Source organism: Passer domesticus, unplaced genomic scaffold (assembly GCF_036417665.1).
Source record: "Passer domesticus isolate bPasDom1 unplaced genomic scaffold, bPasDom1.hap1 HAP1_SCAFFOLD_79, whole genome shotgun sequence".
Lineage (NCBI taxonomy): Eukaryota > Metazoa > Chordata > Aves > Passeriformes > Passeridae > Passer > Passer domesticus.
In genome coordinates this window covers 180,554-251,153 of record NW_026990177.1, presented here as the reverse complement: position 1 = coordinate 251,153, position 70,600 = coordinate 180,554, and the positions used below count along the sequence as shown (strand labels likewise).

General features: G+C 50.9%; 2 protein-coding genes and 7 long non-coding RNA genes across 9 annotated transcripts; 8 read left to right on the top strand and 1 right to left on the bottom strand.

The window, feature by feature from the left end:
• The first annotated feature begins 25,121 nt into the window (after window positions 1-25,121).
• LOC135293145 (ribosomal RNA processing protein 1 homolog) lies at window positions 25,122-26,159 on the top strand. The gene is made up of 3 exons (XM_064407121.1): window positions 25,122-25,269; window positions 25,385-25,592; window positions 25,910-26,159. The coding sequence occupies exons 1-2, from the start codon at window positions 25,246-25,248 to the stop codon at window positions 25,586-25,588; spliced, it is 228 nt and encodes a 75-aa protein (XP_064263191.1). The 5' UTR covers window positions 25,122-25,245; the 3' UTR covers window positions 25,589-25,592; window positions 25,910-26,159.
• Window positions 26,160-26,599: 440 nt separating this feature from the next.
• LOC135293141 (uncharacterized) lies at window positions 26,600-33,655 on the bottom strand. Its single transcript, XM_064407116.1, has 2 exons — window positions 32,966-33,655; window positions 26,600-30,960 (listed from the first exon to the last, which is right to left on the bottom strand). Exon 2 carries the CDS (start codon window positions 28,838-28,840, stop codon window positions 27,683-27,685), a length of 1,158 nt encoding a protein of 385 aa, XP_064263186.1. The 5' UTR covers window positions 28,841-30,960; window positions 32,966-33,655; the 3' UTR covers window positions 26,600-27,682.
• A 600-nt stretch (window positions 33,656-34,255) lies between these two features.
• Window positions 34,256-35,127, top strand: LOC135293130 (uncharacterized). The gene is made up of 3 exons (XR_010355263.1): window positions 34,256-34,350; window positions 34,461-34,650; window positions 34,913-35,127. It is a non-coding gene; the product is annotated as an uncharacterized LOC135293130 (long non-coding RNA).
• A 4,970-nt stretch (window positions 35,128-40,097) lies between these two features.
• LOC135293133 (uncharacterized) lies at window positions 40,098-40,901 on the top strand. The gene is made up of 3 exons (XR_010355267.1): window positions 40,098-40,224; window positions 40,335-40,524; window positions 40,787-40,901. It is a non-coding gene; the product is annotated as an uncharacterized LOC135293133 (long non-coding RNA).
• A 5,072-nt stretch (window positions 40,902-45,973) lies between these two features.
• Window positions 45,974-46,777, top strand: LOC135293134 (uncharacterized). Its single transcript, XR_010355268.1, has 3 exons — window positions 45,974-46,100; window positions 46,211-46,400; window positions 46,663-46,777. It is a non-coding gene; the product is annotated as an uncharacterized LOC135293134 (long non-coding RNA).
• A 5,072-nt stretch (window positions 46,778-51,849) lies between these two features.
• On the top strand, window positions 51,850-52,701 carry LOC135293125 (uncharacterized). Its single transcript, XR_010355257.1, has 3 exons — window positions 51,850-51,976; window positions 52,087-52,276; window positions 52,539-52,701. It is a non-coding gene; the product is annotated as an uncharacterized LOC135293125 (long non-coding RNA).
• Window positions 52,702-57,755: 5,054 nt separating this feature from the next.
• Window positions 57,756-58,582, top strand: LOC135293140 (uncharacterized). The gene is made up of 3 exons (XR_010355274.1): window positions 57,756-57,850; window positions 57,961-58,150; window positions 58,413-58,582. It is a non-coding gene; the product is annotated as an uncharacterized LOC135293140 (long non-coding RNA).
• A 5,056-nt stretch (window positions 58,583-63,638) lies between these two features.
• On the top strand, window positions 63,639-64,465 carry LOC135293139 (uncharacterized). Its single transcript, XR_010355273.1, has 3 exons — window positions 63,639-63,733; window positions 63,844-64,033; window positions 64,296-64,465. It is a non-coding gene; the product is annotated as an uncharacterized LOC135293139 (long non-coding RNA).
• Window positions 64,466-69,500: 5,035 nt separating this feature from the next.
• Window positions 69,501-70,339, top strand: LOC135293137 (uncharacterized). The gene is made up of 3 exons (XR_010355271.1): window positions 69,501-69,607; window positions 69,718-69,907; window positions 70,170-70,339. It is a non-coding gene; the product is annotated as an uncharacterized LOC135293137 (long non-coding RNA).
• Window positions 70,340-70,600: the final 261 nt, after the last annotated feature.

Genomic DNA, 70,600 nt, shown 5'->3' with positions numbered 1-70,600 from the left:
GATGATTGCCATGGAAACTGACCATAGCAACAGGGGGGTGGGGATGATTGCTATGGAAACTGACCATAGCAACAGGTGTCTGGTGATGATTGCCGTGAAAACTGACCATAGCAACATGGGGCTGGGGATGGCTGACATGGAAACCGAGCATAGCAACAAGGGGCTGGTGATCTTTTCCTTGGAAACTGACCATAGCAATAGGGGGCTGGGGATGGTTGCCATGGAAACTGACCATAGGAACAAGGGGCTGGGAATGGTTGCCATGGAAAGTGACTATGGCAACTGGGGGCTGGGGATGGTTGCCATGGAAACTGACCATAGCAACGGGGGGCTGGTAATGGTTACCATGGAACCTGGCATAGTAACAAGGGGCTGGGGATGGTTGCCATGGAAACTGGCCATAGCAAGAGGGGGCTGATAAAAATTGCCGTGGAAGCTGACCACAGCAAGAGTGGGCTGGGGGTAGTTGCCATGTAAATTGATCATAGCAACTGGGGGGTGTTGATGGTTGGCATGGAAACGGACCATATCAACAGGGGGCTGGTGGTGGTTGCCGTGGAAACTAATCATAGCAATAGGCGGCTGGGGATGGTTGCCATGGAAACTGACCATAGCAAGAGGGGCCTAGTGATGTTTTCCTTGGGAACTGACCATAGAAACACGGGGCTGGGGATGGTTGCCATGGAAACTGACCATAGCAACAGTGGGCTGGTGATATTTCCCATCAAAACTGACATTAGCAATGGGGTGCTGGGGATGGTTGCCCTGGAAACTGACCATAGCAACAGGGGGCTGGTGATGGTTGCTATGACAACTGACCATAGCAACGGGGTGCTGGGGATGGTTGCCACGGATACTGACCATAGCAACAGTATGGCGGTGATGTCTGCCATGAAAGCTGACCATAGCAACGGCGGGCTGGGGATGGTTGTCATGGAAACCGACCATAGCAACAAGAGGCTGGGGATGGTTGCCATGAAAACAGACCATAGCAACAGGGGGCTGGAGACCTTTTCCTTGGAAACTGACGATAGGAACAGGGGGCTGGTGATGGTAAGCACCGAAACCGACAAGAACAACAGGGGGCTGGGGATGATTGCCATGGAAACTGGCCATAGCAAAGGGGGGCTGTGGATCTCTGCCAAGGAAACTGACCATAGGAACAAGGGGCTTTTGATGGCGGCCATGGAAACTGACCATAGCAACAGTGGGCTGAGGATGGTTGCCATGGAGATTTACCATAGCAACGGGGTACTAATGGTGGTCGACGTGGAAACTGACCATAGCAACGGGGAGCTGGGGATGGTTGCCATGGAAACTGACCAGAGCATCAGTGGTCTGGTGATGGCTGCCGTGGAAACTGACCATAGCAACGGGGGGCTGGGGATGGCTGCCATGGAAACTGAACATAGCAACAGTGGGCTGGGGATGATTGCCATGGAGATTTACCGTAGCAACGGGGTACTAATTGTGGTCGTTGTAAAAACTGACCATAGGAACGGGGGGCTGGGGATGGTTGCCATGGAAACCGACCACAGAAACAAGGGGCTGGGGATGGCTGCGATGGAAACTGACCATAGCAACGGGGGGCTGGGGATGGTTGCCATGGAAACTGACCATAGCAACAGGGGGCTGGTGATGGTTGCTATGAAAACTGACCATAGGAACGGGGGGCTGGGGATGGTTGCCATGCAAACTGACAATAGCAACAGGGGGCTGGTGGTGGTTGCTATAAAAACTGTCCATTGCAACAGGGGATTCGAAATGTTTTCCTTGGAAACTGACCATAGCAAGACGGGGCTGGTGATGTTTTCCTTGGAAACCGACCATAGCAACGGGGGGCTGGGGATGGTTGCCATGGAAACTGACCATAGTAACTAGAGGCTGGGGATGGCTGCCATGGAAACTAAGCATAGCAACGGAGGGCTGGGGATGGTTGCCATGGAAACTCACCATACCAACATTGGGCTGCGGATGGTTACCATGGAAACTGACCATAGACACGGGGGGCTGGTGATGGTTGCCATGGAAACCGACCATTGCAAGAGGGCAATGGGGATGGCTGCCGTGGAAACTGACCATAGCAACAGGGGGCTAGCAATGGTTGCCATGGAACCTGACATAGCAACAAGAGGCTGGGGATGGTTGCCATGAAATCTGACCATAGCAACAGGGGTCTGGTGACGTTTTCCTTGGAAACCGAGCATAGCAACAGGGGGCTGGTGATGGCTGCCACGGAAACTGACCATAGCAACTGGGGGCTGGTGATGGCTGCCCTGGAATCCGACCATTGCAACAGGGGGCTGGGGATGGTTTCCATGGAAATTTACCATAGCAACGGGGGGCCGGGGATGGCTGCCATGGAAACCGACCATAGCAACAGGGGTATCCTGTTTGTTGCCATGGAAACTGACCACAACAAGAGGGGGCTGGTGGTGGTTGCCATGGAAATTGATCATAGCAACTTGGGGGCGTTGATTGTTGCCATGGAAACAGACCATAGCAACTTGGGGCTGGGGGTCGCTGCCATGGATACTGACCATAGCAACAGGGGGCTGGGGATGGTTGCCATGGAAACTGACCATAGTAATAGGGGCTGGTATGGTTGCTATGGAAACTGACCATAGCAACAAAGGGCTGGGGATGGTTGCCATGGAAACTGACCATGGCAACCGGCAAGCTGGTGATGGTTGCGATGTAAACTGACCATAGCAACGGGCAGGGGGATGGTTGCCATGGAAACTGACCATAGCAACGGGCGGGGGGATGTTTACTATGGAAACTGACCATAGCAACAGGTGTCTGGTGATGATTGCCATGGAAACTGACCATAGCAACGGGGGGCTGGGGATGGTGTCCATGGAAACTGACCATAGCAACGGGGGGCTGGGGATGATTGCCATGGAATCTGACCCCAACCAGAGGGGGCTGGGGGTGGTTGCCATGGAAACAGACCATAGTAACTGGGGGCTGGGGATGGTTGCTATGGAAACTGACCATAGCAAAAAAGGTCTGGGGCTGGTTGCCATGGAAACCGACCCTAGCAAGGGGGGCGTGGAGATGGTGGTCATGGAAACTGACCATAGCAACAGGCGGGCTGGTGATGGTTGCGATGGAAACTGACCATAGCAAAAGGCGGGCTGGTGATGGTTGGGATGGAAACTGACCATAGCAACAGGCGGGCTTGTGATGGTTGCGATGGAAACTGACCATAGCAACAGCTGTCTGGTGATGATTGCTGTGGAAACTGACCATAGCACCAGGGCGTGGGGGTGTTTGTCATGGAAACCGACCATAGCAACGGGGAGCTGGGGATGGTTGCCATGGAAACTGACCATAGCAACAGTGGTCTGGTGATGACTGCCGTGAAAACTGACCATAGCAATGGGGAGCTTGGGGATGGTTGCCATGGAAACCGAGCATAGCAACATGGGGCTGGTGATGGCTGCCATGGAAACCGACCATAGCAACAGTGGGCTGGGGATGGTTGCCATGGAAACTGACCATAGCAACAGGGGGCTGCGGGTGGTGTCCATGGAAAGTGACCACGGCAACCGGGGGCTGGTGATGGTTGCCATGGAAACTGACCATAGCAACAGTGTGCTGCGGATGGTTGCCATGGAAACCGACCATTGCAACAGGGCGCTGGTGATGGCTGCCGTGGAAACTGACCATAGCAACAGGGGTCTGGTGACGTTTTCCTTGGAAACCGACCATAGTAACGAGACCTGGTGATGCTTGCCATGGAAACTGACCATAGCAACAGGGGGCTGGGTATGGTTGCTATGAAAACTGACCATTGCAACAGGGGGTTTGTGATGGTAGCCATAGAAATTGACCATAGCAACAGGGGGCTGGGGATGGTTGCCACGGAAACTGACCATAGCAACGGGAGCTGGGGATGGTTGCCATGGAAACTGATCATAGCAACAGGGGGCTGGTGATGGTTGCCATGGAAATTGACCATAGCAACATTGGTCTGGGGATGGCTGCCATGGAAACTGACCATAGCAACAAGGGACGGGGGATGCTTGCCATGGAAAATGACCATAGCAACAGTGGGCTGCGGATGGTTACCATGGAAACTGACTATAGCAACGGAGAATGGTGATGGTTGCCATGGATCCTGACATAGTAACAAGGGGCTGGGGATGGTTGCCATGGAAAGTGGCCATAGCAACTGGGGGCTAGTGATAATTGCCGTGGAAACTGACCATAGCAACGGGGGGCTGGGGGTGGTTGCCATGGAAACAGACAATAGCAAGAGGGGGCTGGTGATGTTTGATATGAAAACTGTCCATTGCAACAGGGGGCTGGAGATGTTTTCCTTGGAAACTGACCATAGCAAGAGGGGGCGGGTGATGGTTGCCATGGAAATTGACCATAGCAACAGTGGGCTGGGGATGGCTGCCATGGAGATTTACCATAGCAACGGGGTACTAATGGTGGTCGCCGTGGAAACTGACCATAGGAACGGGGGGCTGGGAATGGTTGCGATGGAAACCGACCGTAGCAACAGGAGGCTGGTGATGGCTGCCATGGAAACCGACCATAGCAATGGGGAGCTGGGGATGGTTGCCATGGAAACTGACCAGAGCAACAGGGGGCTGGGGATGGTTTCCATGGAAACCGACCATAGAAACGGGGGGTGGCGATGGTTGCCATGGAAAGTGACCATAGCAACAGGGGGCTGGGGATGGCTGCCATGGAAACTGATCATAGCAACAAGGGGCGGGGGATGGTTGCCATGGAAAGTGACCATAGCAACAGTGGGCTGCGGATGGTTTCCATGGAAACTGACCATAGCAACAGGGAATGGTGATGGTTGCCATGGAAACTGACCATAGCATCTGGGGGGTGGGGATGATTGCTATGGAAACTGACCATAGCAACAGGTGTCTGGTGATGATTGTCGTGGAAACTGACCATAGCAACATGGGGCTGGTGATGGCTGACATGGAAATCGAGCATAGCAGCAGGGAGCTGGTGATGTTTTCCTTGGAAACGGACCATAGCAACAGGCAGGTGGGGATGGTTGCCATGGAAACTGGCCATAGCATCAGGGGGCTGGTGATGGTTGCTATGAAAACTGACCATTGCAACAGGGGGCTTGAGATGTTTTCCTTTGAAACTGACCATAGCAAGAGTGGGCTGGGGATTGTTGCCATGTAAATTGATCATAGCAACTGGGGGGTGTTGCTGCTTGCCATGGAAACGGACCGTATCAACAGGGGGCTGGTGATGGTTGCCGTGGAAATTAATCATAGCAACAGGCGGCTGGGGATGGTTGCCATGGAAACTGACCATAGCAAGAGGGGGCTAGTGATGTTTTCATTGGGATCTGACCATAGCAACAGGTGGCTGCTGATTGTTGCCGTGGAAATTGACCAGAGCAACTGGGGGCTGGTGACGTTTTCCTTGGAAACTGACCATAGCAAGAGGGGGCTGGGGATGGCTGCCATGGAAACTGACCATAGCAACAGTGGGCTGGTGATGTTTGCCATGGAAACTGACCATAGCAATGGAGTGCTGGGGATGGTTGCTATGAAAACTGGCCATAGCAACAGGGGGCTGGTGATGTTTTCCTGGAAAACTGACCATAGGAACAGGGAGCTAGGGATGGTTGCCATGGATACTTGCCATAGCAACAGTATGCCGGTGATGTCTGCCATGAAAGCTGACCATAGCAAAGGCGGGCTGGGGATGGTTGTCATGGAAACCGACCATAGCAACAAGAGGCTGGGGATGGTTGCCATGAAAACTGACCATAGCAACAGGGGGCTGGAGACGTTTTCCTTGGAAACTGACCATAGCAACAGGGGGCTGGTGATGGTTACCATGGAAATCGATCATAGCAACAGGGGGCTGGTGATGGTAGCCACGGAAACCAACCACAACAACAGGGGGCTGGGGATGATTGCCATGGAAACTGACCATAGCAACAGGGGGCTGTGGATCGCTGCCAAGGAAACTGACCATAGGAACAAGGGGCTTTTGATGGCTGCCATGCAAACTGACCATAGCAACAGTGGGCTGGGGATGGTTACCATGGAGATTTACCATAGCAACGGGGTACTAATGGTGGTCGACGTGGAAACTGACCATAGAAACGGGGAGGTGGGGATGGTTGCCATGGAAGCTGACCAGAGCATCAGTGGTCTGGTGATGGCTGCCGTGGAAACTGACCATAGCAACGGGGGGCTGGGGATGGTAGCCATGGAAACAGACAATAGCAAGAGGGGGCTGGTGATGGTTGATATGAAAACTGTCCATTGCAACAGGGGGCTGGAGATGTTTTCCTTGGAAACTGACCATAGCAAGAGGGGGCTGGGGATGATTGCCATGGAATCTGACCACCACAAGACGGGGCTGGGGGTTGTGGCCATGTAAATTGATCATAGCAACTGGGGGGTGTTGATGATTGCCATGGAAACGGACCATAGCAAGAGGGGGCTGGTGATGGTTGCCGTGGAAACTGACCACAGCAACGGGGGGCTGGGGATGTTTGCCATGGAAATTGACCATAGCAAGAGGGGGCTAGTGATGTTTTCCTTGGGATCTGACCATAGCAACAGGGTGCTGGGGATGGTTGCCATGGAAACTGACCATAGCAAGAAGGGGCTGGTGATGTTTTCCTTGGAAACTGACCATAGCAAGAGGGGGCTAGGGATGGCTGCCATGGAAACTGATCATAGCAACGGGGAGCTTGGGATGCTTGCCATGGAAACCGACCATAGCAACGCGGGGCTGGTGATGGTTGCTATGGAAACTGATCATAGCAACTGTGGGCTAGTGATGTGTGCCATGAAAACTGACCATAGCAACGGGCTGCTGGGGATGGTTGCCGTGGAAACCGACCATATCAACAGGGGGCAGGTGATGGTTGCTCTGAAAACTGACCATAGGAACAGGGAGCTGGTGATGTTTTCCTGGAAAACTGACCATAGCAACAGGGAGCTAGGGATGGTTGCCACGGATACTGACCATAGCAACGGCGGGCTGGGGATGGTTGTCATGGAAACCGACCATAGCAACAAGAGGCTGGGGATGGTTGCCATGGAAACTGACCATAGCAACAGGGGGCTGGAGACGTTTTCCTTCGAAACTGACCATAGCAACAGGGGGCTGGTGATGGTTACCATGGTAACCGATCATAGCAACAGGGGGCTGGTGATGGTAGCCACGGAAACAGACCATAACAACAGGGGGCTGGGGATGATTGCCATGGAAACTGACCATAGCAACAGGGGGCTGTGGATCGCTGCCAAGGAAACGGACCATAGGAACAAGGGGCTTTTGATGTCTGCTATAGAAACTGACCATAGCATCAGTGGGCTGGGGATGGTTGCCATGGAGATTTACCATGGCAACGGGGTACTAATGGTGGTCGACGTGGAAACGGACCATAGGAATGGGGAGCTGGGGATGGTTGCCATGGAAACCGACCACAGAATCAATGGGCTGGGTATGGCTGCGATGGAAACTGACCATAGCAACGGGGAGCTGGGGATGGTTGCCATGGAAACTGACCATAGCAACAGGGGGCTGGTGATGTTTTCCTTGTATACCGACCATAGCAACGGGGGGCTGGGGATGGTTGCCATGGAAAGCAACCATAGCAACAGGGGACTGGGGATGGTTGCCTTGGAAACCGACCATAGAAACTAGGGGCTGGGGATGGCTGCAATGGAAACTAACCATAGCAACGGGGGGCTGGGGATGGTTGCCATGGAACCTGACATAGCAACAAGAGGCTGGGGATGGTTGCCATGAAATCTGACCATAGCAACAGGGGTCTGGTGACGTTTTCCTTGGAAACCGACCATAGCAACAGGTGGCTGGTGATGGCTGCCATGGAAAACGACCATAGTAATTGGAGCTGCTGATGGTTGCCAGGGAAACCGACCATAGCAACAGGGGGCTGGAGATGGTAGCTTTAGAAACCGACCATAGCAATAGGGGGCTGGGTATGGTTGCTATGAAAAATGACCATTGCAACAGGGGGTTGGGGATGGTTGCCACGGAAACTGACCATAGCAACTGGGGGCTGGTGATGGCTGCCCTGGAAACCGACCATTGCAACAGGGGGCTAGGGATGGTTTCCATGGAAATTTACCATAGCAACGGGGTGCTGGTGATGGCTGCCATGGAAACCGACCATAGCAACAGGGGTATGGGGTTGGTTGCCATGGAAACTGACCACAAAAAGAGGGGGCTGGGGGTGGTTGCCGTGGAAATTAATCATACCAACTGGGGGGCCTTGATGGTTGCCATGGAAACAGACCATAGCAACTGGGGGCTGGTGATAGTTGCCATGGAAATAGACCATAGCAACCGGGGGCTGGGGGTCGCTGCCATGGACACTGACCATAGCAACAGGAGGCTGGGGATGGTTGCCATGGAAACTGACCATAGCAATAGGCGGGCTGGTGATGGTTGCCATAGAAACTGACCAGAGCAACGGGCGGAGGGATGGTGTCCATGGAAACTGACCATAGCACCGGGCGGGCTGGTGAATGGTTGCGATGGAAACTGACCAGAGCAACGGGCGGGGGGATGGTTGCTATGGAAACTGACCATAGCAACAGGGGGCTGGGGATGATTGCCATGGAATCTGACCACAACAAGAGGGGGCTGGGGGTGGTTGCCATGGCAATTGATCATAACAATTGGGGGGGTGTTGATGGTTGCCATGGAAACAGACCATAGTAACTGCGGCCGGGGATGTTTGCTATGGAAACTGATCATAGCAACAAAGGGCTGGTGATGGTTGCCATGGAAACTGTCCGTAGCAACGGGGGGCTGGGGATGGTTGCCATGGAAACTGACCATAGCAATAGGCGGGCTGGTGATGTTTGCGATGGAAACTGACCGTAGCAACAGGTGTCTGGTGATGATTGCTGCCAAGGAAACTGACCATAGCAACAGGGGGTGGGGGTGGTTGTCATGGAAACTGGCCATAGCAACAGGGGGCTGGGGGTCGCTGCCATGGACACTGATCACAGCAATGGGGGTCTGGTGATGGTTGCCATGGAAACCGACCATTGCAACAAAGCGCTGGGGATGGCTACCGTGGAAACTGACGATAGCAACAGGGGGCTGGTGATGGCTGCCATGGAAACTGACCATAGCAACAAGGGGCTGGGGATGGCTGCCATGGAAATAGACCATAGCAACTGCGGGGTGTAGATGGTTGCCATGGATACTGACCATAGCAACAATGGGCTGAGGATGGTTTTCATGGAAACCGACCATAGCAACGAGAGGCTGGGGATGGTTGCTATGGAAACTATCCATAGCAAGAAGGGGCTGGTGATGGTAGCCATGGAAACCGACCTTAGCAACGGGGGGTGGCGATGGTTGCCATGGAAACGGACCATAGCAACAGGGGGCTGGTGATGGTTGCCATGGAAACCGACCATAGAATCGGGAGCTGGGGATGGTTGCCATGGAAACTGACCATAGCAACAGTGGACTGGGGATGGCTGCCATGGAAACTGACCATAGCAACAAGGGGCGGGGATGGTTGCCATGGAAAGTGACCATAGCAGCAGTGGGCCGCGGGTGGTTACCATGGAAACTGACCATAGCAACGGGGTGCTGGGGATGGTTGCCATGGAAACTGACCATAGCAACGGGGTGCTGGGGATGGTTGCCACGGATACTGACCATAGCAACAGTATGGCGGTGATATCTGCCATGAAAGCTGACCATAGCAACGGCGGGCTGGGGATGGTTGGTATGAAAACTGACCATAGCAACGGGGGGCTGGTGATGGTTGCCATAGAAACTGATCATAGCAAGAGGGGGCTGGGGGTGGTTGCCATGGAAACTGACCATAGCAACAGGGGGCTGGTGATGTTTTCCTTGCAAACCGACCATAGCAACAGGGGGCTGGGGTGGTTGCCATGGAAACTGACCGTAGCAACAGCGGGCTGGTGATGTTTTCCTTGGAAACTGACCATAGCAACAGGGGGCTGGGGATGGCTGCCCTGGAAACCTGACATAGCAACGGGGGGCTGGGGATGGCTGCCATGGAAACTGACCATAGGAATGGCGGGCTGATGATGGTTGCCATGGCAACTGACCATACCAACGGGCGGCTGGTGATGTCTACCATTGATATTTACCATACCAACAGGGGGCCGGGGATGGTTGCCGTGGAAACTGACCATAGCCACATTGGTGTGGGGTTGATTGCCATGGAAACTGACCACAACAAGAGGGGGCTGGGGGTGGTTGCCATGGAAATTGATCATAGCAACTGGGGGGGTGTTGATGGTTGCAATGGAAACAGACCATAGCAACGGGGTGCTGGGTATGTTTGCCATGGAAACCGAGCGTAGAAACAGGCGTGCTGGTGATGGTTGCGATGGAAACTGACCATAGCAACGGGGGGTGGGGATGGTTGCTATGGAAACTGACCATAGCAACAGGTGTCTGGTGATGATTGCTGTGGAAACTGACCATAGCAACTGGAGGTGGGGATGGTTGTCATGGAAACTGACCATAGAAACATGGGGTGGGGATGGCTGCCATGGAAACCGACCATAGCAAGAGGGGCTGGGGATGGTGTCTATGGAAACTGATCATAGCAACAAGGGGCTGGTGATGGTTGCCAGGGAAAGTGACCATGGCAACCGGGGGCTGGGGATGGTTGCCACGGAAACTGACCATAGCAACAGTGTGCTGCGGATTGTTGCCATGGATACTGACCATTGCAAAGGGGGCTGTGATAGTTGCCATGGAACCTGACATAGCAATAATGGGTTGGGGATGGTTGCCATGGAAACTGACATAGCAACTAGGGGCTGGTAATGTTTGCCATGGACACTGACCATAGCAACTAGGGGCTGGGGATGGTTGCCATGGAAACTGACCATAGCAACGGGGGGCTGCTGATGGTTGCCATGGAACCTGGCATAGTAACAAGGGGCTGGGGATGGTTGTCATGGAAACTGGCCATAGCAAGAGGGGGCTGGTAATAATTGCCGTGGAAGCTGACCACAGCAAGAGTGGGCTGGGGGTTGTTGCCATGATCATAGCAACTGGGGGGTGTTGATGGTTGCCATGGAAACGGACCATATCAACAGGGGGCTGGTGATGGTTGCCGTGGAAACTAATCATAGCAACAGGGGTCTGGTGATGGTAGCCATGGAAAGCGACCATAGCAATAGGGGGGTGGGGATGATTGCTATGGAAGCTGACCATAGCAACAGGTGTCTGGTGATGATTGCCATGGAAACTGACCATAGCAACATGGGGCTGATGATGGCTGCCATGGAAACCGTGCATAGCAACAGGGGGCTGGTGATGTTTTCCTTGGAAACTGACCATAGCAACAGGGGGCTGGTAATGTTTGCCATGGAAACTGACCATAGCAACAGGGGGCTGGGGTTGGTTGCCATGGATACCGACCATAGCAGCAAGGGGCTGGTGATAGTTGCCATGGAAATTGACCATAGAAACAGCGGACTGGGGGTCGCTGCCATGGATATTGACCACAGGAACTGGGGTCTGGTGATGGTTTCCATGGAAATAGACCATAGCAATAGGGGAGTTGTGATGGTTGCCATAGAAACTGACCATAGCAAGAGGGGGCTGGGGGTGTTTGCCATGGAAACTGGCCATAGCATCAGGGGGCTGGTGATGGTTGCTATGAAAACTGACCATTGCAACAGGGGGCTTGAGATGTTTTCCTTTGAAACTGACCATAGCAAGAGTGGGCTGGGGATTGTTGCCATGTAAATTGATCATAGCAACTGGGGGGTGTTGCTGCTTGCCATGGAAACGGACCGTATCAACAGGGGGCTGGTGATGGTTGCCGTGGAAATTAATCATAGCAACAGGCGGCTGGGGATGGTTGCCATGGAAACTGACCATAGCAAGAGGGGGCTAGTGATGTTTTCATTGGGAAGTGACCATAGCAACAGGTGGCTGCTGATTGTTGCCGTGGAAATTGACCAGAGCAACTGGGGGCTGGTGACGTTTTCCTTGGAAACTGACCATAGCAAGAGGGGGCTGGGGATGGCTGCCATGGAAACTGACCATAGCAACAGTGGGCTGGTGATGTTTGCCATGGAAACTGACCATAGCAATGGAGTGCTGGGGATGGTTGCTATGAAAACTGGCCATAGCAACAGGGGGCTGGTGATGTTTTCCTGGAAAACTGACCATAGGAACAGGGAGCTAGGGATGGTTGCCATGGATACTTGCCATAGCAACAGTATGCCGGTGATGTCTGCCATGAAAGCTGACCATAGCAAAGGCGGGCTGGGGATGGTTGTCATGGAAACCGACCATAGCAACAAGAGGCTGGGGATGGTTGCCATGAAAACTGACCATAGCAACAGGGGGCTGGAGACGTTTTCCTTGGAAACTGACCATAGCAACAGGGGGCTGGTGATGGTTACCATGGAAATCGATCATAGCAACAGGGGGCTGGTGATGGTAGCCACGGAAACCAACCATAACAACAGGGGGCTGGGGATGATTGCCATGGAAACTGACCATAGCAACAGGGGGCTGTGGATCGCTGCCAAGGAAACTGACCATAGGAACAAGGGGCTTTTGATGGCTGCCATGCAAACTGACCATAGCAACAGTGGGCTGGGGATGGTTACCATGGAAACTGTCCATAGCAAGGAGGGGCTGGTGATGGTAGACATGGAAACCGAGAATAGCAACGGTGGGTGGGGATGGTTGCCATGGAAACGGACCATAGCAACAGGGGGCTGGGGATGGTTGCCATGGAAACCGACCATAGAATCGGGAGCTGGGGATGGCTGCCATGGAAACTGATCATAGCAACAATGGGCGGGGGATGGTTGCCATGGAAAGTGATCATAGCAACAGTGGGCTGCGGATGGTTACCATGGAAACTGACCATAGCAACGGGGTGCTGGGGATGGTTGCCATGGAAACTGACCATAGCAACTGGCGGGCTGATGATAATTGCCATTGAAACTGATCATAGCAACTGGGGGCTGGGGATGGTTGCCATAGAAACTGACCATAGCAACGGGGGGCTGTGGATCGCTGCCAAGGAAACTGACCATAGGAACAAGGGGCTTTTGATGGCTGCCATGGAAACTGACCATAGCAACAGTGGGCTGGGGATGGTTGCCATGGAGATTTACCATAGCAACGGGGTACTAATGGTGGTCGACGTGGAAACTGACCATAGCAACGGGGAGCTGGGGATGGTTGCCATGGAAACTGACCAGAGGATCAGTGGTCTGGTGATGGCTGCCTTGGAAACTGACCATAGCAACGGGGGGCTGGGGATGGTTGCCATGGAAACAGACAATAGCAAGAGGGGGCTGGTGATGTTTGATATGAAAACTGTCCATTGCAACAGGGGGCTGGAGATGTTTTCCTTGGAAACTGACCATAGCAAGAGGGGGCGGGTGATGGTTGCCATGGAAATTGACCATAGCAACAGTGGGCTGGGGATGGCTGCCATGGAGATTTACCATAGCAACGGGGTACTAATGGTGGTCGCCGTGGAAACTGACCATAGGAACGGGGGGCTGGGAATGGTTGCGATGGAAACCGACCGTAGCAACAGGAGGCTGGTGATGGCTGCCATGGAAACCGACCATAGCAATGGGGAGCTGGGGATGGTTGCCATGGAAACTGACCAGAGCAACAGGGGGCTGGGGATGGTTTCCATGGAAACCGACCATAGAAACGGGGGGTGGCGATGGTTGCCATGGAAAGTGACCATAGCAACAGGGGGCTGGGGATGGCTGCCATGGAAACTGATCATAGCAACAAGGGGCGGGGGATGGTTGCCATGGAAAGTGACCATAGCAACAGTGGGCTGCGGATGGTTTCCATGGAAACTGACCATAGCAACAGGGAATGGTGATGGTTGCCATGGAAACTGACCATAGCATCTGGGGGGTGGGGATGATTGCTATGGAAACTGACCATAGCAACAGGTGTCTGGTGATGATTGTCGTGGAAACTGACCATAGCAACATGGGGCTGGTGATGGCTGACATGGAAATCGAGCATAGCAGCAGGGAGCTGGTGATGTTTTCCTTGGAAACGGACCATAGCAACAGGCAGGTGGGGATGGTTGCCATGGAAACTGGCCATAGCATCAGGGGGCTGGTGATGGTTGCTATGAAAACTGACCATTGCAACAGGGGGCTTGAGATGTTTTCCTTTGAAACTGACCATAGCAAGAGTGGGCTGGGGATTGTTGCCATGTAAATTGATCATAGCAACTGGGGGGTGTTGCTGCTTGCCATGGAAACGGACCGTATCAACAGGGGGCTGGTGATGGTTGCCGTGGAAATTAATCATAGCAACAGGCGGCTGGGGATGGTTGCCATGGAAACTGACCATAGCAAGAGGGGGCTAGTGATGTTTTCATTGGGATCTGACCATAGCAACAGGTGGCTGCTGATTGTTGCCGTGGAAATTGACCAGAGCAACTGGGGGCTGGTGACGTTTTCCTTGGAAACTGACCATAGCAAGAGGGGGCTGGGGATGGCTGCCATGGAAACTGACCATAGCAACAGTGGGCTGGTGATGTTTGCCATGGAAACTGACCATAGCAATGGAGTGCTGGGGATGGTTGCTATGAAAACTGGCCATAGCAACAGGGGGCTGGTGATGTTTTCCTGGAAAACTGACCATAGGAACAGGGAGCTAGGGATGGTTGCCATGGATACTTGCCATAGCAACAGTATGCCGGTGATGTCTGCCATGAAAGCTGACCATAGCAAAGGCGGGCTGGGGATGGTTGTCATGGAAACCGACCATAGCAACAAGAGGCTGGGGATGGTTGCCATGAAAACTGACCATAGCAACAGGGGGCTGGAGACGTTTTCCTTGGAAACTGACCATAGCAACAGGGGGCTGGTGATGGTTACCATGGAAATCGATCATAGCAACAGGGGGCTGGTGATGGTAGCCACGGAAACCAACCATATTGACCACAGGAACTGGGGTCTGGTGATGGTTTCCATGGAAATAGACCATAGCAATAGGGGAGTTGTGATGGTTGCCATAGAAACTGACCATAGCAAGAGGGGGCTGGGGGTGTTTGCCATGGAAACTGACCATAGCAACAGGGGGCTGGTGATGTTTTCCTTGCAAACCGACCATAGCAACAGGGGGCTGGGGTGGTTGCGATGGAAACTGACCAGAGCAACAGGGGGCTGGTGATGGCTGCCCTGGAAACTTGACATAGCAACGGGGGGCTGGGGATGGCTGCCATGGAAACTGACCATAGCAATGGCGGGCTGATGATGGTTGCCATGGAAACTGACCATAGCAACGGGCGGCTGGTGATGTCTACCATTGATATTTACCATACCAACAGGGGGCCGGGGATGGTTGCCCTGGAAACTGACCATAGCTACATGGGTGTGTGGTTGATTGCCATGGAAACTGACCACAACAAGAGGGGGCTGGGGGTGGTTGCCATGGAAATTGATCATAGCAACTGGGGGGGTGTTGATGGTTGCAATGGAAACAGACCATAGCAACTGGGGTCTGGTGATGGTTGCCATGGAAAGTGACCATAGCAACAGTGGGCTGCGGATGGTTACCATGGATACTGACCATAGCAACGGGGGACTGGGGATGGTTGCCATGGATCCTGACATAGTAAGAAGGGGCTGGGGATTGTTGCCATGGAAACTGGCCATAGCAAGTGGGGGCTGGTGATAATTGCCGTGGAAACTGACAATAGCAAGAGTGGGCTGGGGTTGTTGCCATGGAAATTGATCACAGCAACTGGGGGGTGTTGATGGTTGCCGTGGAAACCGACCATATCAACAGGGGGCTGGTGATGGTTGCCATGGAAACTGACCATCGCAACTGGGGGCTGTTGATGGTTGCCATGGAAACTGACCATAGCAACAGGGGGCTCACGATTGTTGCCATGGAAACCGACCATAACAACGGAGGGCTGGAGAGGTTTTCCTTGGAAACTGACCATAGCAACAGGGAGCTAGGGATGGTTGCCATGGATACTGACCATAGCAACAGTGGGCTGAGGATGGTTGTCATGGAAACCGACCATAGCAACGAGAGGCTGGGGATGGTTGGTATGGAAACTACCCATAGCAAGAAGGGGCTGGTGATGGTAGCCATGGAAACCGACAATAGCAACGGGGGGTGGCGATGGTTGCCATGGAAACGGACCATAGCAACAGGGGGCTGGGGATGGTTTCCATGGAAACCGACCATAGAAACGGGAGCTGGGGATGGTTGCCATGGAAACTGACCATAGCAACAGGGGGTTGGGGATGGCTGCCATGGATACCGACCATAGAAACAGGGGGATGGTGATAGTTGCCATGGAAACTAACCATAGCCACAGTGGGCTGGGGATGGCTGCCATGGAAACTAACCATAGCAACAGTGGGCTGGGGATGGCTGCCATGGAAACTGATCATAGCAACAAGGGCCAGGGGATGGTTACCATGGAAAGTGACCATAGCAACATTGGGCTGCGGGTGGTTACCATAGAGACTGACCATAGCAACGGGGTGCTGGGTATGGTTGCCATGGAAACCGAGCATAGCAACAGGCATGCTGGTGATGGTTGCGACGGAAACTGACTATAGCACCGGGGGCATGGTTGCTATGGAAACTGACCATAGCAACCGGAGGTGGGGATGGTTGTCATGGAAACTGACCATAGCAACATGGGGTGGGGATGGCTGCCATGGAAACCGACCATAGCAAGGGGGGCTGGGGATGGTGTCTATGGAAACTGATCATAGCAACAAGGGGCTGGTGATGGTTGCCATGGAAAGTGACCATGGCAAGCGGGGGCTGGGGATGGTTGCCACGGAAACTGATCATAGCAACAGTGTGCTGCTGATGGTTGCCATGGAAACTGACCATTGCAACGGGGGCTGTGATAGTTGCCATGGAACCTGACATAGCAACAATGGGTTGGGGATGGTTGCCATGGAAACTGACCATAGCAACAGGGGGCTGGTAATTTTTGCCATGGAAACTGACCATAGCAACAGGGGGCTGGGAATGGTTGCCATGGAAAGTGACTATGGCAACTGGGGGCTGGGGATGGTTGCCATGGAAACTGACCATAGCAACGGGGGACTGGTGATGGTTGCCATGGAACCTGGCATAGTAACAAGGTGCTGGGGATGGTTGTCATGGAAACTGGCCATAGCAACTGGGGGCTGGTGATAATTGCCGTGGAAACTGACCATAGTAAGAGTGGGCTGGGGTTGTTGCCATGGAAATTGATCACTGCAACTGGGGGGTGTTGATGGTTGCTGTGGAAACCGACCATATCAACAGGGGGCTGGGGTTGTTGCCATGGAAAGTGACCATCGCAGCTGGGGGGTGTTGATGGTTACCATGGAAACTGACCATAGCAACAGGGGGCTGGGGATGGCTGCCATGGAAATAGACCATAGCAACTGCGGGGTGTAGATGGTTGCCATGGAAATTGACCATAGCAACAGGGGGCTCACGATTGTTGCCATGGAAACCGACCATAGCAACGGAGGGCTGGAGACGTTTTCCTTGGAAACTGACCATAGCAACAGGGAGCTAGGGATGGTTGCCATGGATACTGACCACAGCAACAGTGGGCTGAGGATGGTTGTCATGGAAACCGACCATAGCAACGAGAGGCTGGGGATGGTTGGTATGGAAACTATCCATAGCAAGAAGGGGCTGGTGATGCTAGCCATGGAAACCGACAATAGCAACGGGCGGTGGCGATAGTTGCCATGGAAACGGACCATAGCAACGGGGGGCTGGGGATGGTTTCCATGGAAACTGACCATAGAAACGGGAGCTGGGGATGGTTGCCATGGAAACTGACCATAGAAACAGTGGGCTGGGGATGGCTGCCATGGAAACTGACCATAGCAACGGGGTGCTGGGAATGGTTGCCGTGGAAACTGACCATAGCAACAGGGGGGTGGGGATGATTGCTATGGAAACTGACCATAGCAACTGGGGGGTGGTGATGGTTGCCATGGATAGTGACCATAGCTACAGGGGACTAGTGATGGTAGCCATAGAAACTGACCATAGCAACGGTAGCTGATGATGGTTGCCATGGAAACTGACCATAGCAACAGGGGGCTGGGGATGGTTGCCATGGAAACTGACCATAGCAACAGGGGGCTGGTTATGGTTGCCATGGAAACTGACCATATGTCTTGGTTTGAAAAGACAGGAGTCTGTGAAGGAAGGCAAAAAGCCTTCTGTGAAATGGAAAAGGTAAACCCCCTCCTTCCGAATTATCACAATTTCAGAATTAAAAGGGCTCTCAGGCAAAGATATGGGAATAACAGTTTTTTACTAGGAAGAAAAAAACCTAAATAACAATGTAATTTAGCACAAGCAAAAAACCACTGGCAGAGTGAGAAAAACCTGACACCCTGAGAAGTCAGGGTGTTGATAGTAGTCCAGCCAGATGGTGGCTGCTCCTCCTGGAGCGGCGATCTGCAGAAGGGTGTAGATCCTTTCTGAAAATGCGGCGAAGGAGCAGCTGGGCCTTGGTTCCTGATTCCTCTGGGAAATCCAGCGAAGAAGGCTGTCTGTGGTCTCAGAAACGCTTGTTTTATGGTGGCAGGGATGCTTGGCTCCTCCCTCTGGGTGGAGCATCTCCCAATGGGATGATGTAACTAATCTTACCAGCCACAGTGAGTAATTCAATAGCCCATTAGCAGGAGATTATCTTCCAGGCAGTGTCATTGTTCTTGAAAGAGATAAGAAAAACTGCCTAACCCCCAACAGATGGCAAAAATAGAATACATGCTTATTTTACAAGCCAGGACATTATCCACCCCTTATTCTATTTCCATCTGTGTCACAATGAAATCTTATACTCAGTTTTCACTTAAGACCAGGTTTCCCTGTGGTACACAACGGGTTTCCCCATCTTTCTGCATTACCCACCAAGTGTAACCAGGTCCTTGAGCAAAAACAATCCCACGGATGGGTTTGTCTCTGCCTGAGGTGGGATTAATCCAGACAGTTTTCCCTAAAATACCCTTCATATGTACCACAGGGACTTTATCTCCATCTACTGTGTGCAAGGGTTCAGACTGGGCAGGGCCAGCTCGATTGATGGACCCTCGGGTGTTGACCATCCAGGTTGCTTTTGCCAGGTTATTTTCCCAGATTCTAAATGTTCCCCCACCAAGTGCCTTCAGGGTAGTCTTAAGGAGTCCGTTGCACCGTTCAACTTTGCCAGCAGCTGGAGCATGATAGGGGATATGATATATCCATTCGATACCATGTTCTCTGGCCCAGGTGTTGATAAGGCCGTTCTTGAAATGGGTGCCGTTGTCAGATTCAATCCTTTCAGGTGTGCCATGTCTCCATAGCACTTGCTTTTCCAGGCCTAAGATGGTGTTCCGGGCAGTGGCATGAGGTACAGGGTAGGTCTCTAGCCATCCAGTGGTGGCTTCCACCATGGTCAGCACGTAGCGCTTGCCTTGGCATGTCTGGGGCAGTGTGATGTAGTCAATCTGCCAGGCCTCCCCATACTTGTACTTGGACCACCGCCCCCCATACCACAGGGGCTTCACCCGCTTGGCCTGTTTGATGGCAGCACATGTCTCACAGTCGTGGATAACCTGAGAAATACTGTCCATGGTTAGATCCACCCCTCGGTCTCGTGCCCACTTGTAGGTGGCATCTCTGCCCTGATGACCCGAGGCATCGTGAGCCCATCGAGCCAGGAACAACTCCCCCTTATGGTGCCAATCTAAGTCTATCTTTGACACTTCTATTCTCGCTGCCTGATCTACCTGCTCGTTGTTTCGGTGTTCCTCATTAGCCCGACTTTTGGGGACATGGGCATCTACATGACGGACTTTCACCGTTAGTTTCTCCACCCGAGAGGCAATGTCTTTCCATATATCAGCAGCCCAGATTGGTTTTCCTTTACGTTGCCAGTTGGCTTTTCTCCACCTTCCCAGCCAGCCCCATAGAGCATTGGCTACCATCCATGAATCAGTATAAAGGTAGAGCTTTGGCCACCTCTCCCTTTCAGCAATGTCCAGGGCCAGCTGAACGGCCTTGAGTTCAGCAAGTTGGCTCGATCCACCTTCTCCTTTGGTAGCTTGTGCAACCTGTCGTGTGGGGCTCCATACGGCTGCTTTCCACTTCCGGTTCATCCCTACGATGCGACAAGAACCGTCAGTGAAAAGAGCGTAACGTGTTTCCTCTGCTGGTAGTTGGTTATAGGGTGGAGCTTCTTCAGCTCTTGTCGCTTGTACCTGCTCCTCATTGTCAGTGAGACTAAAGTTTTCACCTTCTGGCCAGTTCGTAATTATCTCTAAAATCCCAGGGCGATTCAGGTTTCCAATACGGGCGCGCTGGGTGATGAGGGCAATCCATTTGCTCCATGTGGCGTCGGTGGCGTGGTGGGTAGTAGGAACCTTTCCTTTGAACATCCACCCCAGCACTGGTAGTCGGGCTGCCAGGAGGAGTTGTGCTTCCGTGCCAATCACCTCTGAGGCGGCTTGAACTCCTTCATAGGCAGCCAAGATTTCCTTCTCTGTTGGGGTGTAGTTGGCTTCGGACCCTTTGAAACTTCGGCTCCAGAATCCCAATGGTCGACCTTGAGTCTCACCAGGCACCTTCTGCCAAAGGCTCCAGGAACAAACCATTGTTCCCGGCTGCAGAGTAGAGCACATTTTTGACTTCTGGTCCCGTTCTGACTGGGCCAAGGGCTACAGCATGAGCGATCTCCTGCTTGATTTGGGTGAAGGCTTGTTGCTGCTCAGGGCCCCAGTGGAAATCGTTCTTTTTGCGGGTAACCAGGTAAAGAGGGCTCACAATCTGGCTATACTCGGGAATGTGCATCCTCCAAAAACCTATGGCACCTAGGAAAGCTTGTGTTTCCTTCTTGCTGGTTGGTGGGGACATAGCGGTGATCTTGTTGATGACCTCAGTGGGAATCTGGCGCCGTCCGTCTTGCCATTTCACTCCCAGGAACTGGATTTCTCGGGCAGGTCCCTTGACTTTGCTCTTCTTGATGGCAAAGCCAGATTCTAGCAGTATCTGGATGATCCTCTTACCTTTCTCAAACACTTCTGCCGCTGTGTTCCCCCACACAATGATGTCATCGATGTACTGCAGGTGTTCTGGAGCCTCACCCTTTTCTAGTGCAGTCTGGATCAGTCCATGGCAGATAGTGGGACTGTGTTTCCACCCCTGGGGCAGTCGGTTCCAGGTGTACTGCACGCCCCTCCAGGTGAAAGCAAACTGAGGCCTGCATTCTGCTGCCAGAGGAATGGAGAAAAACGCATTAGCAATATCAATAGTGGCATACCACTTCGCTGCCTTGGACTCCAGCTCGTACTGGAGTTCCAGCATATCCGGTACAGCGGCGCTCAGCGGTGGAGTCACTTCATTCAAGGCACGATAGTCCACAGTCAATCTCCATTCTCCGTCAGATTTGCGCACAGGCCAGATGGGGCTGTTGAATGGTGAGTGGGTTTTGCTGACCACCCCTTGGCTCTCCAGCTCACGAATCATTCTGTGGATGGGGATCACGGCATCTCGATCCGTCCGATACTGCCGGCGGTGCACTGTCGAGGTCGCAATTGGCACGAGTTGCTCTTCCACCCTCAGGAGTCCTACTGCAGACGGGTTTTCTGACAGTCCAGGCAAGGTGTTCAATTGCTTAATGTCCCCTGCCTCTACAGCAGCTATGCCAAAAGCCCACCTGAGTCCCTTTGGGTCTTTGTAATAGCCGTTCCGGAGGAAGTCTATGCCCAGAATACACGGGGCCTCTGGGCCAGTCACTATAGGATGTTTCTGCCACTCCTTCCCAGTCAGGCTCACCTCGGCTTCCACCAGGGTCAATTGCTGTGATCCCCCTGTCACACCAGCAATAGAAACAGGCTCTGCCCCCACATGTCCCGATGGTATCAGGGTACACTGCGCACCAGTATCAACTAGGGCATCGTATTTTTGTGGCTCTGATGTGCCAGGCCATCGGATCCACACTGTCCAGAAGATCCGGTTTTCCCGTGCCTCTCCCTGGCTAGAGGCAGGGCCCCTCTAACACTGGTTATTATTCCTCTCCTGGGTATACATACTAGAGGTCCCTTCAAGGGGATCTGACAGATCGTACCCAAAAGCTTGGTCATGGGAGGTTGAGGCTACCTTCACCTTGGTGGAACTCCCCTGGTTAGAGTTTCCCTCCTTGAGTTGACAGACCCGTGCTGCCAGGACAGAAGTGGGTTTCCCATCCCACCTCCCCATGTCTTCCCCGTGGTCACGCAGGAAGAACCACAGATTAGCCCTTGGGGTGTACCCTCTCTCTCTAGCTGGGGAATGTTGGGCTCTGACTTTGGGGCCTGTGACTCGTACGGGTGCTGCATTAACCTTCCTCATTTCCTCCCTCATCTCTTCTTTGAACTCCTTAATCACAGCTGAGATATGAGCCTGCATTGGGCCATTAATCATACTCTCATAATTCCTAAGTTTGTTGGCAACAGAGCCCACTGTCTCTCGGTTAGTGTCAGCATCAATTGTTGCAATGAAAGTGGTGTACTGAGATGGCCCCAGATTTGCCAGACTCCACAGCATTTGCCCTGTGCACCTGACCTTGTCGGGGTCATTATTATGTTGTCCATCCCTCCCAAAGAGTACCTCTAATACTGCCACTTCCCTTAACTGTTGGATCCCTTCCTCCAGGGTCTTCCAACGCATTCTATGGTGGTGCTCCTGCATTCTCTCCCTGTGGACAAACCTCTCTCTGACACTCATTAAAAGCCGCTCCCAGAGAGAAAGGGATCCTGGCTCCCTTACAAAAATCTGATTCATACCTGAGTCCTGGATTAAGGGTCCCAAGTTCCTTGCCTCACCACCGTCCAGCTGCACGCCTGTACCCATAAGGTCCCAGACCCGGAGTAGCCAGGTAGTATAAGCCTCACGCCCTCGTCGCACAATGTCTTTGTGCAGATTACGGAGACTTTCGTACGTCAGGGACTCGGTGATGATCGCAACTCCTGGCTCCCCTGTGGGTTGTGAGGTTCCTCCATTCCTATCTCTATCTGGGTGCTCTGCTTTCATCTCAGACCTCCTTGTTTCTACCGGGGCAACTGCTGCTGGCTGTGACTGCCTTTGTGGTTCAGCTGGAGCCTGGACAGTTGTAACATTTGTGGGTTCCACAGCTGTACTATTAGACTGTCCCTCTTCAAGGCAAAAGGCGGGCTTCTCACCAGCTGGTGAAATGCACTCCTTCAGCATCTCTTGCATCTCCTGCATCTCCTTAACCAGCACCCTCACCCAATCTGGGTGGTTCGTTTCTGAGGCAGGCTGTGGGGCAGGGTCAGGCTCTGGAGCAGCAGCATCTCCAGTCTCTGGGGTAGTGTCAGGCTCTGCAGCAGCATCCCTAGTCTCTGGTGTAAGTGTCAGGGTACTTATCCAGGTTAATCTTCTCTTATCTCTGAGTGCTAAACATAACAGGCATATCAGCAACACCATCCATTGTATGATATCATTAGCACTTAGAGTGGATCTTAACCCTTCGAAAACTGGTGGAGCAGACCCAAAAAGATGGTTAAAAGGTTGGGAGAAAGTTTCCCCCCGTGTCATTTCCTCACAGTAGGTACCATTATTAAAGTAACTCCAAAAACATGCAGTTAGTGTGTGATAGCTCTGAATCTATGTACCTGCCATCCAGAGGAAATTAAAGATCCATGAATCCTTCACCCAGAGGACAAACTTGATAACAGACACAGTGGCTTTAGTTATAGGACCCATATTTAGATAAGGGCCTGTAAATGGGAAGAATACACTTGCGACCACATGCCACCCAAACCAGGGAAAACTAGACCACATGGTGGTACTTAAAAATTAAACTACCTAAGAACTGTTAATCCCTTTTTTTTTTTTTTTCTCAATGCCCTCGAGCCCCTGTTCAGGTGCCAAAATCTGTCTTGGTTTGAAAAGACAGGAGTCTGTGAAGGAAGGCAAAAGCCTCCTGTGAAATGGAAAAGGTAAACCCCCTCCTTCCGAATTATCACAATTTCAGAATTAAAAGGGCTCTCAGGCAAAGATATGGGAATGGGAATAACAGTTTTTTACTAGGAAGAAAAAAAACCCTAAATAACAATGTAATTTAGCACAAGCAAAAAACCACTGGCAGAGTGAGAAAAACCTGACACCCTGAGAAGTCAGGGTGTTGATAGTAGTCCAGCCAGATGGTGGCTGCTCCTCCTGGAGCGGCGATCTGCAGAAGGGTGTAGATCCTTTCTGAAAATGCGGCGAAGGAGCAGCTGGGCCTTGGTTCCTGATTCCTCTGGGAAATCCAGCGAAGAAGGCTGTCTGTGGTCTCAGAAATGCTTGTTTTATGGTGGCAGGGATGCTTGGCTCCTCCCTCTGGGTGGAGCATCTCCCAATGGGATGATGTAACTAATCTTACCAGCCACAGTGAGTAATTCAATAGCCCATTAGCAGGAGATTATCTTCCAGGCAGTGTCATTGTTCTTGAAAGAGATAAGAAAAACTGCCTAACCCCCAACAGATGGCAAAAATAGAATACATGCTTATTTTACAAGCCAGGACACCTGGGTCTAAAGCTTGCATCTCTCAGTTCCTGATGCTATTTGCTACCCTTCAGCCTTGACTGGCCCTGATGTGACTGACTGCTGGGCAAGTGGGGCTGGGGATGCTCAGCCTGGAGAGAGGAGACACTGGGCAGCCTCACTGCGGCTCTGCAGGACTGGAAGGCTCCCGCAGGAAAGAAGGGGACAGAGTGTTCAGCAGGGCCTGTGCTGACAGGACAAGGGGGGATGGCTTTCAACTGCAGCAGGTTGATGGAAGCTGCATCTAAGGAAGCTGCTCTTTTCCACTGGGGGTGGTGGGGCACTGGCCCAGGCTGTGCACAGAGGCTGTGCATGTCCCATCCTTGGCAACAGGGCTCTCAGCAGCATGCTCTGGGGGAAGACTGCTCAGCTGGGAACAAGATGTTGTTCTTCAGGCTCCCTTGCAAGCCCAACCGTTCAGGGACTCCATCATTCCATGGTCTCCACTGTCCACTTCAGATGGAGCCTGGGAACTGTGATGTCACAGCCCACGCTCCAGCTGGAACGTCCAGCGCCCAGCAAAGGGCACAACACAACCCTTGGCCGCTGTGTTGACACGCTCTGCACCTTGCTCCTGCCCTCGCCTTTCACTCTTCTTATCGCCCCGATACCCCGATCACCTCGATCATTCCTGACAGCTCCTGAGTGCCTGGATTTCATCATCCAGCCCTGCAGGATGCTCCCCTTTCTTCTGAGGAAGGTATGGTGCCATTCCATGGAGGTGGACACCCCCCACCTGCCCGGGTGGGCTGGAGCTCTGTGGGCATGGAGTGGGACAGGGACCCGCTCTGAGCTTTTGCTACCTACCTCTGCAGGCTGTCCCAGACAGAGAGGAGGAGATGGAGGTAGATACCAAGATTGATATGGAGGAGGAGATGGAAATAGACGGAGAAGACCCTGGAGAGGAAGAGATGGATGTGGATGAGGATGATGAAGAAGAGATGGACGTGGATGTGCATGAGGACGAAGAGATGGATGTGGATATGGAAGAGTCCATTGAGGACATGGATATTGATTAAGAAGGTGAGGAAGCGGCCATGATCTTGGCATGAAGAGCAATGCCAGCAGCAGGACAGGCAGAGTGGGTCTCCTGCTGCCAGGCTGGGGCTGGGCTGGGTGCTCCCTGCTCAGGGACATTGTAGCCAGGCCACTGGATTCTGGTGGCCATCCACAGCCCGTCCTGTGCCTGCTTTGCTCCACACAAGCTCCATGCCAGACCCAGCCAGGCTCAGTTCTGGTAGCAGAGTCCTGCTGCTGGGTAAGCATGTGCCAGCCTGGGGGCACATGCAAGAGCCCTCTGTGCCTGACTGGAGTGACCGTGCCATTTGCTTTTCTTCCAGGTGCGATGGACATCACCGACAGAGGCACCACCCTTTTGTATATATGTTTTACACTTTGTTGTTGTTTTTTAGAATATAGATTTTAGGGCTATTTTGGACTTCTGTAAATACATTTCACATAGTTTTGCTAGGTAGGTTTTTCTCTATATATGTTCTATCAATTGTTGTTGTTACAAACATTCTTAGAATGTAAATATCTTCTGTATTTTTGCTTCTGTTCTTCTGTAATAAACAAATTTTATTTTTCACATCTCAGTTCTCCTTGCATTTGCTTCAGGCACAGGCAGCATTTTGACAAGTTGTGCTTTCCACTTGCTCCAGGTTCCCAGGGCTGGAGGTCCCTGGCACAGCCTCCCCAGGAGTGGGGGTCCCTGTGCACAGAGGGGTCCCACTGACAGAGGTGAGCCTCTCCTTGCAGTTTCTCTGGACACACTTGGGAGCTGTAGGGGCAAAGCCCAGCGTGCCCTGGCCCATGAATCCCATGTTGGAGCAGGGCTGAGCCTGTGTGCTCCTGCAGAGCTTCAGCCATGGCTCTTCCCTGGGCAGCCCCAGGGCTAAGGAGGGGGCACTGGGCTGTGGGCACCCTGAGGGGCTGGAGCCAGCCTGGAGGGAGCCTCAGCCCCACATGGACCAAGATTTCCTTTGGAAACCCTCTCTGTCCCCAGACTCTGCTGAGCACAGATCCTCCTAGTTCAAGGTGTGAAGTTCATTGGCACAAATTTGTCCCTTGGACTTTGTCCTGGTTTAGGGAAAATTTGGGAGATAACCCCCAAAGGGGCTTCTCTACAAAAGCAGATTCAATTGCCCCTCCACCCTCCAACCAGTTTGGGAGAAAATATCTCCTTGGAGAAAAAGTGGAAAGAAACCTGTTTATTAAACAATAGAACCCAAACAATATTAAACAACAAAACTTTTCACTGATCCAAAAAAACAAGCAAACTCAGAACGGCCACCTCCCTGGGTTGCAGCTCGGCTCACTCAGTCTTTGATCAGTCTCTCTGGTGCTGGAAATGCTGCTGCCCAGGCCCAGACAGGGGGGCTACAGGTGGAGCTGCTGGTGCTCTTCTGGGTGTTCAGTGCAGAGCAGGCTTGAACAGGTCCAAGAAAAAAGGAAAAAATCACAGTCCAGGGAACTTCTTTGCTTCAGCTAGGTAAAACTAACTAAAAGCAAGAAAATAGGGAAAAAGGAGCTCTGTCCGGCTGTCTGTCCATCCGCAGAAAACACAGTCCAGGAGCAGGAATGTGGAGGAGTGAGAGCAGTCTGAAAACAAACTGTGCGCTTCTTCCCTCCCCTCTTCACTGTCTGGAAGAGAGTCTTAAAGGTGTAAAACATATTATTCAGTATAAACAGAACAAGACGATTGGGGATAAAAGCATCATATAGTCAACCCAGGACATTCCACCCCTTATCCCCATATCATCGGCTTACTACTAAAACTAATATATATTCTTACTCTACAAACACATATATTATACATCTAATATACAGCTATACACAGACAATGGTGGTAACATTCAGCAAACAGTGATATTTATACATAGTTCTCACCCAACAATCAGATCTCCCTGAGGTACACATCCTGTTCTTCCATCTTTTTGCATTATCCACCATGTGCAACCTGGTCCCTGAGCAAAAACAACTCCGCAAATGGGTTTGTCTGTACTCAAGGTAGGATTGATCCAAACTGTCTTCCCTAACAAACCCCTGACATGTACCACTGGGACTTTGTCTCCATCTACTCTATGCAAAGGCTCAGATTGGGCAGGGCCCAATCAGTTAGTAGAGCCTCGGGTATTAACTAACCAGGTGGCCTTTGCCAAATGCTGCTCCCAATTTTTGAAAGATCCCCCACCTAAGGCTTTTAAGGTGGTTTTTAGCAGCCCATTGTACCTTTCCACTTTTCCCGCAGCTGGTGCATGGTAGGGGTTATGGTACACCCACTCAGTGCCATGTTCTCTGGCCCAGGTGCTAATAAGGCTGTTCTTGAAATGAGTCCTGTTGTCTGACTCAGTCCTCTCAGGGGTACCATGTCTCCACAGGACTTGCTTTTCCAGGCACAGGATGGTGTTCTGGGCAGTAGCATGAGGCACAGGGTAGGTCTCCAACCATCCTGTGGTGGCTTCTACCATTGTGAGCACGTAGCACTTGCCTTGGTGTGTGTGGGGCAGTGTGATGTAGTCAATCTGCCAGGCCTCCCCATACTTGTACTTGGACCACCGCCCACCATACCATAGGGGCTTCATCCGCTTGGCCTGTTTGACGGCAGCACACGTCTCACAGCTGTGGATAACTTGAGAAATACTGTCTATGGTTAAATCCACTCCTCGGTCTCGTGCCCACTTATAGGTGGCATCTCTACCCTGATGACCTGAGGCATCATGGGCCCATCGAGCTAGGAATAACTCTCCCTTATGCTCCCAATCTAGGTTTGTCTTGGACACCCCTATCTTTGCAGCCTGGTCTACCTGCTCATTGTTCTTGTGCTCCTCATTAGCTCTACTCTTGAGGACATGGGCATCTACATGGCGGACCTTCACAGGTAGCCTCCCTACCCTGGTAGCGATGTCTTTCCACTCTTCAACAGCCCAAACTGGTTTTCCTCTACGCTGCCAATTAGCCTCTTTCCACCTCTCCAGCCATCCCCACAGAGTGTTGGCTACCATCCATGAATCAGTGTAGAGGTAGAGCTTTGGCCACTTCTCTCTTTCAGCAATGTCCAAGGCCAGTTGAACAGCTTTGAGTTCAGCAAGTTGGCTCGATCCATCTTCTCCTTCAGTGGCCTCTGCAACCTGTCGTGTGGGGCTCCATACGGCTGCTTTCCACTTCCGATTCATTCCTACCATGCGACAGGAACCATCAGTAAAAAGAGCATATTGTGTTTCTTCCGCTGGCAGTTGGTTATATGGAGGAGCTTCTTCAGCATGTGTCATTTCTTGTTCTTCTTTATCAGTGAGACTGAAGTTTTTACTTTCTGGCTAGTTTGTAATTATTTCTAGAATTTCAGGGCAATTCAGCTTTCTAATACAGGCACGCTGTGTTATGAGAGCAATCTACTTATTTTATGTAGCACTGGTGGCATGGTGGGTAGAGGGAACTTTTGCTTTGAACATCCACCCCAGTACTGGTAGTCGGGGTGCCAGGAGGAGTTGTGCTTCGGTGTTTATTACTTCTGAGGCAGTTTGGACTCTTTTATAGGTTGCTAAAATTTCTTTCTCTGTTGGAGTATAGTTGGCTTCAGACTTTCTGTAGTTTCGACTCTAAAATCCCAGTGGTCGGCTTCGAGTCTCTTCAGGCACTTTCTGCTACAAGTTCTAGGACAAACCATGGTTCCCGGCTGTAGAATAGAGCACATTTTTCACATCTGGTCTTGTTTTGACTGGGCTAAGGGTTACTGCATGAGCGATTTTTTGCTTAATTTGGACGAAGGCTTGTTGCTGTTCAGGGCTCTAGTGGAAAGTGTTCTTTTTATGGGTGACTAGATAGAGAGGGCTCACGATTTGACTGTATTCAGGAATGTGCATTTTCTAAAAACCTATGGCACTTAGGAAAGCTTGTGTTTCCTTCTTGTTCGATGGTGGAGACATTGCTGTTATCTTGTTGATGACATCAGTGGGAATCTGACGCTGTTCGTCTTGCTACTTTACTCTTAGAAACTGGATTTCTTGAGCAGGTCTTTTGACTTTGCTCTTCTTGATGGTAAAGCCGGCTTTCAGGAGAATTTGGATAATTTTCTCTCTTTTCTCAAACACTTCTGCTGCTGTCTTCCCCTATATAATGATGTCATCAATATACTGCAGATGTTCTGGAGTTTTACCTTTTTCTAGTGTACTTTGGATCAGTCTATGGCAGATGGTAGGACTGTGCTTCTACTCCTGGGGCAGTCGGTTTCAAGTGTACTGCACACCTCTCTAGGTGAAGGCAAACTGAGGCTTGCATTCTGCTGTCAGCGGAATGGAGAAAAATGTATTGGCAATATTGATAGTGGCATACTACTTCGCTGCTTTGGACTCAAGCTCATACTGGAGCTCTAATATGTCTGGTACAGCAGCGCTCAGTGGTGGACTCACTTTATTTAATGCACGGTAGTTAACCGTCAGTCTCTATTCTCTTTTAGATTTATGCACAGGCTAGATGGGGCTGTTGAAGGGTGAGTGGGTTTTGTTGACTATTCTTTGGCTCTCTAGCTCTCGCATCATCTTATGGATGGGAATTACAGCATCTCGAGTGGTTTTATATTGTCGATGATGTACTGTGGAAGTGGCAATTGGTACTTGTTGTTCTTTTCTCTTTAGAAGCTTTATTGTAGATGGATTTTCAGACAGTCTAGGCAAGGTATTCAATTGCTGGACGCCCTCTGTTACTATAGTTGCTATCTTAAATGCTTACTTCAGTCCTTTTGGGTCTTTGAAATACCTACTTCACAGATAATCTATGCCCAGGATACATGGGGCTTTTGGGCCAGTCACAATAGGATGTTTCTTCTACTCATTCTCAGTCAAGCTCACATCAGCTTCTACTAAAGTGAAGTCTTGTGATCTCCCTGTCACACCAGCGATAGAAACGGATTCTGTCCCTACGTGTCTTGATGGAATTATGGTACACTGTGCACCAGTGTTGACTAAAGCTTTATACTTTTGTGGTTCTGATGTGCTAGGCCAACGAATCTATACTGTCCAGAAAACAAGATTTTTTTTAGCTTCTACTTGGCTAGCGGCAGGGCTCCTCTAAGCTTGGTTATCTTTCTTTCTTTGGGCATATGTCTTAGAGGTTTTTTCAAGGGGATTAGACATGTCATTATTATTATCATACCTGGCAGTTTGGCTATGGGTAACTGGAGCTGCTTTCCTTGTGGTGGAACTTCTTCTCTGAGCTTTGTCTTCTTTTAATTCACGTACTTTTCGGGCCAGAGCAGCGGTGGATTTTTCATCTTATAGCTTCATGTTTTCTCTACAATTACGCAGAAAGAACCACAGCTCAGCTCGTGGGGTGTACTTTCTTTCTCCATCTGGGGAACGTCTGCGTTGGGTACTAGAACCTCTGATCTGTACTGCTGAGATTTGGAGAAGGTTTTCTTTAATCTCTTTTCTAAGCTTCTTATGATTCTTTTTTATCTTATCTTCTAATCTCTGCAGACGTGTTTCCACCGCTGCGATTCTGGCATGTGTGGGGCTATGCACAGCATCTGCATAAGCTCGGAGTTTCTTTGCCATGTCAAGCACAGTCTCATCCGTGTTATCTCGCTTTATGATAGCTAGAGCAGATGCATATTCATGTGGTTCAAGTTGTACTAGTTTTCGCCACATCACAGATGTGCATGGTACTAAGTCTGGATTTTTAGTTGTTATGTCATCTGAGAATATAATTTCTCTTATTGTTATTTTTTTCAAGCGTTGAATCTTTTGTTCTATGGTTTTTTACTGTGTTTGCTGCATGTAGAGATCATCGGCACACAGGTATCTTTGTGCTACACTGTTTAAGACCTGTACCCAGAGGCTGTGAGGGTTAGCCCCCCTCATCATGCTTTGGTCAATGACAGGATCATGTGACAGGGATCTCAAATGCTTCGCTTCTGTGTTATTCAGAATTGTAGCTTCGCTTGCAGCATTTTAAAGACAGACTAACCAGCTAATTATGGATTTATCAGATCGTCGGGTGTAATCCTTCCTTAGGCCACGCAGGTCTTTTAGGGAGAAGGACTTAATATTGGCTTCTGATTTTGTGTTAGTTGCTTTGACTCCTGATTTTATGTTAGGAAATGTTGAGGGTCTTTCTTTTGCATCATCATCATTATCATCTATTGGTCGATCGGTCTTGTCTGTGCACTTCTTACTTTTAGTGCTAGTAGCAACAGCTATTGGTTGAGGCTTATTGTTTGGTTTAACCACTGGCTTAGGTTCACTATGTGGTTTAGCTGCTGGTTTTGAGCTTGGGGTGTTGGTTGCAACTTGAGCGATTGGGATAGCTCTTGATGTATCTCCCTGCCCCCGTTCCTCGGTCTGCTGCCCTAGAGTATCTAGCAGTGTACGATAAGCATATGCTAGGGCCCAGCTCACTGCAATGATCCTTTTCTCCTTAGGGCTATCATTGAGATACTTCTCTTTCAGATATTTCCCCACCTCAGCTGGGTTCTGAATTTGTTCATGGGGAAAGTCCCAGACTATAGGGTCAGAGAATTCTTTCAGGATTTGGCTCATATTTTCCCATTCTCCACCCCACTCAGGATTCTCCACACGTGGGTCTACTTCTGGGTCAGGGTTCTCATCAGCTCTTCTAGACATCTCAGCCCTCATTCTAGAGAAGCTGCAGACCATATAGAGGAAGCCTACTAGATTAAATGCCAGAAAGATGGTCTCTTTAATATTCAGGGGAAACTGAACATTCTCCAAAAGTGACATAACAGATTCAAAGGAGAAGAAGGAAAGGAAAGGCTGGAAAGCCTCATTCCTTGCTCCTCCTCTAACCAGCTGGGTGCAATTACTAATAAATTCCCAAAACATACTGCTAGAACTGGGATGCAGGGTAAGACGAAGAAACCATAAACCATACATATCGTAAACAGACGCCAGTATTTTTGTAAACGCCTTATAAATCATTATCACCAAGGCTAACACAATAGCTAATCTAATCCATGCCCCTTTACCGCAAAAACTACGTGATAGGGACAATAATCCTAGTGACCAGAAAGGTATTGAAACCTCAAAAAGGTCTAGAGACCAGAGCCACATAAAGGCCTCCCCAAGAGACATTACAAATTCAAATAACATGGCTACTGGGTACTTTAACCTACTACACACCAAGCACAACAAACCTACAATCAATAAAGGGTTTTTTTCCACTTTCTCAAGCCACGCGTTGGGCGCCACTAGCTGTATTTGTCTTGGTTTAGGGCAAGTTTGGGAGATAACTCCCAAAGGGGCTTCTCTACAAAAGCAGATCCAATTGCCCCTCCACCCTCCAACCGGTTCAGGAGAAAATATTTCTTTGGAGAAAAGTGGAAAGAAACCTGTTTATTAAACAATAGAAACCAAACAATATTAAACAATAAAACTTCTCACTGATCCAAGGAAAGCAAACTCAGAACAGTCCTCTCTCTTGGTTGCAGCTTGGCTCACTCAGTCTCTGATCAGTCTCTGGTGCTGGAAACGCCGCGGCCTAGGCCTGGCCAGGGGCTACAGGTGGAGCTGCCGGTGCTCTTCTGGGTGTTCAGTGCAGAGCAGGCTTGAACAGGTCCAAGAAAACAGGAAAAAAATCACAATCTGGAGAACTTCTTTGCCTCAGCCAGCTAAAACTAACTAAAAAAAAGAAAAAGGGAAAAAAGGAGCTCTGTCCGGCTGTCTGTCCATCCGCAGACAACACAGTCCAGGAGCAGGAATGTGGAGGAGTGAGAGCAGTCTGAAAACAAACTGTGCGCTTCTTCCCTCCCGTCCTCACTGTCTGGAAGAGAGTCTTAAAGGTTTAAAACATATTATTCAGTATAAACAGAACAAGACGATTGGGGATAAAAGCATCATATAGTCAACCCAGGACAACACTCTTCATGGCAATGCACAGCGTTTGGAGTTCCACACAAAGACCCATCTCTGGCCTCATTCATCAGCACTTGAAGCAAGTGTGCTCCGGCCTCTGGGAGTGCAGCTCGCTCACACGGGCTCACTGTGGACACGCCGCAATCACACAGTCATTGAGTGCACCAGAGAACCTGGCCTCTAATAAAAGGCATGAATGCCACAGCCCACCCAACCCAATGCCTTGCATGTCTCTACTTTTTCCTTCTCCTCTCATCTCTCATGTCACTTTCCCCATTTCCTCTCTCTGCCAGCTTGGCTTCTCTCTCTCCTGGCTGCAGCTTCAGCCACATGTGTGACCCTGCAGGAACAGCCTGACCCACAGGGAAGTGGGAGAGGACTCTTTGTCAGCAACTGAAGTCACAGAACAAGGGGGAATGGGATGAAACTGCAAGAGCTGGAATCCATTCCATGATGGCAAGAAGTTCTTTCCTCTCAGGGTGCTTGTCCCTGACACAGGGACCAGCGCAGAGAGGCTGTGCATACCCCATGCCCACCAACATCCAAGGCCAGCTTGGACAGGGGCCGCAGCAACCTGCTGTGCTGGGAGGCTGCTCAGCTTGCAACCAGATGATCTTTAGGGTCCCTTCCAGGCCAAACCATTCAAGGATTTCATCATTCCACCATGCCCATCTCCCAGTGTGGAGCGGCCCTGAAACTTCTGTGACATCACAGCTCCCACAGTGTTCCAGGTGGAACGTCCAGCACCTGGAAACCACCACAGCAGACACTCTGCCTGCTGCCAGCGCTCAGTTGGCGCTCGCTCTGCGCTCTGCCCGTCAGCACTCAGCTGTTGCTGCTGCTGCCTGGCCTTTTCCTGCTGCCTGCTCTGGAGCACCAACCCCAGCAGGATGAGCACTGCTGCGCCAGTGGAGGTACTGTGCCATTCCAGGGAGGAGGCAGCCTGCTTGAGCAGGCTGCAGCCATGTGGGAATGGATGGTGTGGGACAGGAACCCCACTGTGAGATTGTGCTGTCTCTTGCAGACTAACAGAGACACTGTGGTGGCGATGGAAGTGGACATGGTGCTGAATGAGGAAGAGATGATGGAGGTGGACGTGGAAGACCAGGTTGAGGAGATGGAAGTTGATGAGGAGGATGACATCGAGGCGATGGAAGTGGATGAGAAGGATGAGGAGGAGCCCATGGTCCTTGGATGAAGATGGAGCCCCACAAGTAAGACAGGCAGATGCTCCCCATGCCCTGCCCACAGACACAGTGGCTGCCCTGGCGCCAGGCTGGGGCTGGGCTGGATGGCCCCGCTCAGGGACACGCTGCCCGCAGGGGGCCTGGATTGTGCTGCCACAAGCACCAGCCCTGGCCTGCCCTGCACTTGCCTGGGGCCACACCAGCCCTGCCAGCCCTGTCCCAGCTCCTGGGGCCCAGCTGGGCCCAGTGCTGGCAGCTGACTCCAGCTTTGCTTCTTTCTTCCTTCCAGGACTGATGCAGATGATGGCTGTAGATATTACGGCGGTGTATATATGTTTGAAAAGTTAGGATATTTTTGTAAATACGTTCTTAGGTTAGTAGTTCTTTGTAAATATGTTTTGAAGATTGTTACTCCATAGGATCCCATGGAAATATGTGCAGTAGATTGTTGTTGTTGTTGTTATGAGGATTGTTGTAATGAAATGTGTTCTGTAAATCCTCGTGTTTGCCGATGTTCAGCAAATAAATAATGATTCTTTATAAAACTTCACTTCTCTTTCTCATTCCTTTGGGCACTGTCAGAACCCCGGACCTCCCCCTGACCATCCTAAATGATTCCAGCCCCAGCCAGGGGGCTTTAAATCCCTGGCAGGGGGTTCAGAGACCCTGGCATGTAGCCAAAGAACCCTGGGCCTTTGAATTTAACCCATAAAGCATGTTACCACCTTTATGTCAAGAATTAAAAGTCACAACAATTTAGATAGTCTAGTAATAGTAATCACAAAGTGAACGGAAAACATTTAGAGCACTGTAGACAGAGGTTTGGAACCTTGTACGAAAGAGTTTGGTATTATCTACATAGATAGAAAAATTTGGGTGTACCCAGTCCTTCCTCTTTCTTCTCGCTAGCATCCATATGAAAGACGATATTACCATTCACATATTGGTTTCAAGTAGAAAGTCACTATCTAACTTAAGTAATAGCTATTAAAACATTCTTGTAAACATAGTATAGTCAGGTTTTAATATAAAAGATAACACCAACCCAAGAGGCAAAAAGAGTACCTTAAGCTGACCTGCTGAACAAACCTCAGCAGGCCAGCAAAAAAATGTTTTAGACAAAATATAAAAATCAACCTTAAGAGAGTGAAGCACATACTTCTCAACTCTTCCTTCGACAGCTAAGTTAGAGAAAAAGAGACTTCTAACGTACCTCGAAATCCCCTCAACCAAAGAAAACCCAAGAGGCACAGGCAGCGTTTGCACAGTTGGGATTTCCACTTGTTCCGGGATCCCGGGGCTGGAGCTCCCTGGGGCTGCTGCCACGGCTACCCCGCGGCTGGGGCTCCCTGTGCACAGGGCGTCCCACTGACACCACTGCTGCCGCTGGCCACTGCTGCTGCTCCTGGGCTGGGGCACAGCCGCGTCCCCAAGAGCTGAGCTCTCACCAGCACAGAGGGGGCTCTCGCTGCACTGGCCCCTGCAGCCATGCCACCAAAGCAAGGCAGGAAACTTTCAGCCACCCTTCCTGCTGCAGCCACAGCCACTCCTGGCTCCAGAGCCGCCATCAGCCCACAGGGATGCAAAATCCACCTGCCCGCTCTCAAGGCCTTGACAGCCTTGGCAACTGTGGCACCTGCATCTGGGCTGCTGCAGGGGCTGATGTTTAAGGCTTGCAGCCTCCAAAGGCTCCGGGCTCTGCTTCCCACCCTGCTCTGCACTGCCCTGGGCCCGCATTGCTCAAGAGACAAAAGCCAAGCCAGGGGATCCTCACCCTGCCCAAATTGCTGAATTGACTGCAGTCCTTAGGACCTTCTCCACTTTCAAAGAACCTCTTCCTTTGATCACTGATTCGGCACATGTCTATGACCTAGTGCAGCGGGCCGAAAATTCCATTTTCAAAGACATTTCTAACCCCAACTAGAGCATTTGCTTTCCCCTTTCATTTCTCTTCTGTCCCACAGACAACACCCACACTATATCATGCACACAAGGTCTCATACCACCCTTCCTGCATTTATAGTAGGCAATGCTAGAGCAGATGCCTCAGCAATGCTTCTCCAAACCTCCCTACGGAATCTTTCTGACCAGGCTAGGATCCGCCACCACTTCTACCATCAAAACATTCCTGCACCGCTCAGCATCTTTAAAATTACCCAAGATCAGGCAAGATTCATGGCAGCCACCTGCCCAAATTGTCAGCAACGTGCCTTTGCTTCTGTCAGAGCTGCACTCAATCCAAGAGGACTAAAGACTCTCCAGATCGGGCAATCTCACATCACACACCAAGCCCCTTTTGGGAGACTAAAATACATCCCCGTCTCAATCCACACCGACAACGCTGCGCTTTCTGCCCCTGCCCATGCTGCTGAAAAATCAAAAGATGCTATAAAACGTTACTTTTTAGCCTTTTCCACCTTCCCTGTTCCACAGGAAATTAAAACTGATCATGGTCCTGCTTATACCTCCCACTGATTCCAACCATTTTCTGACCAGTGGGCTACAAAACATGTCACAGCCATACCACACTCTGCCACAGGACAGTCCATAGTCCAGAGGGCCCACTCTTCCATCCAAAGGATCCTTGATCAACAGAGACAGGGAGTCCACATAGTATCTCCCATTGGAGGCCAAGGCCCTTGATGTGCTCAACTTTTTCAACAACTCCCCCAGTCATCAGGCATTTTATATTTAATTGGCAGCCCAATAAAAAGAAAAGCCACCTGTGTTGATCAAAGACCCTGAATCCAAAGAAATTATGGGCCCTTTCCCATTCATTACTTGGGAGGGAGGATATGCTTGTGTCTCTACAGCAGCAGGCCCAAGACGCATCCCAGCAAAAAACATAAAACTCTTCTGCCAATGGCCAGGCAAACACCACAGCCACCATCAGAAAAACAGAACAAAAGCCTAAGAGAGACAGCAGCAGCCTGCAAAAGAAGAAGAAGAAGGACAGAAGAAGATCTCCTAAGCAGTGTGGACCGCACACACCAACACCAAGAGAGCTCAGACACCACTAACTGCGATATACCGCTTAACAATTGGAAAAACTGTATTCTAGCCTTGATATTTGATTCTTCTAATAAGCTGACTTCAAACCCTTGCCTTACAGAAGAGAAAGTTTAGTGGGACCAGAATTTCAGTTTCACATTGCAATCTCCCTATCTCTTTACTTTCAGGCCACCCAAGCCTCCACCCACTAGTAAATTAGCTAAAGTCAAAGGATGCTGTCCTTTCTTGCCACTGCAGCAGGAAGCTGGATGCTCCTAACTATGCCGCATGCCTTCGCATGGGTGGTTCCACAGCCAAGCCACAATTTCTTGCCCATGGCCACGCATGTCAACCTCTTCTCACATAGGGACTCAGTATACCAGAGCGGCCAGCTGCTCACAGATCAAATCAATAAGATCCAGACAAAAGGCAACAACGACTGGCTCACTGGACTGTTGAAAGACTGGGGCATGAAAGGCTGGCTTTCATCTTTACGTCCAACAATATGAAGTCTAATAAGTCTAAGTGCCGTGTTCTGCATTTTGGCCACAAAAATCCCCTACAGCGTTACAGGCTGGGGACGGTGTGGCTGGATAGTGTTCAGGCAGAAAGGGACCTGGGGGTGCTGGTTGACAGCCGATTGGATATGAGCCAGCAATGTGCCTTGGTGGCCAAGAAGGCCAACGGCATCCTGGCCTGCATTAGGACTTGTGTGAGCAGCAGGAGCAGGGAGGTCATTCTCCCCCTGTACTCGGCACTGGTGAGGCCACATCTTGAGTACTGTGTCCAGTTCTGGGCCCCTCAATTTAGGAAGGATATTGAGATACTTGAGCGTGTCCAGAGGAGAGCAACGAGGCTGGTGAGGGGCTTGGAAAACAAGCCCTACGAGGAACATTTGAGGGAGCTGGGGTTGTTTAGCCTGGAGAAGAGGAGGCTTAGAGGTGACCTTATTGCTCTCTACAACTTCCTGAAGGGAGGTTGTAGACAGGTGGGGGTCGGTCTCTTCCACCGGGCAGCAACTGACAGAACAAGGGGACACAGTCTCAAGCTACGTCAGGGAAGGTATAGGTTAGATATTAGGAAAAAAATTTTCACTGAAAGAATAATAAAGCACTGGAACTGTCTTCCCAGGGAGGTGGTGGAATCACCATCACTGGATGTGTTTAAAAAAAGACTGGACATGCCACTTGGTGCTATAGTCTAGTTGAGATGTTAGGGCATAGGTTGGACTTGATGATCTTAGGGGTCTCTTCCAAACTCATGTTTCTGTGATTCTGTGATTTAGTCAAGACTGTTTTGTGGGCTTTGTTTCTTGTATTCATTGTCTTGGTTATTCTATCCAGTTTTGCTCAACGCTTGCAAAAGTCCATGGCAGAAGCCTTCATTCTTGAAAACAAAAAGGGGGCACTTGTGGAGGCCCAGGGGCCTCTCATTGCAACTGTAATACCTTAGGGCAAAGGGGACCAAGGTGAAACAGAGAAACCCCTCTGAATGCAAGGCTCTCACCCATGGCCACTTGCAGCCTCTTGCAATCCGCAGGTTTTGTTGCTATCACCCACTTCAACTGCCATTTTTTCCTTATATCTACTCTCCAGACAATGTTCTCCTCTCTCTTCTCCCCTGCTGGTCCTGGCTTCACCCCTTCTCCCCCCCGAATGAAACCTTCAGACCCCAGCCTCATTTTCTCTCTGGCCCTGGACCCTCTTCATGGCAATGCACAGCGTTTGGAGTTCCACACAAAGACCCATCTCTGGCCTCATTCATCAGCACTTGAAGCAAGTGTGCTCCGGCCTCTGGGAGTGCAGCTCGCTCACATGGGCTCACTGTGGACACGCCGCAATCACACAGTCATTGAGTGCACGAGAGAACCTGGCCTCTAATAAAAGGCATGAATGCCACAGCCCACCCAACCCAATGCCTTGCATGTCTCTACTTTTTCCTTCTCCTCTCATCTCTCATGTCACTTTCCCCATTTCCTCTCTCTGCCAGCTTGGCTTCTCTCTCTCCTGGCTGCAGCTTCAGCCACATGTGTGACACTGCAGGAACAGCCTGACCCACAGGGAAGTGGGAGAGGACTCTTTGTCAGCAACTGAAGTCACAGAACAAGGGGGAATGGGATGAAACTGCAAGAGCTGGAATCCATTCCATGATGGCAAGAACTTCTTTCCTCTCAGGGTGCTTGTCCCTGACACAGGGACCAGCGCAGAGAGGCTGTGCATACCCCATGCCCACCAACATCCAAGGCCAGCTTGGACAGGGGCCGCAGCAACCTGCTGTGCTGGGAGGCTGCTCAGCTTGCAACCAGATGATCCTTAGGGTCCCTTCCTAGCCAAACCATTCAAGGATTTCATCATTCCACCATGCCCATCTCCCAGTGTGGAGCGGCCCTGAAACTTCTGTGACATCACAGCTCCCACAGCGTTCCAGGTGGAACGTCCAGCACCTGGAAACCACCACAGCAGACACTCTGCCTGCTGCCAGCGCTCAGTTGGCGCTCGCTCTGCGCTCTGCCCGTCAGCACTCAGCTGTTGCTGCTGCTGCCTGGCCTTTTCCTGCTGCCTGCTCTGGAGCACCAATCCCAGCAGGATGAGCACTGCTGCGCCAGTGGAGGTACTGTGCCATTCCAGGGAGGAGGCAGCCTGCTTGAGCAGGCTGCAGCCATGTGGGAATGGATGGTGTGGGACAGGAACCCCACTGTGAGATTGTGCTGTCTCTTGCAGACTAACAGAGACACTGTGGTGGCGATGGAAGTGGACATGGTGCTGAATGAGGAAGAGATGATGGAGGTGGACGTGGAAGACCAGGTTGAGGAGATGGAAGTTGATGAGGAGGATGACATCGAGGCGATGGAAGTGGATGAGAAGGATGAGGAGGAGCCCATGGTCCTTGGATGAAGATGGAGCCCCACAAGTAAGACAGGCAGATGCTCCCCATGCCCTGCCCACAGACACAGTGGCTGCCCTGGCGCCAGGCTGGGGCTGGGCTGGATGGCCCCGCTCAGGGACACGCTGCCCGCAGGGGGCCTGGATTGTGCTGCCACAAGCACCAGCCCTGGCCTGCCCTGCACTTGCCTGGGGCCACACCAGCCCTGCCAGCCCTGTCCCAGCTCCTGGGGCCCAGCTGGGCCCAGTGCTGGCAGCTGACTCCAGCTTTGCTTCTTTCTTCCTTCCAGGACTGATGCAGATGATGGCTGTAGATATTACGGCGGTGTATATATGTTTGAAAAGTTAGGATATTTTTGTAAATATGTTCTTAGGTTAGTAGTTCTTTGTAAATATGTTTTGAAGATTGTTACTCCATAGGATCCCATGGAAATATGTACAGTAGATTGTTGTTGTTGTTGTTATGTGGATTGTTGTAATGAAATGTGTTCTGTAAATCCTCGTGTTTGCCGATGTTCAGCAAATAAATAATGATTCTTTATAAAACTTCACTTCTCTTTCTCATTCCTTTGGGCACTGTCAGAACCCCGGACCTCCCCCTGACCATCCTAAATGATTCCAGCCCCAGCCAGGGGGCTTTAAATCCCTGGCAGGGGGTTCAGAGACCCTGGCATGTAGCCAAAGACCCCTGGGCCTTTGAATTTAACCCATAAAGCATGTTACCACCTTTATGTCAAGAATTAAAAGTCACAACAATTTAGATAGTCTAGTAATAGTAATCACAAAGTGAACGGAAAACATTTAGAGCACTGTAGACAGAGGTTTGGAACCTTGTACGAAAGAGTTTGGTATTATCTACATAGATAGAAAAATTTGGGTGTACCCAGTCCTTCCTCTTTCTTCTCGCTAGCATCCATATGAAAGACGATATTACCATTCACATATTGGTTTCAAGTAGAAAGTCACTATCTAACTTAAGTAATAGCTATTAAAACATTCTTGTAAACATAGTATAGTCAGGTTTTAATATAAAAGATAACACCAACCCAAGAGGCAAAAAGAGTACCTTAAGCTGACCTGCTGAACAAACCTCAGCAGGCCAGCAAAAAAATGTTTTAGACAAAATGTAAAAATCAACCTTAAGAGAGTGAAGCACATACTTCTCAACTCTTCCTTCGACAGCTAAGTTAGAGAAAAAGAGACTTCTAACGTACCTCGAAATCCCCTCAACCAAAGAAAACCCAAGAGGCACAGGCAGCGTTTGCACAGTTGGGATTTCCACTTGCTCCGGGATCCCGGGGCTGGAGCTCCCTGGGGCTGCTGCCACGGCCACCCCGCGGCTGGGGCTCCCTGTGCACAGGGGGTCCCACTGACACCACTGCTGCCGCTGGCCACTGCTGCTGCTCCTGGGCTGGGGCACAGCCGCGTCCCCAAGAGCTGAGCTCTCACCAGCACAGAGGGGGCTCTCACTGCACTGGCCCCTGCAGCCATGCCACCAAAGCAAGGCAGGAAACTTTCAGCCACCCTTCCTGCTGCAGCCACAGCCACTCCTGGCTCCAGAGCCGCCATCAGCCCACAGGGATGCAAAATCCACCTGCCCGCTCTCAAGGCCTTGACAGCCTTGGCAACTGTGGCACCTGCATCTGGGCTGCTGCAGGGGCTGATGTTTAAGGCTTGCAGCCTCCAAAGGCTCCGGGCTCTGCTTCCCACCCTGCTCTGCACTGCCCTGGGCCCGCATTGCTCAAGAGACAAAAGCCAAGCCAGGGGATCCTCACCCTGCCCAAATTGCTGAATTGACTGCAGTCCTTAGGACCTTCTCCACTTTCAAAGAACCTCTTCCTTTGATCACTGATTCGGCACATGTCTATGACCTAGTGCAGCGGGCCGAAAATTCCATTTTCAAAGACATTTCTAACCCCAACTAGAGCATTTGCTTTCCCCTTTCATTTCTCTTCTGTCCCACAGACAACACCCACACTATATCATGCACACAAGGTCTCATACCACCCTTCCTGCATTTATAGTAGGCAATGCTAGAGCAGATGCCTCAGCAATGCTTCTCCAAACCTCCCTACGGAATCTTTCTGACCAGGCTAGGATCCGCCACCACTTCTACCATCAAAACATTCCTGCACCGCTCAGCATCTTTAAAATTACCCAAGATCAGGCAAGATTCATGGCAGCCACCTGCCCAAATTGTCAGCAACGTGCCTTTGCTTCTGTCAGAGCTGCACTCAATCCAAGAGGACTAAAGACTCTCCAGATCGGGCAATCTCACATCACACACCAAGCCCCTTTTGGGAGACTAAAATACATCCCCGTCTCAATCCACACCGACAACGCTGCGCTTTCTGCCCCTGCCCATGCTGCTGAAAAATCAAAAGATGCTATAAAACGTTACTTTTTAGCCTTTTCCACCTTCCCTGTTCCACAGGAAATTAAAACTGATCATGGTCCTGCTTATACCTCCCACTGATTCCAACCATTTTCTGACCAGTGGGCTACAAAACATGTCACAGCCATACCACACTCTGCCACAGGACAGTCCATCGTCCAGAGGGCCCACTCTTCCATCCAAAGGATCCTTGATCAACAGAGACAGGGAGTCCACATATTATCTCCCATTGAGAGCCTGGCCAAGGCCCTTGATGTGCTCAACTTTTTGAACAACTCCCCCAGTCATCAGGCATTTTATATTTAATTGGCAGCCCAATAAAAAGAAAAGCCACCTGTCTTGATCAAAGACCCTGAATCCAAACAAATTATGGGCCCTTTCCCATTCATTACTTGGGAGGGAGGATATGCTTGTGTCTCTACAGCAGCAGGCCCAAGACGCATCCCAGCAAAAAACATAAAACTCTTCTGCCAATGGCCAGGCAAACACCACAGCCACCATCAGAAAAACAGAACAAAAGCCTAAGAGAGACAGCAGCAGCCTGCAAAAGAAGAAGAAGGACAGAAGAAGATCTCCTAAGCAGTGTGGACCACACACACCAACACCAAGAGAGCTCAGACACCACTAACTGCGATATCCCGCTTAACAATTGGAAAAACTGTATTCTAGCCTTGATATTTGATTCTTCTAATAAGCTGACTTCAAACCCTTGCCTTACAGAAGAGAAAGTTTAGTGGGACCAGAATTTCAGTTTCACATTGCAATCTCCCTATCTCTTTACTTTCAGGCCACCCAAGCCTCCACCCACTAGTAAATTAGCTAAAGTCAAAGGATGCTGTCCTTTCTTGCCACTGCAGCAGGAAGCTGGATGCTCCTAACTATGCCGCATGCCTTCGCATGGGTGGTTCCACAGCCAAGCCACAATTTCTTGCCCATGGCCACACATGTCAACCTCTTCTCACACAGGGACTCAGTATACCAGAGCGGCCAGCTGCTCACAGATCAAATCAATAAGATCCAGACAAAAGGCAACAACGACTGGCTCACTGGACTGTTGAAAGACTGGGGCATGAAAGGCTGGCTTTCATCTTTACGTCCAACAATATGAAGTCTAATAAGTCTAAGTGCCGTGTTCTGCATTTTGGCCACAAAAATCCCCTACAGCGTTACAGGCTGGGGACGGTGTGGCTGGATAGTGTTCAGGCAGAAAGGGACCTGGGGGTGCTGGTTGACAGCCGATTGGATATGAGCCAGCAATGTGCCTTGGTGGCCAAGAAGGCCAACGGCATCCTGGCCTGCATTAGGACTTGTGTGAGCAGCAGGAGCAGGGAGGTCATTCTCCCCCTGTACTCGGCACTGGTGAGGCCACATCTTGAGTACTGTGTCCAGTTCTGGGCCCCTCAATTTAGGAAGGATATTGAGATACTTGAGCGTGTCCAGAGGAGAGCAACGAGGCTGGTGAGGGGCTTGGAAAACAAGCCCTACGAGGAACATTTGAGGGAGCTGGGGTTGTTTAGCCTGGAGAAGAGGAGGCTTAGAGGTGACCTTATTGCTCTCTACAACTTCCTGAAGGGAGGTTGTAGACAGGTGGGGGTCGGTCTCTTCCACCGGGCAGCAACTGACAGAACAAGGGGACACAGTCTCAAGCTACGTCAGGGAAGGTATAGGTTAGATATTAGGAAAAAAATTTTCACTGAAAGAATAATAAAGCACTGGAACTGTCTTCCCAGGGAGGTGGTGGAATCACCATCACTGGATGTGTTTAAAAAAAGACTGGACATGCCACTTGGTGCTATAGTCTAGTTGAGATGTTAGGGCATAGGTTGGACTTGATGATCTTAGGGGTCTCTTCCAAACTCATGTTTCTGTGATTCTGTGATTTAGTCAAGACTGTTTTGTGGGCTTTGTTTCTTGTATTCATTGTCTTGGTTATTCTATCCAGTTTTGCTCAACGCTTGCAAAAGTCCATGGCAGAAGCCTTCATTCTTGAAAACAAAAAGGGGGCACTTGTGGAGGCCCAGGGGCCTCTCATTGCAACTGTAATACCTTAGGGCAAAGGGGACCAAGGTGAAACAGAGAAACCCCTCTGAATGCAAGGCTCTCACCCATGGCCACTTGCAGCCTCTTGCAATCCGCAGGTTTTGTTGCTATCACCCACTTCAACTGCCATTTTTTCCTTATATCTACTCTCCAGACAATGTTCTCCTCTCTCTTCTCCCCTGCTGGTCCTGGCTTCACCCCTTCTCCCCCCCGAATGAAACCTTCAGACCCCAGCCTCATTTTCTCTCTGGCCCTGGACCCTCTTCATGGCAATGCACAGCGTTTGGAGTTCCACACAAAGACCCATCTCTGGCCTCATTCATCAGCACTTGAAGCAAGTGTGCTCCGGCCTCTGGGAGTGCAGCTCGCTCACATGGGCTCACTGTGGACACGCCGCAATCACACAGTCATTGAGTGCACCAGAGAACCTGGCCTCTAATAAAAGGCATGAATGCCACAGCCCACCCAACCCAATGCCTTGCATGTCTCTACTTTTTCCTTCTCCTCTCATCTCTCATGTCACTTTCCCCATTTCCTCTCTCTGCCAGCTTGGCTTCTCTCTCTCCTGGCTGCAGCTTCAGCCACATGTGTGACACTGCAGGAACAGCCTGACCCACAGGGAAGTGGGAGAGGACTCTTTGTCAGCAACTGAAGTCACAGAACAAGGGGGAATGGGATGAAACTGCAAGAGCTGGAATCCATTCCATGATGGCAAGAAGTTCTTTCCTGTCAGGGTGCTTGTCCCTGACACAGGGACCAGCGCAGAGAGGCTGTGCATACCCCATGCCCGCCAACATCCAAGGCCAGCTTGGACAGGGGCCGCAGCAACCTGCTGTGCTGGGAGGCTGCTCAGCTTGCAACCAGATGATCCTTAGGGTCCCTTTCTAGCCAAACCATTCAAGGATTTCATCATTCCACCATGCCCATCTCCCAGTGTGGAGCGGCCCTGAAACTTCTGTGACATCACAGCTCCCACAGCGTTCCAGGTGGAACGTCCAGCACCTGGAAACCACCACAGCAGACACTCTGCCTGCTGCCAGCGCTCAGTTGGCGCTCGCTCTGCGCTCTGCCCGTCAGCACTCAGCTGTTGCTGCTGCTGCCTGGCCTTTTCCTGCTGCCTGCTCTGGAGCACCAATCCCAGCAGGATGAGCACTGCTGCGCCAGTGGAGGTACTGTGCCATTCCAGGGAGGAGGCAGCCTGCTTGAGCAGGCTGCAGCCATGTGGGAATGGATGGTGTGGGACAGGAACCCCACTGTGAGATTGTGCTGTCTCTTGCAGACTAACAGAGACACTGTGGTGGCGATGGAAGTGGACATGGTGCTGAATGAGGAAGAGATGATGGAGGTGGACGTGGAAGACCAGGTTGAGGAGATGGAAGTTGATGAGGAGGATGACATCGAGGCGATGGAAGTGGATGAGAAGGATGAGGAGGAGCCCATGGTCCTTGGATGAAGATGGAGCCCCACAAGTAAGACAGGCAGATGCTCCCCATGCCCTGCCCACAGACACAGTGGCTGCCCTGGCGCCAGGCTGGGGCTGGGCTGGATGGCCCCGCTCAGGGACACGCTGCCCGCAGGGGGCCTGGATTGTGCTGCCACAAGCACCAGCCCTGGCCTGCCCTGCACTTGCCTGGGGCCACACCAGCCCTGCCAGCCCTGTCCCAGCTCCTGGGGCCCAGCTGGGCCCAGTGCTGGCAGCTGACTCCAGCTTTGCTTCTTTCTTCCTTCCAGGACTGATGCAGATGATGGCTGTAGATATTACGGCGGTGTATATATGTTTGAAAAGTTAGGATATTTTTGTAAATATGTTCTTAGGTTAGTAGTTCTTTGTAAATATGTTTTGAAGATTGTTACTCCATAGGATCCCATGGAAATATGTACAGTAGATTGTTGTTGTTGTTGTTATGTGGATTGTTGTAATGAAATGTGTTCTGTAAATCCTCGTGTTTGCCGATGTTCAGCAAATAAATAATGATTCTTTATAAAACTTCACTTCTCTTTCTCATTCCTTTGGGCACTGTCAGAACCCCGGACCTCCCCCTGACCATCCTAAATGATTCCAGCCCCAGCCAGGGGGCTTTAAATCCCTGGCAGGGGGTTCAGAGACCCTGGCATGTAGCCAAAGACCCCTGGGCCTTTGAATTTAACCCATAAAGCATGTTACCACCTTTATGTCAAGAATTAAAAGTCACAACAATTTAGATAGTCTAGTAATAGTAATCACAAAGTGAACGGAAAACATTTAGAGCACTGTAGACAGAGGTTTTGAACCTTGTACGAAAGAGTTTGGTATTATCTACATAGATAGAAAAATTTGGGTGTACCCAGTCCTTCCTCTTTCTTCTCGCTAGCATCCATATGAAAGACGATATTACCATTCACATATTGGTTTCAAGTAGAAAGTCACTATCTAACTTAAGTAATAGCTATTAAAACATTCTTGTAAACATAGTATAGTCAGGTTTTAATATAAAAGATAACACCAACCCAAGAGGCAAAAAGAGTACCTTAAGCTGACCTGCTGAACAAACCTCAGCAGGCCAGCAAAAAAATGTTTTAGACAAAATGTAAAAATCAACCTTAAGAGAGTGAAGCACATACTTCTCAACTCTTCCTTCGACAGCTAAGTTAGAGAAAAAGAGACTTCTAACGTACCTCGAAATCCCCTCAACCAAAGAAAACCCAAGAGGCACAGGCAGCGTTTGCACAGTTGGGATTTCCACTTGCTCCGGGATCCCGGGGCTGGAGCTCCCTGGGGCTGCTGCCACGGCCACCCCGCGGCTGGGGCTCCCTGTGCACAGGGGGTCCCACTGACACCACTGCTGCCGCTGGCCACTGCTGCTGCTCCTGGGCTGGGGCACAGCCGCGTCCCCAAGAGCTGAGCTCTCACCAGCACAGAGGGGGCTCTCACTGCACTGGCCCCTGCAGCCATGCCACCAAAGCAAGGCAGGAAACTTTCAGCCACCCTTCCTGCTGCAGCCACAGCCACTCCTGGCTCCAGAGCCGCCATCAGCCCACAGGGATGCAAAATCCACCTGCCCGCTCTCAAGGCCTTGACAGCCTTGGCAACTGTGGCACCTGCATCTGGGCTGCTGCAGGGGCTGATGTTTAAGGCTTGCAGCCTCCAAAGGCTCCGGGCTCTGCTTCCCACCCTGCTCTGCACTGCCCTGGGCCCGCATTGCTCAAGAGACAAAAGCCAAGCCAGGGGATCCTCACCCTGCCCAAATTGCTGAATTGACTGCAGTCCTTAGGACCTTCTCCACTTTCAAAGAACCTCTTCCTTTGATCACTGATTCGGCACATGTCTATGACCTAGTGCAGCGGGCCGAAAATTCCATTTTCAAAGACATTTCTAACCCCAACTAGAGCATTTGCTTTCCCCTTTCATTTCTCTTCTGTCCCACAGACAACACCCACACTATATCATGCACACAAGGTCTCATACCACCCTTCCTGCATTTATAGTAGGCAATGCTAGAGCAGATGCCTCAGCAATGCTTCTCCAAACCTCCCTACGGAATCTTTCTGACCAGGCTAGGATCCGCCACCACTTCTACCATCAAAACATTCCTGCACCGCTCAGCATCTTTAAAATTACCCAAGATCAGGCAAGATTCATGGCAGCCACCTGCCCAAATTGTCAGCAACGTGCCTTTGCTTCTGTCAGAGCTGCACTCAATCCAAGAGGACTAAAGACTCTCCAGATCGGGCAATCTCACATCACACACCAAGCCCCTTTTGGGAGACTAAAATACATCCCCGTCTCAATCCACACCGACAACGCTGCGATTTCTGCCCCTGCCCATGCTGCTGAAAAATCAAAAGATGCTATAAAACGTTCCTTTTTAGCCTTTTCCACCTTCCCTGTTCCACAGGAAATTAAAACTGATCATGGTCCTGCTTATACCTCCCACTGATTCCAACCATTTTCTGACCAGTGGGCTACAAAACATGTCACAGCCATACCACACTCTGCCACAGGACAGTCCATCGTCCAGAGGGCCCACTCTTCCATCCAAAGGATCCTTGATCAACAGAGACAGGGAGTCCACATATTATCTCCCATTGAGAGCCTGGCCAAGGCCCTTGATGTGCTCAACTTTTTGAACAACTCCCCCAGTCATCAGGCATTTTATATTTAATTGGCAGCCCAATAAAAAGAAAAGCCACCTGTCTTGATCAAAGACCCTGAATCCAAAGAAATTATGGGCCCTTTCCCATTCATTACTTGGGAGGGAGGATATGCTTGTGTCTCTACAGCAGCAGGCCCAAGACGCATCCCAGCAAAAAACATAAAACTCTTCTGCCAATGGCCAGGCAAACACCACAGCCACCATCAGAAAAACAGAACAAAAGCCTAAGAGAGACAGCAGCAGCCTGCAAAAGAAGAAGAAGGACAGAAGAAGATCTCCTAAGCAGTGTGGACCACACACACCAACACCAAGAGAGCTCAGACACCACTAACTGCGATATCCCGCTTAACAATTGGAAAAACTGTATTCTAGCCTTGATATTTGATTCTTCTAATAAGCTGACTTCAAACCCTTGCCTTACAGAAGAGAAAGTTTAGTGGGACCAGAATTTCAGTTTCACATTGCAATCTCCCTATCTCTTTACTTTCAGGCCACCCAAGCCTCCACCCACTAGTAAATTAGCTAAAGTCAAAGGATGCTGTCCTTTCTTGCCACTGCAGCAGGAAGCTGGATGCTCCTAACTATGCCGCATGCCTTCGCATGGGTGGTTCCACAGCCAAGCCACAATTTCTTGCCCATGGCCACACATGTCAACCTCTTCTCACACAGGGACTCAGTATACCAGAGCGGCCAGCTGCTCACAGATCAAATCAATAAGATCCAGACAAAAGGCAACAACGACTGGCTCACTGGACTGTTGAAAGACTGGGGCATGAAAGGCTGGCTTTCATCTTTACGTCCAACAATATGAAGTCTAATAAGTCTAAGTGCCGTGTTCTGCATTTTGGCCACAAAAATCCCCTACAGCGTTACAGGCTGGGGACGGTGTGGCTGGATAGTGTTCAGGCAGAAAGGGACCTGGGGGTGCTGGTTGACAGCCGATTGGATATGAGCCAGCAATGTGCCTTGGTGGCCAAGAAGGCCAACGGCATCCTGGCCTGCATTAGGACTTGTGTGAGCAGCAGGAGCAGGGAGGTCATTCTCCCCCTGTACTCGGCACTGGTGAGGCCACATCTTGAGTACTGTGTCCAGTTCTGGGCCCCTCAATTTAGGAAGGATATTGAGATACTTGAGCGTGTCCAGAGGAGAGCAACGAGGCTGGTGAGGGGCTTGGAAAACAAGCCCTACGAGGAACATTTGAGGGAGCTGGGGTTGTTTAGCCTGGAGAAGAGGAGGCTTAGAGGTGACCTTATTGCTCTCTACAACTTCCTGAAGGGAGGTTGTAGACAGGTGGGGGTCGGTCTCTTCCACCGGGCAGCAACTGACAGAACAAGGGGACACAGTCTCAAGCTACGTCAGGGAAGGTATAGGTTAGATATTAGGAAAAAAATTTTCACTGAAAGAATAATAAAGCACTGGAACTGTCTTCCCAGGGAGGTGGTGGAATCACCATCACTGGATGTGTTTAAAAAAAGACTGGACATGCCACTTGGTGCTATAGTCTAGTTGAGATGTTAGGGCATAGGTTGGACTTGATGATCTTAGGGGTCTCTTCCAAACTCATGTTTCTGTGATTCTGTGATTTAGTCAAGACTGTTTTGTGGGCTTTGTTTCTTGTATTCATTGTCTTGGTTATTCTATCCAGTTTTGCTCAACGCTTGCAAAAGTCCATGGCAGAAGCCTTCATTCTTGAAAACAAAAAGGGGGCACTTGTGGAGGCCCAGGGGCCTCTCATTGCAACTGTAATACCTTAGGGCAAAGGGGACCAAGGTGAAACAGAGAAACCCCTCTGAATGCAAGGCTCTCACCCATGGCCACTTGCAGCCTCTTGCAATCCGCAGGTTTTGTTGCTATCACCCACTTCAACTGCCATTTTTTCCTTATATCTACTCTCCAGACAATGTTCTCCTCTCTCTTCTCCCCTGCTGGTCCTGGCTTCACCCCTTCTCCCCCCCGAATGAAACCCTCAGACCCCAGCCTCATTTTCTCTCTGGCCCTGGACCCTCTTCATGGCAATGCACAGCGTTTGGAGTTCCACACAAAGACCCATCTCTGGCCTCATTCATCAGCACTTGAAGCAAGTGTGCTCCGGCCTCTGGGAGTGCAGCTCGCTCACACGGGCTCACTGTGGACACGCCGCAATCACACAGTCATTGAGTGCACCAGAGAACCTGGCCTCTAATAAAAGGCAGGAATGCCACAGCCCACCCAACCCAATGCCTTGCATGTCTCTACTTTTTCCTTCTCCTCTCATCTCTCATGTCACTTTCCCCATTTCCTCTCTCTGCCAGCTTGGCTTCTCTCTCTCCTGGCTGCAGCTTCAGCCACATGTGTGACCCTGCAGGAACAGCCTGACCCACAGGGAAGTGGGAGAGGACTCTTTGTCAGCAAGTGAAGTCACAGAACAAGGGGGAATGGGATGAAACTGCAAGAGCTGGAATCCATTCCATGATGGCAAGAAGTTCTTTCCTGTCAGGGTGCTTGTCCCTGACACAGGGACCAGCGCAGAGAGGCTGTGCATACCCCATGCCCGCCAACATCCAAGGCCAGCTTGGACAGGGGCCGCAGCAACCTGCTGTGCTGGGAGGCTGCTCAGCTTGCAACCAGATGATCCTTAGGGTCCCTTCCAGGCCAAACCATTCAAGGATTTCATCATTCCACCATGCCCACCTCCCAGTGTGGAGCGGCCCTGAAACTTCTGTGACATCACAGCTCCCACAGTGTTCCAGGTGGAACGTCCAGCACCTGGAAACCACCACAGCAGACACTCTGCCTGCTGCCAGCGCTCAGTTGGCGCTCGCTCTGCGCTCTGCCCGTCAGCACTCAGCTGTTGCTGCTGCTGCCTGGCCTTTTCCTGCTGCCTGCTCTGGAGCACCAATCCCAGCAGGATGAGCACTGCTGCGCCAGTGGAGGTACTGTGCCATTCCAGGGAGGAGGCAGCCTGCTTGAGCAGGCTGCAGCCATGTGGGAATGGATGGTGTGGGACAGGAACCCCACTGTGAGATTGTGCTGTCTCTTGCAGACTAACAGAGACACTGTGGTGGCGATGGAAGTGGACATGGTGCTGAATGAGGAAGAGATGATGGAGGTGGACGTGGAAGACCAGGTTGAGGAGATGGAAGTTGATGAGGAGGATGACATCGAGGCGATGGAAGTGGATGAGAAGGATGAGGAGGAGCCCATGGTCCTTGGATGAAGATGGAGCCCCACAAGTAAGACAGGCAGATGCTCCCCATGCCCTGCCCACAGACACAGTGGCTGCCCTGGCGCCAGGCTGGGGCTGGGCTGGATGGCCCCGCTCAGGGACACGCTGCCCGCAGGGGGCCTGGATTGTGCTGCCACAAGCACCAGCCCTGGCCTGCCCTGCACTTGCGTGGGGCCACACCAGCCCTGCCAGCCCTGTCCCAGCTCCTGGGGCCCAGCTGGGCCCAGTGCTGGCAGCTGACTCCAGCTTTGCTTCTTTCTTCCTTCCAGGACTGATGCAGATGATGGCTGTAGATATTACGGCGGTGTATATATGTTTGAAAAGTTAGGATATTTTTGTAAATATGTTCTTAGGTTAGTAGTTCTTTGTAAATATGTTTTGAAGATTGTTACTCCATAGGATCCCATGGAAATATGTGCAGTAGATTGTTGTTGTTGTTGTTATGAGGATTGTTGTAATGAAATGTGTTCTGTAAATCCTCGTGTTTGCCGATGTTCAGCAAATAAATAATGATTCTTTATAAAACTTCACTTCTCTTTCTCATTCCTTTGGGCACTGTCAGAACCCCGGACCTCCCCCTGACCATCCTAAATGATTCCAGCCCCAGCCAGGGGGCTTTAAATCCCTGGCAGGGGGTTCAGAGACCCTGGCATGTAGCCAAAGACCCCTGGGCCTTTGAATTTAACCCATAAAGCATGTGACCACCTTTATGTCAAGAATTAAAAGTCACAACAATTTAGATAGTCTAGTAATAGTAATCACAAAGTGAACGGAAAACATTTAGAGCACTGTAGACAGAGGTTTTGAACCTTGTACGAAAGAGTTTGGTATTATCTACATAGATAGAAAAAGTTGGGTGTACCCAGTCCTTTCTCTTTCTTCTCGCTAGCATCCATATGAAAGACGATATTACCATTCACATATTGGTTTCAAGTAGAAAGTCACTATCTAACTTAAGTAATAGCTATTAAAACATTCTTGTAAACATAGTATAGTCAGGTTTTAATATAAAAGATAACACCAACCCAAGAGGCAAAAAGAGTACCTTAAGCTGACCTGCTGAACAAACCTCAGCAGGCCAGCAAAAAAATGTTTTAGACAAAATATAAAAATCAACCTTAAGAGAGTGAAGCACATACTTCTCAACTCTTCCTTCGACAGCTAAGTTAGAGAAAAAGAGACTTCTAACGTACCTCGAAATCCCCTCAACCAAAGAAAACCCAAGAGGCACAGGCAGCGTTTGCACAGTTGGGATTTCCACTTGCTCCGGGATCCCGGGGCTGGAGCTCCCTGGGGCTGCTGCCACGGCCACCCCGCGGCTGGGGCTCCCTGTGCACAGGGGGTCCCACTGACACCACTGCTGCCGCTGGCCACTGCTGCTGCTCCTGGGCTGGGGCACAGCCGCGTCCCCAAGAGCTGAGCTGGCACCAGCACAGAGGGGGCTCTCACTGCACTGGCCCCTGCAGCCATGCCACCAAAGCAAGGCAGGAAACTTTCAGCCACCCTTCCTGCTGCAGCCACAGCCACTCCTGGCTCCAGAGCCGCCATCAGCCCACAGGGATGCAAAATCCACCTGCCCGCTCTCAAGGCCTTGACAGCCTTGGCAACTGTGGCACCTGCATCTGGGCTGCTGCAGGGGCTGATGTTTAAGGCTTGCAGCCTCCAAAGGCTCCGGGCTCTGCTTCCCACCCTGCTCTGCACTGCCCTGGGCCCGCATTGCTCAAGAGACAAAAGCCAAGCCAGGGGATCCTCACCCTGCCCAAATTGCTGAATTGACTGCAGTCCTTAGGACCTTCTCCACTTTCAAAGAACCTCTTCCTTTGATCACTGATTCGGCACATGTCTATGACCTAGTGCAGCGGGCCGAAAATTCCATTTTCAAAGACATTTCTAACCCCAACTAGAGCATTTGCTTTCCCCTTTCATTTCTCTTCTGTCCCACAGACAACACCCACACTATATCATGCACACAAGGTCTCATACCACCCTTCCTGCATTTATAGTAGGCAATGCTAGAGCAGATGCCTCAGCAATGCTTCTCCAAACCTCCCTACGGAATCTTTCTGACCAGGCTAGGATCCGCCACCACTTCTACCATCAAAACATTCCTGCACCGCTCAGCATCTTTAAAATTACCCAAGATCAGGCAAGATTCATGGCAGCCACCTGCCCAAATTGTCAGCAACGTGCCTTTGCTTCTGTCAGAGCTGCACTCAATCCAAGAGGACTAAAGACTCTCCAGATCGGGCAATCTCACATCACACACCAAGCCCCTTTTGGGAGACTAAAATACATCCCCGTCTCAATCCACACCGACAACGCTGCGCTTTCTGCCCCTGCCCATGCTGCTGAAAAATCAAAAGATGCTATAAAACGTTCCTTTTTAGCCTTTTCCACCTTCCCTGTTCCACAGGAAATTAAAACTGATCATGGTCCTGCTTATACCTCCCACTGATTCCAACCGTTTTCTGACCAGTGGGCTACAAAACATGTCACAGCCATACCACACTCTGCCACAGGACAGTCCATAGTCCAGAGGGCCCACTCTTCCATCCAAAGGATCCTTGATCAACAGAGACAGGGAGTCCACATAGTATCTCCCATTGGAGGCCAAGGCCCTTGATGTGCTCAACTTTTTCAACAACTCCCCCAGTCATCAGGCATTTTATATTTAATTGGCAGCCCAATAAAAAGAAAAGCCACCTGTGTTGATCAAAGACCCTGAATCCAAAGAAATTATGGGCCCTTTCCCATTCATTACTTGGGAGGGAGGATATGCTTGTGTCTCTACAGCAGCAGGCCCAAGACGCATCCCAGCAAAAAACATAAAACTCTTCTGCCAATGGCCAGGCAAACACCACAGCCACCATCAGAAAAACAGAACAAAAGCCTAAGAGAGACAGCAGCAGCCTGCAAAAGAAGAAGAAGAAGGACAGAAGAAGATCTCCTAAGCAGTGTGGACCACACACACCAACACCAAGAGAGCTCAGACACCACTAACTGCGATATCCCGCTTAACAATTGGAAAAACTGTATTCTAGCCTTGATATTTGATTCTTCTAATAAGCTGACTTCAAACCCTTGCCTTACAGAAGAGAAAGTTTAGTGGGACCAGAATTTAAGTTTCACATTGCAATCTCCCTATCTCTTTACTTTCAGGCCACCCAAGCCTCCACCCACTAGTAAATTAGCTAAAGTCAAAGGATGCTGTCCTTTCTTGCCACTGCAGCAGGAAGCTGGATGCTCCTAACTATGCCGCATGCCTTCGCATGGGTGGTTCCACAGCCAAGCCACAATTTCTTGCCCATGGCCACACATGTCAACCTCTTCTCACATAGGGACTCAGTATACCAGAGCGGCCAGCTGCTCACAGATCAAATCAATAAGATCCAGACAAAAGGCAACAACGACTGGCTCACTGGACTGTTGAAAGACTGGGGCATGAAAGGCTGGCTTTCATCTTTACGTCCAACAATATGAAGTCTAATAAGTCTAAGTGCCGTGTTCTGCATTTTGGCCACAAAAATCCCCTACAGCGTTACAGGCTGGGGACGGTGTGGCTGGATAGTGTTCAGGCAGAAAGGGACCTGGGGGTGCTGGTTGACAGCCGATTGGATATGAGCCAGCAATGTGCCTTGGTGGCCAAGAAGGCCAACGGCATCCTGGCCTGCATTAGGACTTGTGTGAGCAGCAGGAGCAGGGAGGTCATTCTCCCCCTGTACTCGGCACTGGTGAGGCCACATCTTGAGTACTGTGTCCAGTTCTGGGCCCCTCAATTTAGGAAGGATATTGAGATACTTGAGCGTGTCCAGAGGAGAGCAACGAGGCTGGTGAGGGGCTTGGAAAACAAGCCCTACGAGGAACATTTGAGGGAGCTGGGGTTGTTTAGCCTGGAGAAGAGGAGGCTTAGAGGTGACCTTATTGCTCTCTACAACTTCCTGAAGGGAGGTTGTAGACAGGTGGGGGTCGGTCTCTTCCACCGGGCAGCAACTGACAGAACAAGGGGACACAGTCTCTAGCTACGTCAGGGAAGGTATAGGTTAGATATTAGGAAAAAAATTTTCACTGAAAGAATAATAAAGCACTGGAATTGTCTTCCCAGGGAGGTGGTGGAATCACCATCACTGGATGTGTTTAAAAAAAGACTGGACATGCCACTTGGTGCTATAGTCTAGTTGAGATGTTAGGGCATAGGTTGGACTTGATGATCTTAGGGGTCTCTTCCAAACTCATGTTTCTGTGATTCTGTGATTTAGTCAAGACTGTTTTGTGGGCTTTGTTTCTTGTATTCATTGTCTTGGTTATTCTATCCAGTTTTGCTCAACGCTTGCAAAAGTCCATGGCAGAAGCCTTCATTCTTGAAAACAAAAAGGGGGCACTTGTGGAGGCCCAGGGGCCTCTCATTGCAACTGTAATACCTTAGGGCAAAGGGGACCAAGGTGAAACAGAGAAACCCCTCTGAATGCAAGGCTCTCACCCATGGCCACTTGCAGCCTCTTGCAATCCGCAGGTTTTGTTGCTATCACCCACTTCAACTGCCATTTTTTCCTTATATCTACTCTCCAGACAATGTTCTCCTCTCTCTTCTCCCCTGCTGGTCCTGGCTTCACCCCTTCTCCCCCCCGAATGAAACCCTCAGACCCCAGCCTCATTTTCTCTCTGGCCCTGGACCCTCTTCATGGCAATGCACAGCGTTTGGAGTTCCACACAAAGACCCATCTCTGGCCTCATTCATCAGCACTTGAAGCAAGTGTGCTCCGGCCTCTGGGAGTGCAGCTCGCTCACACGGGCTCACTGTGGACACGCCGCAATCACACAGTCATTGAGTGCACCAGAGAACCTGGCCTCTAATAAAAGGCAGGAATGCCACAGCCCACCCAACCCAATGCCTTGCATGTCTCTACTTTTTCCTTCTCCTCTCATCTCTCATGTCACTTTCCCCATTTCCTCTCTCTGCCAGCTTGGCTTCTCTCTCTCCTGGCTGCAGCTTCAGCCACATGTGTGACCCTGCAGGAACAGCCTGACCCACAGGGAAGTGGGAGAGGACTCTTTGTCAGCAACTGAAGTCACAGAACAAGGGGGAATGGGATGAAACTGCAAGAGCTGGAATCCATTCCATGATGGCAAGAACTTCTTTCCTGTCAGGGTGCTTGTCCCTGACACAGGGACCAGCGCAGAGAGGCTGTGCATACCCCATGCCCGCCAACATCCAAGGCCAGCTTGGACAGGGGCCGCAGCAACCTGCTGTGCTGGGAGGCTGCTCAGCTTGCAACCAGATGATCCTTAGGGTCCCTTCCAGGCCAAACCATTCAAGGATTTCATCATTCCACCATGCCCACCTCCCAGTGTGGAGCGGCCCTGAAACTTCTGTGACATCACAGCTCCCACAGTGTTCCAGGTGGAACGTCCAGCACCTGGAAACCACCACAGCAGACACTCTGCCTGCTGCCAGCGCTCAGTTGGCGCTCGCTCTGCGCTCTGCCCGTCAGCACTCAGCTGTTGCTGCTGCTGCCTGGCCTTTTCCTGCTGCCTGCTCTGGAGCACCAACCCCAGCAGGATGAGCACTGCTGCGCCAGTGGAGGTACTGTGCCATTCCAGGGAGGAGGCAGCCTGCTTGAGCAGGCTGCAGCCATGTGGGAATGGATGGTGTGGGACAGGAACCCCACTGTGAGATTGTGCTGTCTCTTGCAGACTAACAGAGACACTGTGGTGGCGATGGAAGTGGACATGGTGCTGAATGAGGAAGAGATGATGGAGGTGGACGTGGAAGACCAGGTTGAGGAGATGGAAGTTGATGAGGAGGATGACATCGAGGCGATGGAAGTGGATGAGAAGGATGAGGAGGAGCCCATGGTCCTTGGATGAAGATGGAGCCCCACAAGTAAGACAGGCAGATGCTCCCCATGCCCTGCCCACAGACACAGTGGCTGCCCTGGCGCCAGGCTGGGGCTGGGCTGGATGGCCCCGCTCAGGGACACGCTGCCCGCAGGGGGCCTGGATTGTGCTGCCACAAGCACCAGCCCTGGCCTGCCCTGCACTTGCCTGGGGCCACACCAGCCCTGCCAGCCCTGTCCCAGCTCCTGGGGCCCAGCTGGGCCCAGTGCTGGCAGCTGACTCCAGCTTTGCTTCTTTCTTCCTTCCAGGACTGATGCAGATGATGGCTGTAGATATTACGGCGGTGTATATATGTTTGAAAAGTTAGGATATTTTTGTAAATATGTTCTTAGGTTAGTAGTTCTTTGTAAATATGTTTTGAAGATTGTTACTCCATAGGATCCCATGGAAATATGTGCAGTAGATTGTTGTTGTTGTTGTTATGAGGATTGTTGTAATGAAATGTGTTCTGTAAATCCTCGTGTTTGCCGATGTTCAGCAAATAAATAATGATTCTTTATAAAACTTCACTTCTCTTTCTCATTCCTTTGGGCACTGTCAGAACCCCGGACCTCCCCCTGACCATCCTAAATGATTCCAGCCCCAGCCAGGGGGCTTTAAATCCCTGGCAGGGGGTTCAGAGACCCTGGCATGTAGCCAAAGACCCCTGGGCCTTTGAATTTAACCCATAAAGCATGTTACCACCTTTATGTCAAGAATTAAAAGTCACAACAATTTAGATAGTCTAGTAATAGTAATCACAAAGTGAACGGAAAACATTTAGAGCACTGTAGACAGAGGTTTTGAACCTTGTACGAAAGAGTTTGGTATTATCTACATAGATAGAAAAATTTGGGTGTACCCAGTCCTTCCTCTTTCTTCTCGCTAGCATCCATATGAAAGACGATATTACCATTCACATATTGGTTTCAAGTAGAAAGTCACTATCTAACTTAAGTAATAGCTATTAAAACATTCTTGTAAACATAGTATAGTCAGGTTTTAATATAAAAGATAACACCAACCCAAGAGGCAAAAAGAGTACCTTAAGCTGACCTGCTGAACAAACCTCAGCAGGCCAGCAAAAAAATGTTTTAGACAAAATGTAAAAATCAACCTTAAGAGAGTGAAGCACATACTTCTCAACTCTTCCTTCGACAGCTAAGTTAGAGAAAAAGAGACTTCTAACGTACCTCGAAATCCCCTCAACCAAAGAAAACCCAAGAGGCACAGGCAGCGTTTGCACAGTTGGGATTTCCACTTGCTCCGGGATCCCGGGGCTGGAGCTCCCTGGGGCTGCTGCCACGGCCACCCCGCGGCTGGGGCTCCCTGTGCACAGGGGGTCCCACTGACACCACTGCTGCCGCTGGCCACTGCTGCTGCTCCTGGGCTGGGGCACAGCCGCGTCCCCAAGAGCTGAGCTCTCACCAGCACAGAGGGGGCTCTCACTGCACTGGCCCCTGCAGCCATGCCACCAAAGCAAGGCAGGAAACTTTCAGCCACCCTTCCTGCTGCAGCCACAGCCACTCCTGGCTCCAGAGCCGCCATCAGCCCACAGGGATGCAAAATCCACCTGCCCGCTCTCAAGGCCTTGACAGCCTTGGCATCTGTGGCACCTGCATCTGGGCTGCTGCAGGGGCTGATGTTTAAGGCTTGCAGCCTCCAAAGGCTCCGGGCTCTGCTTCCCACCCTGCTCTGCACTGCCCTGGCTCCGCATTGCTCAAGAGACAAAAGCCAAGCCAGGGCATCCTCACCCTGCCCAAATTGCTGAATTGACTGCAGTCCTTAGGACCTTCTCCACTTTCAAAGAACCTCTTCCTTTGATCACTGATTCGGCACATGTCTATGACCTAGTGCAGCGGGCCGAAAATTCCATTTTCAAAGACATTTCTAACCCCAACTAGAGCATTTGCTTTCCCCTTTCATTTCTCTTCTGTCCCACAGACAACACCCACACTATATCATGCACACAAGGTCTCATACCACCCTTCCTGCATTTATAGTAGGCAATGCTACAGCAGATGCCCCAGCAAGGGTTGTCCAAACTTCCCCACGGAATGTTTTTCAACAGGCTAGGATCCGCCACCACTTCTACCATCAAAACATTCCTGCACCGCTCAGCATCTTTAAAATTACCCAAGATCAGGCAAGATTCATGGCAGCCACCTGCCCAAATTGTCAGCAACGTGCCTTTGCTTCTGTCAGAGCTGCACTCAATCCAAGAGGACTAAAGACTCTCCAGATCGGGCAATCACACATCACACACCAAGCCCCTTTTGGGAGACTAAAATACATCCCCGTCTCAATCCACACCGACAACGCTGCGATTTCTGCCCCTGCCCATGCTGCTGAAAAATCAAAAGATGCTATAAAACGTTCCTTTTTAGCCTTTTCCACCTCCCCTGTTCCACAGGAAATTAAAACTGATCATGGTCCTGCTTATACCTCCCACTGATTCCAACCATTTTCTGACCAGTGGGCTACAAAACATGTCACAGCCATACCACACTCTGCCACAGGACAGTCCATCGTCCAGAGGGCCCACTCTTCCATCCAAAGGATCCTTGATCAACAGAGACAGGGAGTCCACATATTATCTCCCATTGAGAGCCTGGCCAAGGCCCTTGATGTGCTCAACTTTTTGAACAACTCCCCCAGTCATCAGGCATTTTATATTTAATTGGCAGCCCAATAAAAAGAAAAGCCACCTGTCTTGATCAAAGACCCTGAATCCAAACAAATTATGGGCCCTTTCCCATTCATTACTTGGGAGGGAGGATATGCTTGTGTCTCTACAGCAGCAGGCCCAAGACGCATCCCAGCAAAAAACATAAAACTCTTCTGCCAATGGCCAGGCAAACACCACAGCCACCATCAGAAAAACAGAACAAAAGCCTAAGAGAGACAGCAGCAGCCTGCAAAAGAAGAAGAAGGACAGAAGAAGATCTCCTAAGCAGTGTGGACCACACACACCAACACCAAGAGAGCTCAGACACCACTAACTGCGATATCCCGCTTAACAATTGGAAAAACTGTATTCTAGCCTTGATATTTGATTCTTCTAATAAGCTGACTTCAAACCCTTGCCTTACAGAAGAGAAAGTTTAGTGGGACCAGAATTTCAGTTTCACATTGCAATCTCCCTATCTCTTTACTTTCAGGCCACCCAAGCCTCCACCCACTACTAAATTAGCTAAAGTCAAAGGATGCTGTCTTTTGTTGCCACTGCAGCAGGAAGCTGGATGCTCCTAACTATGCCGCATGCCTTCGCATGGGTGGTTCCACAGCCAAGCCACAATTTCTTGCCCATGGCCACGCATGTCAACCTCTTCTCACATAGGGACTCAGTATACCAGAGCGGCCAGCTGCTCACAGATCAAATCAATAAGATCCAGACAAAAGGCAACAACGACTGGCTCACTGGACTGTTGAAAGACTGGGGCATGAAAGGCTGGCTTTCATCTTTACGTCCAACAATATGAAGTCTAATAAGTCTAAGTGCCGTGTTCTGCATTTTGGCCACAAAAATCCCCTACAGCGTTACAGGCTGGGGACGGTGTGGCTGGATAGTGTTCAGGCAGAAAGGGACCTGGGGGTGCTGGTTGACAGCCGATTGGATATGAGCCAGCAATGTGCCTTGGTGGCCAAGAAGGCCAACGGCATCCTGGCCTGCATTAGGACTTGTGTGAGCAGCAGGAGCAGGGAGGTCATTCTCCCCCTGTACTCGGCACTGGTGAGGCCACATCTTGAGTACTGTGTCCAGTTCTGGGCCCCTCAATTTAGGAAGGATATTGAGATACTTGAGCGTGTCCAGAGGAGAGCAACGAGGCTGGTGAGGGGCTTGGAAAACAAGCCCTACGAGGAACATTTGAGGGAGCTGGGGTTGTTTAGCCTGGAGAAGAGGAGGCTTAGAGGTGACCTTATTGCTCTCTACAACTTCCTGAAGGGAGGTTGTAGACAGGTGGGGGTCGGTCTCTTCCACCGGGCAGCAACTGACAGAACAAGGGGACACAGTCTCAAGCTACGTCAGGGAAGGTATAGGTTAGATATTAGGAAAAAAATTTTCACTGAAAGAATAATAAAGCACTGGAACTGTCTTCCCAGGGAGGTGGTGGAATCACCATCACTGGATGTGTTTAAAAAAAGACTGGACATGCCACTTGGTGCTATAGTCTAGTTGAGATGTTAGGGCATAGGTTGGACTTGATGATCTTAGGGGTCTCTTCCAAACTCATGTTTCTGTGATTCTGTGATTTAGTCAAGACTGTTTTGTGGGCTTTGTTTCTTGTATTCATTGTCTTGGTTATTCTATCCAGTTTTGCTCAACGCTTGCAAAAGTCCATGGCAGAAGCCTTCATTCTTGAAAACAAAAAGGGGGCACTTGTGGAGGCCCCTTCTGTGACATCATCTCATTGCAACTGTAATACCTTAGGGCAAAGGGGACCAAGGTGAAACAGAGAAACCCCTCTGAATGCAAGGCTCTCACCCATGGCCACTTGCAGCCTCTTGCAATCCGCAGGTTTTGTTGCTATCACCCACTTCAACTGCCATTTTTTCCTTATATCTACTCTCCAGAGAATGTTCTCCTCTCTCTTCTCCCCTGCTGGTCCTGGCTTCACCCCTTCTCCCCCCCGAATGAAACCCTCAGACCCCAGCCTCATTTTCTCTCTGGCCCTGGACCCTCTTCATGGCAATGCACAGCGTTTGGAGTTCCACACAAAGACCCATCTCTGGCCTCATTCATCAGCACTTGAAGCAAGTGTGCTCCGGCCTCTGGGAGTGCAGCTCGCTCACACGGGCTCACTGTGGACACGCCGCAATCACACAGTCATTGAGTGCACCAGAGAACCTGGCCTCTAATAAAAGGCATGAATGCCACAGCCCACCCAACCCAATGCCTTGCATGTCTCTACTTTTTCCTTCTCCTCTCATCTCTCATGTCACTTTCCCCATTTCCTCTCTCTGCCAGCTTGGCTTCTCTCTCTCCTGGCTGCAGCTTCAGCCACATGTGTGACCCTGCAGGAACAGCCTGACCCACAGGGAAGTGGGAGAGGACTCTTTGTCAGCAAGTGAAGTCACAGAACAAGGGGGAATGGGATGAAACTGCAAGAGCTGGAATCCATTCCATGATGGCAAGAACTTCTTTCCTGTCAGGGTGCTTGTCCCTGACACAGGGACCAGCGCAGAGAGGCTGTGCATACCCCATGCCCGCCAACATCCAAGGCCAGCTTGGACAGGGGCCGCAGCAACCTGCTGTGCTGGGAGGCTGCTCAGCTTGCAACCAGATGATCCTTAGGGTCCCTTCCAGGCCAAACCATTCAAGGATTTCATCATTCCACCATGCCCACCTCCCAGTGTGGAGCGGCCCTGAAACTTCTGTGACATCACAGCTCCCACAGTGTTCCAGGTGGAACGTCCAGCACCTGGAAACCACCACAGCAGACACTCTGCCTGCTGCCAGCGCTCAGTTGGCGCTCGCTCTGCGCTCTGCCCGTCAGCACTCAGCTGTTGCTGCTGCTGCCTGGCCTTTTCCTGCTGCCTGCTCTGGAGCACCAACCCCAGCAGGATGAGCACTGCTGCGCCAGTGGAGGTACTGTGCCATTCCAGGGAGGAGGCAGCCTGCTTGAGCAGGCTGCAGCCATGTGGGAATGGATGGTGTGGGACAGGAACCCCACTGTGACATTGTGCTGTCTCTTGCAGACTAACAGAGACACTGTGGTGGCGATGGAAGTGGACATGGTGCTGAATGAGGAAGAGATGATGGAGGTGGACGTGGAAGACCAGGTTGAGGAGATGGAAGTTGATGAGGAGGATGACATCGAGGCGATGGAAGTGGATGAGAAGGATGAGGAGGAGCCCATGGTCCTTGGATGAAGATGGAGCCCCACAAGTAAGACAGGCAGATGCTCCCCATGCCCTGCCCACAGACACAGTGGCTGCCCTGGCGCCAGGCTGGGGCTGGGCTGGATGGCCCCGCTCAGGGACACGCTGCCCGCAGGGGGCCTGGATTGTGCTGCCACAAGCACCAGCCCTGGCCTGCCCTGCACTTGCCTGGGGCCACACCAGCCCTGCCAGCCCTGTCCCAGCTCCTGGGGCCCAGCTGGGCCCAGTGCTGGCAGCTGACTCCAGCTTTGCTTCTTTCTTCCTTCCAGGACTGATGCAGATGATGGCTGTAGATATTACGGCGGTGTATATATGTTTGAAAAGTTAGGATATTTTTGTAAATATGTTCTTAGGTTAGTAGTTCTTTGTAAATATGTTTTGAAGATTGTTACTCCATAGGATCCCATGGAAATATGTGCAGTAGATTGTTGTTGTTGTTGTTATGAGGATTGTTGTAATGAAATGTGTTCTGTAAATCCTCGTGTTTGCCGATGTTCAGCAAATAAATAATGATTCTTTATAAAACTTCACTTCTCTTTCTCATTCCTTTGGGCACTGTCAGAACCCCGGACCTCCCCCTGACCATCCTAAATGATTCCAGCCCCAGCCAGGGGGCTTTAAATCCCTGGCAGGGGGTTCAGAGACCCTGGCATGTAGCCAAAGACCCCTGGGCCTTTGAATTTAACCCATAAAGCATGTGACCACCTTTATGTCAAGAATTAAAAGTCACAACAATTTAGATAGTCTAGTAATAGTAATCACAAAGTGAACGGAAAACATTTAGAGCACTGTAGACAGAGGTTTTGAACCTTGTACGAAAGAGTTTGGTATTATCTACATAGATAGAAAAATTTGGGTGTACCCAGTCCTTCCTCTTTCTTCTCGCTAGCATCCATATGAAAGACGATATTACCATTCACATATTGGTTTCAAGTAGAAAGTCACTATCTAACTTAAGTAATAGCTATTAAAACATTCTTGTAAACATAGTATAGTCAGGTTTTAATATAAAAGATAACACCAACCCAAGAGGCAAAAAGAGTACCTTAAGCTGACCTGCTGAACAAACCTCAGCAGGCCAGCAAAAAAATGTTTTAGACAAAATATAAAAATCAACCTTAAGAGAGTGAAGCACATACTTCTCAACTCTTCCTTCGACAGCTAAGTTAGAGAAAAAGAGACTTCTAACGTACCTCGAAATCCCCTCAACCAAAGAAAACCCAAGAGGCACAGGCAGCGTTTGCACAGTTGGGATTTCCACTTGCTCCGGGATCCCGGGGCTGGAGCTCCCTGGGGCTGCTGCCACGGCCACCCCGCGGCTGGGGCTCCCTGTGCACAGGGGGTCCCACTGACACCACTGCTGCCGCTGGCCACTGCTGCTGCTCCTGGGCTGGGGCACAGCCGCGTCCCCAAGAGCTGAGCTGGCACCAGCACAGAGGGGGCTCTCACTGCACTGGCCCCTGCAGCCATGCCACCAAAGCAAGGCAGGAAACTTTCAGCCACCCTTCCTGCTGCAGCCACAGCCACTCCTGGCTCCAGAGCCGCCATCAGCCCACAGGGATGCAAAATCCACCTGCCCGCTCTCAAGGCCTTGACAGCCTTGGCAACTGTGGCACCTGCATCTGGGCTGCTGCAGGGGCTGATGTTTAAGGCTTGCAGCCTCCAAAGGCTCCGGGCTCTGCTTCCCACCCTGCTCTGCACTGCCCTGGGCCCGCATTGCTCAAGAGACAAAAGCCAAGCCAGGGGATCCTCACCCTGCCCAAATTGCTGAATTGACTGCAGTCCTTAGGACCTTCTCCACTTTCAAAGAACCTCTTCCTTTGATCACTGATTCGGCACATGTCTATGACCTAGTGCAGCGGGCCGAAAATTCCATTTTCAAAGACATTTCTAACCCCAACTAGAGCATTTGCTTTCCCCTTTCATTTCTCTTCTGTCCCACAGACAACACCCACACTATATCATGCACACAAGGTCTCATACCACCCTTCCTGCATTTATAGTAGGCAATGCTAGAGCAGATGCCTCAGCAATGCTTCTCCAAACCTCCCTACGGAATCTTTCTGACCAGGCTAGGATCCGCCACCACTTCTACCATCAAAACATTCCTGCACCGCTCAGCATCTTTAAAATTACCCAAGATCAGGCAAGATTCATGGCAGCCACCTGCCCAAATTGTCAGCAACGTGCCTTTGCTTCTGTCAGAGCTGCACTCAATCCAAGAGGACTAAAGACTCTCCAGATCGGGCAATCTCACATCACACACCAAGCCCCTTTTGGGAGACTAAAATACATCCCCGTCTCAATCCACACCGACAACGCTGCGCTTTCTGCCCCTGCCCATGCTGCTGAAAAATCAAAAGATGCTATAAAACGTTCCTTTTTAGCCTTTTCCACCTTCCCTGTTCCACAGGAAATTAAAACTGATCATGGTCCTGCTTATACCTCCCACTGATTCCAACCGTTTTCTGACCAGTGGGCTACAAAACATGTCACAGCCATACCACACTCTGCCACAGGACAGTCCATAGTCCAGAGGGCCCACTCTTCCATCCAAAGGATCCTTGATCAACAGAGACAGGGAGTCCACATAGTATCTCCCATTGGAGGCCAAGGCCCTTGATGTGCTCAACTTTTTCAACAACTCCCCCAGTCATCAGGCATTTTATATTTAATTGGCAGCCCAATAAAAAGAAAAGCCACCTGTGTTGATCAAAGACCCTGAATCCAAACAAATTATGGGCCCTTTCCCATTCATTACTTGGGAGGGAGGATATGCTTGTGTCTCTACAGCAGCAGGCCCAAGACGCATCCCAGCAAAAAACATAAAACTCTTCTGCCAATGGCCAGGCAAACACCACAGCCACCATCAGAAAAACAGAACAAAAGCCTAAGAGAGACAGCAGCAGCCTGCAAAAGAAGAAGAAGAAGGACAGAAGAAGATCTCCTAAGCAGTGTGGACCGCACACACCAACACCAAGAGAGCTCAGACACCACTAACTGCGATATCCCGCTTAACAATTGGAAAAACTGTATTCTAGCCTTGATATTTGATTCTTCTAATAAGCTGACTTCAAACCCTTGCCTTACAGAAGAGAAAGTTTAGTGGGACCAGAATTTAAGTTTCACATTGCAATCTCCCTATCTCTTTACTTTCAGGCCACCCAAGCCTCCACCCACTAGTAAATTAGCTAAAGTCAAAGGATGCTGTCCTTTCTTGCCACTGCAGCAGGAAGCTGGATGCTCCTAACTATGCCGCATGCCTTCGCATGGGTGGTTCCACAGCCAAGCCACAATTTCTTGCCCATGGCCACACATGTCAACCTCTTCTCACATAGGGACTCAGTATACCAGAGCGGCCAGCTGCTCACAGATCAAATCAATAAGATCCAGACAAAAGGCAACAACGACTGGCTCACTGGACTGTTGAAAGACTGGGGCATGAAAGGCTGGCTTTCATCTTTACGTCCAACAATATGAAGTCTAATAAGTCTAAGTGCCGTGTTCTGCATTTTGGCCACAAAAATCCCCTACAGCGTTACAGGCTGGGGACGGTGTGGCTGGATAGTGTTCAGGCAGAAAGGGACCTGGGGGTGCTGGTTGACAGCCGATTGGATATGAGCCAGCAATGTGCCTTGGTGGCCAAGAAGGCCAACGGCATCCTGGCCTGCATTAGGACTTGTGTGAGCAGCAGGAGCAGGGAGGTCATTCTCCCCCTGTACTCGGCACTGGTGAGGCCACATCTTGAGTACTGTGTCCAGTTCTGGGCCCCTCAATTTAGGAAGGATATTGAGATACTTGAGCGTGTCCAGAGGAGAGCAACGAGGCTGGTGAGGGGCTTGGAAAACAAGCCCTACGAGGAACATTTGAGGGAGCTGGGGTTGTTTAGCCTGGAGAAGAGGAGGCTTAGAGGTGACCTTATTGCTCTCTACAACTTCCTGAAGGGAGGTTGTAGACAGGTGGGGGTCGGTCTCTTCCACCGGGCAGCAACTGACAGAACAAGGGGACACAGTCTCTAGCTACGTCAGGGAAGGTATAGGTTAGATATTAGGAAAAAAATTTTCACTGAAAGAATAATAAAGCACTGGAATTGTCTTCCCAGGGAGGTGGTGGAATCACCATCACTGGATGTGTTTAAAAAAAGACTGGACATGCCACTTGGTGCTATAGTCTAGTTGAGATGTTAGGGCATAGGTTGGACTTGATGATCTTAGGGGTCTCTTCCAAACTCATGTTTCTGTGATTCTGTGATTTAGTCAAGACTGTTTTGTGGGCTTTGTTTCTTGTATTCATTGTCTTGGTTATTCTATCCAGTTTTGCTCAACGCTTGCAAAAGTCCATGGCAGAAGCCTTCATTCTTGAAAACAAAAAGGGGGCACTTGTGGAGGCCCAGGGGCCTCTCATTGCAACTGTAATACCTTAGGGCAAAGGGGACCAAGGTGAAACAGAGAAACCCCTCTGAATGCAAGGCTCTCACCCATGGCCACTTGCAGCCTCTTGCAATCCGCAGGTTTTGTTGCTATCACCCACTTCAACTGCCATTTTTTCCTTATATCTACTCTCCAGACAATGTTCTCCTCTCTCTTCTCCCCTGCTGGTCCTGGCTTCACCCCTTCTCCCCCCCGAATGAAACCCTCAGACCCCAGCCTCATTTTCTCTCTGGCCCTGGACCCTCTTCATGGCAATGCACAGCGTTTGGAGTTCCACACAAAGACCCATCTCTGGCCTCATTCATCAGCACTTGAAGCAAGTGTGCTCCGGCCTCTGGGAGTGCAGCTCGCTCACACGGGCTCACTGTGGACACGCCGCAATCACACAGTCATTGAGTGCACCAGAGAACCTGGCCTCTAATAAAAGGCATGAATGCCACAGCCCACCCAACCCAATGCCTTGCATGTCTCTACTTTTTCCTTCTCCTCTCATCTCTCATGTCACTTTCCCCATTTCCTCTCTCTGCCAGCTTGGCTTCTCTCTCTCCTGGCTGCAGCTTCAGCCACATGTGTGACCCTGCAGGAACAGCCTGACCCACAGGGAAGTGGGAGAGGACTCTTTGTCAGCAACTGAAGTCACAGAACAAGGGGGAATGGGATGAAACTGCAAGAGCTGGAATCCATTCCATGATGGCAAGAAGTTCTTTCCTGTCAGGGTGCTTGTCCCTGACACAGGGACCAGCGCAGAGAGGCTGTGCATACCCCATGCCCGCCAACATCCAAGGCCAGCTTGGACAGGGGCCGCAGCAACCTGCTGTGCTGGGAGGCTGCTCAGCTTGCAACCAGATGATCCTTAGGGTCCCTTCCAGGCCAAACCATTCAAGGATTTCATCATTCCACCATGCCCACCTCCCAGTGTGGAGCGGCCCTGAAACTTCTGTGACATCACAGCTCCCACAGTGTTCCAGGTGGAACGTCCAGCACCTGGAAACCACCACAGCAGACACTCTGCCTGCTGCCAGCGCTCAGTTGGCGCTCGCTCTGCGCTCTGCCCGTCAGCACTCAGCTGTTGCTGCTGCTGCCTGGGCTTTTCCTGCTGCCTGCTCTGGAGCACCAACCCCAGCAGGATGAGCACTGCTGCGCCAGTGGAGGTACTGTGCCATTCCAGGGAGGAGGCAGCCTGCTTGAGCAGGCTGCAGCCATGTGGGAATGGATGGTGTGGGACAGGAACCCCACTGTGAGATTGTGCTGTCTCTTGCAGACTAACAGAGACACTGTGGTGGCGATGGAAGTGGACATGGTGCTGAATGAGGAAGAAATGATGGAGGTGGACGTGGAAGACCAGGTTGAGGAGATGGAAGTTGATGAGGAGGATGACATCGAGGCGATGGAAGTGGATGAGAAGGATGAGGAGGAGCCCATGGTCCTTGGATGAAGATGGAGCCCCACAAGTAAGACAGGCAGATGCTCCCCATGCCCTGCCCACAGACACAGTGGCTGCCCTGGCGCCAGGCTGGGGCTGGGCTGGATGGCCCCGCTCAGGGACACGCTGCCCGCAGGGGGCCTGGATTGTGCTGCCACAAGCACCAGCCCTGGCCTGCCCTGCACTTGCCTGGGGCCATACCAGCCCTGCCAGCCCTGTCCCAGCTCCTGGGGCCCAGCTGGGCCCAGTGCTGGCAGCTGACTCCAGCTTTGCTTCTTTCTTCCTTCCAGGACTGATGCAGATGATGGCTGTAGATATTACGGCGGTGTATATATGTTTGAAAAGTTAGGATATTTTTGTAAATATGTTCTTAGGTTAGTAGTTCTTTGTAAATATGTTTTGAAGATTGTTACTCCATAGGATCCCATGGAAATATGTGCAGTAGATTGTTGTTGTTGTTGTTATGAGGATTGTTGTAATGAAATGTGTTCTGTAAATCCTCGTGTTTGCCGATGTTCAGCAAATAAATAATGATTCTTTATAAAACTTCACTTCTCTTTCTCATTCCTTTGGGCACTGTCAGAACCCCGGACCTCCCCCTGACCATCCTAAATGATTCCAGCCCCAGCCAGGGGGCTTTAAATCCCTGGCAGGGGGTTCAGAGACCCTGGCATGTAGCCAAAGACCCCTGGGCCTTTGAATTTAACCCATAAAGCATGTG

What these genes read in the sequence shown, in the direction of transcription:
- LOC135293145 (XM_064407121.1), top strand. Translation starts at nt 25,246, where the DNA reads ATGCTCCCCTTTCTTCTGAGGAAG. An exon ending in TCCCCTTTCTTCTGAGGAAG is followed by an intron (nt 25,270 to 25,384) that starts GTATGGTGCCAT and finishes CTACCTCTGCAG; the next exon opens with GCTGTCCCAGACAGAGAGGA.
- LOC135293141 (XM_064407116.1), bottom strand. Translation starts at nt 28,840, where the DNA reads ATGACACATGCTGAAGAAGCTCCTCCATATAACCAACTGCCAGCGGAA.